The 70,458-nt window shown below is 48.2% G+C and overlaps 3 protein-coding genes across 4 annotated transcripts; 2 read left to right on the forward strand and 1 right to left on the reverse strand.

Annotated features, from left to right (window-relative positions):
- Positions 1-1,420: 1,420 nt before the first annotated feature.
- CFAP97D1 (CFAP97 domain containing 1) lies at positions 1,421-12,011 on the reverse strand. Of its 2 annotated transcripts, none has more exons than XM_014342005.6 (5): positions 10,564-12,011; positions 9,961-10,031; positions 9,258-9,376; positions 7,246-7,302; positions 1,421-6,756 (listed from the first exon to the last, which is right to left on the reverse strand). In XM_014342005.6, exons 1-5 carry the CDS (start codon positions 10,685-10,687, stop codon positions 6,633-6,635), a joined length of 495 nt encoding a protein of 164 aa, XP_014197491.1. In that variant the 5' UTR covers positions 10,688-12,011; the 3' UTR covers positions 1,421-6,632. The 2 variants fall into 2 exon arrangements, with proteins under 2 accessions (XP_014197491.1, XP_003828222.1); XM_003828174.5 differs by lacking the exon at positions 1,421-6,756 and adding an exon at positions 7,836-7,959.
- A 112-nt stretch (positions 12,012-12,123) lies between these two features.
- On the forward strand, positions 12,124-25,038 carry DUSP3 (dual specificity phosphatase 3). The gene is made up of 3 exons (XM_008953518.4): positions 12,124-12,356; positions 16,227-16,453; positions 21,324-25,038. The coding sequence occupies exons 1-3, from the start codon at positions 12,232-12,234 to the stop codon at positions 21,527-21,529; spliced, it is 558 nt and encodes a 185-aa protein (XP_008951766.2). The 5' UTR covers positions 12,124-12,231; the 3' UTR covers positions 21,530-25,038.
- Positions 25,039-32,375: 7,337 nt separating this feature from the next.
- Positions 32,376-37,832, forward strand: SOST (sclerostin). Its single transcript, XM_003828171.5, has 2 exons — positions 32,376-32,645; positions 35,405-37,832. Exons 1-2 carry the CDS (start codon positions 32,426-32,428, stop codon positions 35,824-35,826), a joined length of 642 nt encoding a protein of 213 aa, XP_003828219.1. The 5' UTR covers positions 32,376-32,425; the 3' UTR covers positions 35,827-37,832.
- Positions 37,833-70,458: the final 32,626 nt, after the last annotated feature.

Consider the following 70,458-nt stretch of genomic DNA (forward strand, 5'->3'; position numbering starts at 1 on the left):
GGTTTCACCATATTGGTCAGGCAGGTCTTGAACTCCTGACCTCAAGCAATCCACCTGCCTTGGCCTCCCAAAGTGCTGGGATTACAGGTATGGGCCACCGCGCCCAGCCACTGACCAGTGTCTTACTCCATTTTTCCTGCCCTTTGAATACAGTCACCAACCACTACTTCCTTTAAACGCCAGGCTTATGGTTTCAGAACAAGACGGTATAGAATCACTTTTTCCTCCTCTTCAAATGGCAGGGCTAAAAGAGCCGTAACACAAATAGGGCTGAAACACCCCCCTGCCGCCACCCCCACTCTCCATGTTGTGGGTGACAAGAAGGAGAGAAGAGCTGCAACTCCCTGAGCTAGGGCTGTGACACCCTCTTTGGGGCTCTGCGATTTCTGGCGTCTCCAAGCTTCTGGGTGCCACTGCGTTCCCCTCATCCAGACGTGGATACCTGCAGTGGAAGCCGTGTGCAGTACATCTGGTCCAGCCACAGCCTTGCATGGAGCTGGCACCTGTGCCAGCACCTGAGCTCCCCACCCCACCACAGCAGCCAGCATGCCTGGCTGTGCATAGTGGCCAGACCCTGCGCTCACTTGCCCACACACGCCTCGCCACTCCATGCCTGGCTCACCCCTGGCAGGTGTGGGATCTGGGCCTGTAGTGTGAGCTGAGTGCAGCCTGCTGGGCTGAGTGGGCAGAACAAGCCCAGCGGGCACAAGCAATACTCAGGCAGAAGGTGCCACTAGCCACAGAGGTTTCTGGCTGGTGAAGTGACACCCTAAGGATCCTGTGATAGAGCTACTGACATTTGTATCATCAGAGTCTTTGCAAGAGAGGAGAAAGTGTGAGACTAAAACGTATTCAGAGAAATAATGGCTGAAAACTTCCCAAATCCGGTGGAAGACAAACACCTACAGATTCAAGAAGTTGATTGAGCTCCAAATAGAGAAAACAGTCCAAAGCCATACTGACACATCATAATTAACCTTCTAAAAACTGGAGATTAAGAAAAAAGAAATCTTTAAAACAGGGAGAAACAACCAGGAAGGAATGCTAATTCAAACTGTATTTTTGCACTACCTGTAAAAGAAATGATGGGGGCCATCTAGAAGTGGTCCAACACTTATCAAGTGCTGAAAACAAAACCGTCAACCTTGAATCCTGTTATCAGGTGAAATTGGCCTTCAGGAATAAAGGGAAAAATGAAGACATTCTCAGATGAAGAGAAACAGTTTGTTGAGACCTACCCTTAAAGAATGGCTAAAGGAAGCTCTCCATACAGAAATAAATTAACAGAAGGAGGCTGGGACCTAAGAAAGGGAAAGAAGGTAGAAGGAAGGGAAGGGAAGGGGAGGGGAGGGGAGAGGAGGGGATGGGAGGGGGAAGAGGAGGAGGAGAGAAGGGAAGGGAAGAAGGAGGGAGGGAAAGAAAGAAACAACACAATACATAAAAATAGAAGTACAGATGCTTCTTGACTTATGATGAGGTTATGTTCCCAATAAATCCATGGTAAGTTGAAAAACATTCAAAGTCAAAAATACATTTAATACATCTAACCTGTCAAACATTATAGCTTAGCCAGGCCTAACTTAAATGTGCTCAGAACACTTACTTTAGCCTATAGTTGGGCAAAATTACCTAACATAAAGCCTATTTTATGATAAAGTATTGAATATGTCATGTTATCTGTTGAATACGGTACTGAAAGTGAACAATAGAAGTGGTTGTATGGGTACTTAAAGTATGATTTCTACTGAATGTATATTGCTTTTGAACCATCATAAGGTTAAAAAAAAAAAAATCATGCCGGGCGCGGTGACTCACGCCTCTAATCCCAGCACTTTGGGAGGCCGAGGTGGGCAGATCACGAGGTCAGGAGATCGAGACCATCCTGGCTAACATGGTGAAACCCCGTCTCTACTAAAACTACAAAAAATTAGCTGGGCATGGTGGCGGGCGCCTATAGTCCCAGCTACTCGGGAGGCTGAGGCAGGAGAATGTCGTGAACCCGGGAGGCGGAGCTTGCAGTGAGCCGAGATTGCGCCACTGCACTCCAGCCTGGGCGACAGAGCGAGACTCCGTCTCAAAAAAAAAAAAAAATCATTTAAGTCAAACCATTGTAAGTCAGAGACTGTCTGTATCTGCTGTCTGCAAGTATATGTTCCTTCAAACATAATGAGACAGGTAGGCTGAAAGTGAAAGGATAAAAGGTAATACATCATGCAAACACTAATTTTAAGAAAGCAGTACCGAGTATGTTAATATCAGATAAAGTAAGTTCAGAGAAAGAAAATTACTAGGGACAAAGAGGGACATTATATAATAATAAAGAGATCTCACTTCTGTAATCTCAGTACTTTGGGAGGCCAACGTGGGCGGATCGCTTGAGCCCAGGAATTCGAGACCAGCCTGGGCAATATGATGAAACCCCATCTCTACTTAAAAAAATGCAAAAATTAGCTGGGCACAGTGGTGCGTGCCTATAGTCCCAGCCACTTGGGAGACTGAGGTGGGAGGATTGCTTGAGCCTAGGAGGTGGAAGTTGCAGTGAACTGAGATCACACTCAGCAGTGTGCTGCACTCCAGCCTGGGTGACAGAGTGAGACCCTGTCTCAAAAAAAAAAAAAAAAAAAAAAAAATCAATAAATCAATCCACCAAAAATATATAGCAATCTTTAATGTGTATGTGTCAAACACCAGAGCTTCAAAATATATGAAGCAAAAACAGAGTTAAAAAGAGAAATAGACAAATCCACAATTACAGTTGGGGATTTCAACACCCCACCCTTAGCAACTGATAGAACTACTAGAGAGAAAATCATCAGGATGTAGAAGAACTGAACACCATCAACCAACGGGACCTAACATATTTATAGAACACTTTGCCCAATAACAGTGCAATACACATTCTTTTCAAATGTCCATAAAATATTCACCTTGATTTAAAAAAACCTTAACAAATTTAAAAGAATTGAAATGATATTCTCTGGACATAATGGGATCAAATTAAAAATTAATAACAGAAAGATAACTGGAAAATCTCCAAACATTTGAAACTATAACTAATATAACCTGAGCAGTTCATGGACTGGATCATGAAAAGCCTTGTATGCTCTATATAAAGCTCCAGCCCATTATGCAAGAATGGCAAATCACGGAAGCCATTAAGCTAGAAAGTGATATGGGCGTATTTTTGCATTAGTAATGCAAGTTGCAAATCACAAGTGCCTGAAATATGGCAGTAGCTCATACAGAGATTGAGACATAAGACTTGTAGCTTTAAGATCACCTCCATAGACCATAGCCTGGGCAAGAGAGTGACTCTGTCTTTAAACAAACAAACAAACAAAAAACCAAAAAAAGATATGTAGGGAGGGGGATAGGAGGAAAGAGAAGGAATGAAGTAAAAGATGACCTCAGGTTTTTAACCTGAGTGTCTAGAAGAATGGTTGTTCCTCAAACTGAGATTAACTGGAACCAGTTAATAATGAATTTGTATTTAGGCATGTTGTTTTTTTTAAGCTTTTTATTTTGAGATAATTGTAGATTCACATGCATGTAGGAAATAATACAGAGAGAGATCCTGTAAACTCCTTACCAGATTCCCCCAGTGGTAGCATAGTGCAAAACTATATGGTACAGTATCACAACAAGGATATTGACATTGATAGAGTCAAGATATAGAACAGTTTCATCATTGATATATTGGATGTCATCAAAATAAAAATATTTTGCTCTGTCAGAGACCCTGAGGATGAAAAGACAAATTATGGACTGGGAGAAAAATACATGCAAGGTGCATAGCAGGCAAAGGACTTATTCCTATAATATGTAAATAACTTTCAAAATTTGCTATTTAAAAAATCAGGCCAGGTGTGGTGGCTCATGCCTGTAATCCCAGCACTTTGGGAGGCCGAGGCAGGTGGATCACCTGAGGTCAGGAATTTGAGACCAGCCGGGTCAACATGGTGAAACCCTGTCTCTACTAAAAATATAAAAATTAGCCGGGCCTGGTGATGCATGCTTGTAATCCCAGCTACTCAGGAGGCTGAGGCAGGAGAATCGCTTGAACCCCAGAGGTGGAGGTTGCAGTGAGCCAAGATCGTGCCACTGCACTCCAGCCTGGGCAACAGAATGAGACTCCATCTCAAAATAATAATAATAATAATAATAATAATAATAATAATAATAATGTTTGAAAAACTAGAAACTACCCCAATGTCCTTTGATGGATGTATGGTTAAATATATTGTAGCATGTCCATACCATGGAATACTACTCAGCAATAAAAAGGCACACACAACTTGGATGAACATCAAGGAAATTATCCTGAGTGAAAAAAGCCAATCTCAAAAGGATGAACATACATTGCATGACGCCATTTACGTAATACCATGAACTAACAGAGAGGCGGAAAACAGATTGTGATTGCCAAGAGTTAGGCTTGAGGGTCTGAGGTGACTGTGGCTAAAAGGGTGGCAATAACAGTGTCTTTTGATAATAGTGGTTTTAAGTATCTCGAATGTGGTTGTGGTTACACAAAGCTATACATGTGGCAAAAACCGCATAGAGCTATACATATAGGTACAAAAATGAGTGCATGTATAACTGATGAAACCTGCATAGGTTCCATGCATCATGCCAATGTCAGTTTCCTAGTTTTGATATTGTACTCCAGTTACACAAGATGCTAACATTGGTGGAGACTGGGTGAAGGGTGCAGGAGGCCTCCCTGTTCCTTTATGTGCAACTACCTGTGAATTTTCATTATTTCAAAATAGAAAGTTTAAAAAGTCAGTGCGATGGTTAATTTAAGGTGCCAACTTGACTGAATAGAAACCTGGTAAAGCATTATTTTTGGGTGTGTCTGTGAGTGTTTCCAGGGGAGATTAGCATGTAAGTCTGAGTGAACTATGTGGGAAGATCCACTCTCAATGTGGAGAGGCATCATCCAACTTGCTGTGGATTCAGAAAGAACAAAAACAGACAAGAGGCGAATATGTCAATCTATCTGCTGGAACTGGAATACACTCTTCCTCTCCTGTCCTGGGACAACAACTCTAGGCTCCTTGGCCTTTGTACTCCAAGACTCACACCAGCACCCTTGTCCCCCCTAGTGGGTTCTCAGCCTTTGGCCTCAAACTGAGAGTTACACCACCTTCTTCTTGGTTCTGAGGTTTTTGGGCTTGGACCAAGCCATGCTACCAGCATCCCAGTGAGGTGGGAGGCAGGCCTTGACTCCAGAGGCGGGGCTTGGACACAGGATCCAATTGAGGACTAGCTAAAACAGGAAAGGGGTGGAAGCAGCTTTCCATAAGACACTCCCACTAGTGTGCCATGTCAGTTTACCATTACCGTAGCAACACCTAGGAGTTACCACCCCTTTCCAGGGCAATGACCCAAGGACCCAAAAATTACTACCCTTTCCTATAGGCCGGACATGGTGGCTCACGCCTGTAATCCCAGCACTTTGAGAGGCCGAGGCGCGCGGATCACGAGGTCAGGAGTTCAAGACCAGCCTGGCCAAGATGGTGAAACCTCGTCTCTACTAAAAATACAAAAATTAGCTGGGTGTGGTGGCGAGTGCCTGTAGTCTCAGCTACTTGGGAGGCTGAGGCAGGAGAATCGCTTGAACCCAGGAGGCGGAGGTTGCAGTGAGCTGAGATCACGCCATCTGCACTCCAGCCTGGGCGACAGAGTGAGATTTCATCTCAAAAAAAAAAAAAAAAAATTACTACTCCTTCCCTAGAATTTCTGCACAAACCGCCCCTTAATCTACATGTAATTAAAAGTACGTATAACTATGACTGCAAAACTCTCTGCCTTTGGGGTAGCCCTGTTCTGCAGGAGCAGTCATGGAGCTGTAACACTGCTGCTTCAATAAAACTGTCTTCTTCTACCCTACCACTGGCTCACCCTTAAATTCTTTCCTGGGTGAAGCCAAGAACACTCGCAGGCTAAGCCCCACTTTGGGGGTTGTCTCCCCTGCTCCACCAGGGTCTCCAGCTTGCAGACGGCCTGTGGTGGGACTTCTTTAGCTTCCATGATCTTGTGAGCCAATTCCCCAAATAAATCCTCTCCTCTCTCTCTCTCTCACTCTCTCTCTCTCTCACTCTCTATCTCTCTCACTCTCTCTCTCTCTCTCCTATTAAGTCTGTCTCTTTGGCAAATGCTGACTAATATAGTTGGGCTGAAAACTAGCATGACCAATCATAGCAGGCCTGCAACATTGTCTCACCATATGTTTTGAGACATTTTCACTGCTGCTGCTCCCTATAAATGAACAGAGTCCATGGAAACTTCAATGAGGCATTCTTTTCCGATCGTGTGTATTCACAGAGGAACTAATGGCATTTGTTCCTTGTGTTTTCTGAACCTTGATGTTGTCATGTGATTTTGTTTTCCATTTTGACAGTGCTATACTTGTGGCTGGATGATCTCACCCCAGCTTTTCTTCTTCCACGGGATGGTGATGATGGTGTATGTTTTAAAGAGTTCTCTCAGATTTCTCTCTCTCTCTCTCGTTAAAACTTCTTTTCATAGCCCCAAATAAAAATGCTCATTGCATCTTTCCTTCTGCCTGCCCCATTTTGGAATGAGAACATAAAGCCTTTGGGTCCCCTAAATGTAACTTACGCATTTTATGTTCCAAGCTTTATTGAAGCATCTGAAGATGGAGCATTCAGCCAGTCAGGAGTGTCTTGAGATCCTAAGCAGCCAAGAAATCCTAGGGCCTTCTCTTGTATCTTTTCCATGGTGAGTAACCTTGTATTCAGTGGAGAAGAGAGAAGGAGACACATCAATTATACAGAACTATTCTTTGGAACGCCTGAGTGTCCATTTATCTTTCTCCCTTGGGTGGGGGAAACCACTTAGTCATTACTAATAATGTTAAATAATACAAAATGACAACATGCTGGTACTTTTGAATACTGACAGAGACCTGGAATGTAACTTTGGCACAACTTTAAAACCACAGGTCTTCCCGTTTATGTCTTATTGGAACAAATCACTTCCCCTCAGACTCCCACAAAGCCTCAAAGATGATGACAAAAGACAATGTCATTTCCTCCTTGTATGGAGAGAAGAAATAAAGTCAGAGAGCCCCAAGTTTCCCGAATGGAAGACTAGTCAATATTATATGAGAAGAGCAAAATCCGTCTCCTTAACTGGGCCCCTCATTCACCATTTATGGGGTTCTCAGGGCTTTGGTATCAGCTGTGGTCACAGTGTTTGATAGTAAGAGAGACATACCTATTCATTTTGGGAGAGAAGATATCTCGTGGTATTTCTGATATAGCGCCTTGAATTCTTGAAGGAAAAAAATTGGTTTATGTCAATGCCAGGGCATTGGTGCTATTACTGAAGTTCTAAATCCCAGGGATGACTTAGAAAAGATTTAAAGACCAAAGTCGGTAAGTGGAGGTTTTTTAAAACACCACAGATGGTTTCCCCTCCCCTGGCCTTTTTAAGGGTCATTCCTAAATGAAGCAAACCAACCGCATACTGACTGAATCTTATACCCTTCATCCCTGTACATTCAGCCTTTCTTAATGAATTAAGGGGTGAGGGAAGAGGCTACTAGATTATTTTTCTGAAACTGACACATAATTGTTATGTTATGAAACTGACACATAATAGCTTTGCTACCAAGCTGTTTTAGGGGTTTGTTTGATGGTTTGTCCCTGTTAGCTTTGTTTGCTTTGGATGGTTTTTCTTTTAACAATTGTTACATTTCATGTGATCTGACTCTAGCTGTTTAGGGATTTTTCTGAGACTCTCTCTAGGCTGAACACCGACAAACTCTGTGTGTGTCTGGGAGTATAACATGAGTGCCCACGTGCCTGCCAGTCTATCTCAGATGCCCTGCGGTCATAGTGGGGTTTGCGATCAACAAGCCTCTTCAGAATGCCCTGGTTTTCCATGGTGATTCTCACTAGCTCACGGTTCCTTGTTTCTCTGTTTAAGCTGAAAAACACAAAACCCCGAAATGGGTGAAGAAGGAAATGCTCATCTTGACGAGTGGGGGAGATGAAGTCATGAGATCATAAATGCCAGACTGTCTAAGTGCAGGGAGTAAACTGTCCTGCTGAGCCCACAGGCCCCTGGGACAGCCTGTTGGTCTGCACTGCACTCCGGGAAACATGCACCGCATTCGCAGGTTTATATCAGTGGTCCTCAACCCTGTTGCCCATGAGAAGATTCTACTTCATTGATCTGAGGTGAACCGTGCACACTGGCATTTTCTTAAAATTCCCCAAGGATTATAATGTAAAACCAGGATTGAGAACTTCTGGTTGGGGGAAGGTCTCCCTGTGGATAAATCACAAATGGCTGGTGACAAGTTTTGGGTCACCTCACTCCTCTCAGCTTTCAACTTATACCAGAATATACCAGGATATAGAATGGCATCTTGACCATCTCCTCCCCCCCAGCAAATTCTTTCTCTTGCATGCGCTTCTTTTGTATCCCTAATCACACTGCATTGTCATTATTTCCATAAATATCTCCCCTACAAGACCTTGAGTTCTTTGAGGTAAGGAAATATACATCTCATTTCATCTTTATTATTCCTGGTACCTAGCACATAGTAGTTGCTCAGGAAAGATTTCTGGAACTGATTTTAAGAATGTCACATCATAGCCCCAGCCATGGTGCTATGGAACGGATGCCTGTGTCCCCCAAAATTCTTATGTTCAAATCCTAACCATGAAGGTGATGGTATTAGGGGGTGGGCCTTTGAGAGCTGATTAGGTCACCCTAATGGAATTAGTGTCCTTATGAAAGAAGCCTGAGAGAACCCCCTTTTTCCTTCTGCCCCGTGAGGTTACAGTGAAAAGATGGTTGTCTATGAAGCAGGCCCTCATCAGATGCCGAATTTACTGGCACCTTGATCTTTGGACTTCCTTGCCTCTAGAACTATGAGAAATTTTTGTTGTTTATAAGCCACCAGTTTATAGCAATTTGCTATAGCACCCTATAATGGACTAAGACACATGGCCACCATTTTATAAAAGTGCACAGTGCATTCTTGTGACACACTGAATAGGACTCTGAAAAGTCTCTTAGATGAAATAAAAGCTCCTTAATGCTAGAGAAAGGTCCCCATTTTTAAAGTTTTCATTCTGTGTAACATGGTCTGTTTGGCTCTCCCTCAAGATAACTTCCCTTAAGTACTTCTCTGACTTGGGAAAACCTCACACTAAAACCCAAGAGGAAAGTCAATTTTGACTTTTCAAAACTGAAATGAAGACAAAGAACATTACCTCTTGGAAAAATATTCATTCCAGCAATCCACTTTGGCAGGGCCGCGATGGGCATTTGCGATTTTCTGACACAGTTGCTTGTTTTCATACTCGATTTTGTTGATTTTCTTTTGTTCACCCTGGTAAGAAACCACACCTCACCATGGTGACACCATCAGTGCACTGCCCCAACACACAATGACTTAGTGTTCCCCTCCTCTGAGATCGTGGGAAAGGGGTGCATTGAGGGCCACAGTGGAGACTGGAAGCAGAACTTAAAAGACTGGGCGGCCGGGAGCGGTGGCTCACGCCTGTAATCCCAGCACTTTGGGAGGCCGAGGCAGGCGCGAGGTAATGAGACTAAGACCATCCTGGCCAACACGGTGAACCCCTGTCTCTACTAAAAATATGAAAAATTAGCTGGGCATGGTGCCGCATGCCTGTAATCCCAGCTACTCCGGAGGCTGAGGCAGGAGAATTGCTTGAATCTGGGAGGCGGAGGTTGCAGTGAGCCGAGATTGTGCACTCCAGCCTAGGCAACAGAGCGAGACTCCGTATCAGGGGGAAAAAAAAAGACTGGGGGTGACGTGTGGGGAGGAGGAGTATTAACAAATCTTTGAGTAGATGGGTATTTAGAAGGCTCTGGGAAATTGAACCTCTTTAGGAAACAGACTGGAAGTCAATAAAATACATCTGCACATCTGCAAGCAGCAAGAACAAATACCTGTAGTTTGCTCAATTTTAAAATGTGATTTGTGTGCACCACTGGAGGTTTGGTATCAACAGTAGGCTTCGCTAGAGAAGGGGGATAAAAGGGAACAATGTTACATCACAGGAATTCCAGTAGCGGCCTCAGAAAACCAGCACTAGACAATGTCCTTGACTAATGAACAATTTCGAATTAGGACCTTAATGCGACTCAAGAAGTTTGGTTTGATTTATCAAATGAACATCTCTGGAGAATTTTGAGCAGAAACAAAAGAATAGTGAAAATAAAATTTACAGAGATAAATGTCCTTCTAATCCAATGAAAGAGCCTCTCTTCCAATCTTTTTCCAATATTATTAGCCTGTCTATTGGCTTCTGAAGTCTTATCCCCTTTCTAACGTACTTCGGCTTTAAGGAGTTTAAAAGAGTATTTCCATCCAGTGAACTCCCTGGTGGAAGATACATTTTGTTATTGGTGCTAATGCCCTCTTCCCCAAACTCAGCAGATAAGGCCATATCATCCCAAAGCTGTGACCTGGTCTGGTTTACTGTTGATCTCTTTATGGGGTACCATTCCAAAATCCCTAATAGCAGTGTCCAGCCCAAACTGCCCACATACCTATTTGTATTCTATTCTTGTGAGATACGTAGTGGCCAAAGTCCAGTTTCTTTCTGAAGGTTGTGCTTTGCCTGTGATTAGAGACGATAACAGGGTAGGCCAGATAATCCAGGGAATTGTTCATCTTCTCTTCCTAGTCTCACTTCAGAAATGAGGTACCCAGACTCCTCTGTGAGGTGCCTAGCTGTCCCCATGACAAGCTGTCATAGTTACCCAGTTATGACATCAGGGACAGGTCCCGGGAAGGGAGTAGGAGCAGCAGAGCATGGCTGGCTGCCTCTGGGCTTGTGTTTTTAATGCTAACCTCGGCTCAAGTCAAGATGAAGGTCAAAGAACTCGAAAGCTTTCCCCCCTGCTTAGAATGCAGATGCTGCCAGCCAACACCAGAAGGAAAGAAGTGGTGCACCGGGAGGGGTGGGCAGGCACGGGGTGGGGTGAGGGATACAGAAATTCCAGCCTTGGTTACACATCTTGGGCTATCAGCTAAGTAGTCTCCACTGCAATAGCTCCCCTGAAGGTGCAAGACCACAAGTTTTGGGGGAGGAGAAAGTTGACCCTAATGATAATCGGATCCAATTCCTTTTGCAAATGAGGAAACTGAAGACCACAGCAGCAGCAACGTTACTCAAGAACCAAGTTGGTGGCAGGACTGGGCTCAGGATGTGGGGTTCCTGAATTCAAGGCCAAATTTGCCCTTTTGCAGGAAGGAAACTGCCAGTTTTTCATGGCAGTAGGGGAGGGCGGCTTTCCTCCAGTACAGAGACTATCTTTTGTACTTAGTGGGAGTTCAGGAAATGCTGAGTGGCTTATGGTGGGCTGGCATCTGCTCCAGGAAGGGCTGCAGAAGTCTGATTTATCTCCACCCCAGCACAGGGTATAGCACCCACTGGGTGCTCAACGCATTTGTTGATGAAGGACTAACACTTATTGAGTGCTCGCCATGCAGTGCTGGGTGCCTTCTTTGAATGTCACATTTAACCCTTCCAGCAACCCTAGAATTAGGTACCATTACTATCCCGCTTTTTTTTTTTTTTTTTTTTTCTGCAAACAGGCTCAGGTTAAGTAATTCCTCAGAATTCCAAACCTGACTGCTTTTAAGCACGACGATGACTCTCAATGAATGTTGAAAGCAGATGCGCCCCAGAGTAGGGCTTCTCAGACTTTGACCGTAGGGACCTCCTGGGGTCCGTAAAATGTCCACTCTGATCCAGCAGGGCTGGGCTGGGGCGGGGATTCTGTCAAGCGCCCGGGTGGTGCCTCCACTGCAGGGAGCCGCTCACGAGCCGAACCCGGCGGTCCCTGTAATCATGAAAGACTGAAGCGACCCCTAGGTGTACCCCCGCCACGAAATGTTTATTGGGCCCTGCATTTAATTCAGGGAAGGAAGTTACAGCGCTTGCCAGTTTACAAAGATACACAAACGGCCTGGACCGGGATGGGGCGAGGACCCCTGAGACTCCAGGGCGGTGGCGTCTTACCCCCGGGACGCGCCCAGGAGTGGCGCGCGGGGCCCCCGCGTCACGGCGCCCGCGCTCCGCAGCTCCCGGAGCCCGGCGGGCCCGCCCCAGGGGCGGGACGGGGCGGCTCCCGGCGCGAGCCCCCGCCCAGCTGACCCGCCGCTCTCCGCCTCGCTTGCTCCTGCCGGGCGTGCAGGGCCCCGCCGCCGCCATGTCGGGCTCGTTCGAGCTCTCGGTGCAGGATCTCAACGACCTGCTCTCGGACGGCAGCGGCTGCTACAGCCTCCCGAGCCAGCCCTGCAACGAGGTCACCCCGCGGATCTACGTGGGCAACGCGTGAGTCCCTTTCGCGAGCCCGGCCCCGCCGTCCCTCTCGGGACGCCCCGCCCACCCGAGGCTGGGGTCGGGGTGTCGCGAGTCTTGGGTTGGGGGAGCCCGGGCGCGATGGCCCCTCCGGGAGCCACAGCGGGGGCTTGGGAGGGGCCTGGAGTCGACGCCTACCCCCGCGCGTGGGGCCAAGGAACTGGAACCCTGCCTGGCCGGGCGCGGCCCTTCCCCGTAGCGGGGTGCACGGAGCCCGGGTGGCGCCTGCCCGGGTCCCAGCCGCCACCCGCTTGGGGCTTGGCCTTGGGCGGGGTCGGGGCTACCATGTTCACTTAACAGGTGGCCCTCGGTCGCCCGGCCGGTCTCCTGCCCGCGCGTCATGTGACAGCTGCCTGGTTCTGCAGTGAGGTCACCGCGGAATGTCTGCCTTCGCCGCCATGGCAACGGGCCGACGTCACAATTCGGGCATGGAATTTTCCCGGCCCGGCAGTCCCGGATCAGGGAACCTAAACACCCCAAACGAGCGAGTCCGGGGAGCTGGGCCGGGATTTCCAGGCCCCCACCTTCCAGATGTGATTTGATTTACAGGAGATTCTAGAACGGTCCAGTGATAACCCCCCTAAGGACCTGAGCCACCACCTAGAAAAGGCTCTTGACCTTTCACCCCCAGGCTCTGTCACCCAGGCTGGAGTGCAATGGCGAGATCTCGGCTCACTGCAACCTCTGCCTCCTGGGTTCAAGCAATTCTCCTGCCTCAGCCTCCCGAGTAGCTGGGATTACAGGCGCCCGCCACCACGCCTGGCTAATTTTTGTATTTTTAGTAGAGACGGGGTTTCACCATATTGGCCAGGCTGGTCTCTTGGCCAGGCTGGTCTCAAACTCCTGACCTCATGATCCGCCCACCTCGGCCTCCAAAAGTGCTGGGATTACAGGCGTGAGCCACCGCACCCGGCCAGTAAGAGATTTTTTTTAATTTAAATTTAAAAATTTTTTTCTAGTAAGAATGTCTAATCAGCAGGAAAGAACCAGTGTTAACATTCTGAGATGTGAAATAGGAGCCACAAGAAAGAATATATTAGCATGCCTGTACAGCCTTGGAAAGGCTCAGGTTGGATTTTCATGATACTCTGAGGACCCAGTTACCAAAATCCTAAGCTTCATGGCTCAGCCCAAGGATGGCATGTTGAAAACTCAAAACTAACCCTCCTCCCATTTTACAGAGGAGGAAATGGTGGCTCAGAGTGTGTGAGGGACTACAAGGACAGGGTCAATGTCTTGTTCATGTATGTATTTCCTGACCTCCGCTATGACCTGCTGTTTAGCCTGCCAAGGACTGCCACGGAAATGGGGGTCATCATGGAACTAGAAGGGGTCCATCAGGCCCCAGCCTCATGGGGACAGTTCTCATCCATTCCATCATTCATTCACCAGTCTGAGCACCTGCTTTATGTCAGGCACTGTACAATGTTCATTCATAGTAGAGATAGTAATAATGATAATTGTAAATTTTTTGAATGTTGAATTATTAATAGTATTAGAGGCCTGGCGCGATGGCTCACGCCTGTAATCCCAGCACTTTGGGAGGCCGAGGCAGGTGGATCACCTGAGGTCAGCAGTTCGAGACCAGCCTGACCAACATGGTGAAACCCTGTCTCTACTAAAAATATAAAAATTAGCTGGGCGTGGTGGCTGGCGCCTGTGATCCCAGCTACTCCGGAGGCCGAGGCAGGAGAATCATTTGAACACGGGAGGTGGAGGTTACAGTGAGCCAAGATCGTACCATTGCACTCCAACTGGGCAACAAGAGCGAAACTCCATCTCAAAAAAAAAAAAGTATTAGAGAAGGGAGATGAATGGGAGTGACTCTTCAAAGTGTTTTTTTCTATCAGCCACTGCTTCACAGTCTTGCGCGGTGTCCTAAGCAGGAATAAACAGAGTCCCACAGTGTCAGCCAAAGGCTTCAGGAATTGGAAAGCTCTAGAGACACCCTTCCTCTTGCACCAAGCAGCAAGCAGGCCTTGTTAGCCTCAGGAATCCCGCTTGCTTGGGCAGGTTGGCCATTCAGCTGTCATCACTTCCCAAGTGGAAACCAAGGTTGTACACGTCTGGTGTAGCCAGAGTGGCAATTGCTGATGGCCACTGTAGAAAATACATCCCTTGCCCTCTAAGCACCTCTGACCTTGACTTGGCCAGGGGTGTGGGGGTTCCTCAACAGGGAGGATCAGTGAGCACCAAGCACCATGAGGATTTGGGCTCCATCCCCTTAACAAAATCAGGGCCGCAGCCACGTCCTCACAAGGCAGAGCCAGAGCCTGTGTGAGCCACATGTGCCAGGCCTTGGGGGTTTTGCAGCAGATGTGGGCATGAGGGGCAGAGTGAGGTGGAAGATAGAGCAGGGCTGGATGTCGGGAGAAAGGAGGTCTTCTCCCAGATCTGCCACCAGCAGCACACGGGGCCTGTGCCCATCCCTCTGCTCATCCTGTTGGACCTGAGTTCAAGCTCTGTTAAGCAGGGATATTGCCATCCTTGTTCCTCACAGGGCTGCTCGCAGTGGGCAAACAAGATCACACAGGAGGTGGCATTTTATAAAGTATAAACTGCTATTTGGACTGGGATGTTTTGTGAGATGAAATAAAGGGGCCTTTTCACCATTCAGACCAATTATTATTTTTATTTTATTTTATTTTATTTTATTTTTCGAGACGGAGTCTCACTCTGTCACCTGGGCTAGAGTGCAGTGGCACAATCTCGGCACACTGCAACCTCCACCTCCCGGGTTCAAATGATTCTCCTGTCTCAGCCTCTGTAATCCCAGAGTAGCTGGGATTACAGGCATGTACCACCACACCCGGCTCACTTTTGTATTTTTAGTAGAGACGGGGTTTCACCATGTTGGCCAGGCTGGTCCCGAACTCCTGACCTCAGGTGATCCACCTGCCTCGGCTTCCCAGAGTGCTGGGATTACAGGTGTGAGCCACTGCACCCGACCTTAGATAAATTATTTTGTAACCTCCCATAGTTCTGTTGGGGCCACTTACTCCCCAAGTACTAAATCACCCAAAAGAGCTTTGGAAACGTAGCCAGTGGAATGTGGCAGGTAGGATCCCTCTGGGGGCAGGGAGGGGGCTGCCTGGTACGTGACAAATTTATTCTTTTGCACTCATTCACCGCTTATTTATTCAGCACCTACTATGTAGCAGGTACTATAGCAGATGGTGGGGAAACAGACTTAAAGCAGACATGGTTCCTCTCTCAAGGAGCTCACAGCCTGGATGTCTAAACACAGAAGCACAATCAAGCATTAGAATCATAGTGCTCACTACCGTGTCCAGCTCTGTCAATGGAATAGCCCATTTAATACTCATAACAACCTCAAGGAGAAGGCACTGTTATCCCCATTTTACAGAGAGGGAAACTGAGGCACAGAAAGGTTAAATGGCTTGCTTAAGATTGCCTGGCTAGTACCTGGGCTGGATGCAGACCCAGTTAGTCTGGTTCCAGAGCCCATCTGTAACCAGTTGGCTATGTACACCCCCACCACAGCTTAGGGAGCGTGGGGCCAAATGGAATGGAGGGGAGACAAACACTGCGGAGGGTGTGAAAGATGAGAGGGCGCATTTCTCCAGAGAAGGTGGGAAAGAGCATTCCAGACAGAGGGGACAGCATGGCTATGAAACCACCAGTCTATTTGGGGAAGCTGCTGGCAATTCGATATGGCCAGAGTGAGGGAAGAGGTCATAAGATGAGGCAGGAGAAGCTGGCAGGGGCCAGAGCATGGAGGGTTTCCTTGCTTTGCCAAGAGGCTTAAATCCTTCTCCATCTTCCTCCCCCTGGGGCTGCCATTTGGTTGGTTAATCATCCCCACCACTGTCTCCTGTCCAGGTCTGTGGCTCAGGATATCCCCAAGCTGCAGAAACTAGGCATCACCCATGTGCTGAACGCGGCTGAGGGCAGGTCCTTCATGCACGTCAACACCAATGCCAACTTCTACAAGGACTCCGGCATCACATACCTGGGCATCAAGGCCAACGACACACAGGAGTTCAACCTCAGCGCTTACTTTGAAAGGGCTGCCGACTTCATTGACCAGGCTTTGGCTCAAAAGAATGGTAAGGGACCTCCCACCAGGAAAAGATGGGAGGCAGCTCTGACTGGACTGTCCCTCTGGAAAACAGGCCCACAACAGGTCTCTTCTTGGAAACTCCCTTGTTTCCCATCTTCTGGGGTGAATGACAGAGCTGTAGGTCTCTCTCTGCTCACCTGGCTGCCTGTCAAGTGGCCCCATGTGTCACAGGATGTGCAACTCATTCACACCATGGCAGCCCCAGGGTCCTTGCGTTTGACTGCACTTTGGCTGCAGGTTGGTTTCCAGTTGCTTACACGTCCCCTATTCAAACAGCTGTAACGATGAGGAAGATGTGTTAATGTGTTAATGTGCATGGCAAGAAGTCCTGAGGTGAAGGAGCATGGGGGCTGGTTGATTAAGGGGCTGCTTGATTCAGCAGCTCCATGGTGGCATCTGGACCAGGCCCTTTCCCTTTCTCTCTTCTGCCACCTCAGTGTTGGGTGCTCCCGTCACGGTCCCAAGATGGGATCCAGTCACCACATCCAAGCAGGACAAAGTACAGCAGATGAGGCCCTGTAGCCATCTCTTCCCACTTTTTTTTTTCCTCTTCTCTCTCTCCTTTTTTTTTTTTTTTTTTTTTTTTGAGATGGAGTTTCACTCTTGTTGCCCAGGCTGAAGAGCAATGGCGCGATCTTGGCTCACCGCAACCTCCACCTCCCAGGTTCAAGCGATTCTCCTGCCTCAGCCTCCCAAGTAGCTGGGATTACAGGCATGCGCCCCCACGCCTGGCTAATTTTGTATTTTTAGTAGAGATGGGGTTTCACCATGTTGGTCAGGCTGGTCTCCAACTCCCGACCTCAGGTGATCCGCCCACCTCGGCCTCCCAAAGTGCTGGGATTACAGGCATGAGCCACCGCGCCTGGCCACTCTCTCTCTCTTTTTTAAAGAGACAGGGTCTTGCTATGTTGTCTAGACTGGTCTCCAACTCCTGGGCTCAAGCAATCCTCTCACCTCAGCCTCCTGAGTAGCTGGGACTACAAGCACGTGCCACCATGCCCAGTCTCTCTCTTGAAGAACAAGTAAAACATTTCCCAGAAACACCCCTCACATCTCATTGGCTAGAGATTCACGTGATTGCCTGGCAAGGAGAAAAGGGGTAGCTGCGGTCGGCTTAGGTTGGCAGTCAGCAAACCACAGCCCCCCTGGCCAAATCTTCCAGCCACTTACAAAACACTTCCTGCAGCCCCCAAATATAAGATAAGACTGAAGGAGAACTACCAAGGCGCTGGCAGTCACCAAGGCATTCCAGCAAGAAACCCTAGAAGGCCACAAAGCAGACATCAGCTGAGCAGCTGGGCCACTCGCCCTTTCTCCCTTTCTGCTTTTAGCTCTTTCTCTCAGCTCCTCCCTTTACCTCTTCCTCCCTCCCCACCCCAAACCCTCCCAGCGGAGGGGACCCCCATGAGGTGTGAACAGCCTTGGCTGTACTACACTGATGACTCTTGGGCCCAGCAGGCTCACTGTCTGAATGATTTCCAGTAAACAGAATTTTCTAGACCACTGGACAGTGAACGCTCAGGGCTCAGAGAGAAGCTTTACTGCGGAGTATCTGCAGACTTTGCTGACAGGCCCCTCATGGTCCTTCCTGGTCACTGTCACCCCCCGACCCTGCTCACCTCCTCCACTCCAGCTGTACTGAGTTCCTCACCCTGTGTAAACATAGGCTGGGCGAAGGGGAAGGATTTTGTTGTTCTCGTGTAATAGCAATTGGTTATTCATTCAGGGAATTTCAAGCTCTCTGACTTTGTTTCCTCTTTCCAAACAACTAGGAACACGCCCTTTTTTTGACCTGTCTCAGTCCAGGTGTGCTGGGTCTTTAGTCTGAAAAGTTCTCTCTGCCTCTCCCTACCCCTTCCTCTGGCAAACTCCACCTTGTCCTTGGCATGGTGTCCTCTCTTCCATGAAGCCTGTCCTCAGGCTGGGTCTACTTTGTTCCTTGTCTGTCTCCTTAGCACCTGATGTAGCATCAGGCACATAGTAGGTACACTGCAAATGATGAATGAGCAAGTGATGAAGAATTCCATGGGCTCTAATGCCAAGTATAAATGCTTCTAAGAATGAGTGGCGAAGTGAGTCAACAGAAACATGCTGGCCTCCGACAGTGTGTGGGGCCCAGGGACCCATCACTGAGAGCTGGGTGGGATGGCTGAGGGTGCTCAAGAGGGAGCAGTCACTTCCAGCTGGGAAAACAGCTTCATGGAGGAGGTGGCATCTGGGCTGAGCCTAGAGGAATGGGAGGTTGAACTGGCCCCTTTCCCAGTAGGCTCTGTGTGCACTGGGCATGCAGAGTATGTTCTAGATGGTAAGGTGGCTGCTCTGCAGAGGGTCTCATTCCTAGGGTGGGGCAGGGGAAGCCCCACTTTGAATATTTCGGGCATACAGGCCGGAGGGTGAATGGGCAAGAAAGTGGAGGACTCCTGCTTCCTGATTTGGAAGGCATTGGGAAAATAGAGTGGTGTTTTGGGGGTAGGGTGATAGGAGCAGAAGAGACTCTGTTGGACTCTGGGCTAGCAGATTCCTTGCCAAACAATGGCCTTATAGAGGTGTTAGTAGGTAATAATTCACTCAGCTAGTCAGCAAATATTTATTGAGCACATAGTGTATGCTAGAGATTGTAACGCATCCAAAAATCAATGCCCCACATTTCTTGCCTTTTTTTTTTTTTTTTTTTGAGACGGAGTCTCACTCTTGTCACCCAGGCTGGAGTACAGTGGCTCACTGCACCCTCCACCTCCCAGGTTCAAGTGATTCTCCTGCCTCAGCTTTCTGAGTAGCTGGGATTACAGGCATGTGCCACCATGCCCAGCTAATTTTTTGTATTTTTAGTAGAAACGGGGTTTCGCCATGTTGGCCAGGATGGTCTCGAACTCCTGACTTCAGGGGATCCACCCACCTCGACCTCCCAAAGTGTTGGGATTATAGGTGTGAGCCACCATGTCCGGCCATTTCTTGCTCTTAAAGAATTCGTCCTCTGGGAGAGAAAAGTCGATCTGCGCATGTCTGGCAATGACACAGGACCAGGGCTGCTGTAGTTGAGGGTGTACTAGGTGCTACCAGAGGATGCCCAGTATTGGGTAACATTTATTGAGTGCACATGGATGCCAGGTGCTAACCTAGAGGATTCATGTGTCCTCTCCTTTAATCTTCTAACCACCTTGTGCAATGGGTACTATTGGCCAGATAAGAAAACTGAGGCACCTTGGGGTTAGGTGGATCATGAGTTAATAACCAGTGTATTGGTCAGGATTCTCTAGAAAAAACAGAACCAATAGAATATACAGTCTGTCCTCCATATCCGTGGGTTCCACATCTGTGGATTCAACTAACCGCAGTCTGAAAAATATTAAAAACAACATAAAAAGATGTTATGTCTGTACTGAACATGTATAGATTTTTTTTCTTGTCATTATTCTCTAGATGATATAATCTAATAAATGTTTACATTGTCTTGGGTATCATAAGTCATCTGGAGATGATTTAAAGTATAGGGGAGGATGTGCTGTGCAGAGGTTATTTGCATATATGATGTCATTTTATAATCAGGGACTTGAGCATCTGTGGATCTGGGTATCGGCAGGAGGTCCTGGAGCCAATCTGCCCTGTGGATATTGAGAGATGGTGTCTATTTATATATATATATACACACACATACACACACACACACACACACACACATATATATACACGCACACACACACTATATTAAAATAACCCCATCTCTACTAAAAGATACAAAAAAATTAGCTGGGCATGGTGGCATGCGCCTGTAGTCCCAGCTACTCAGGAGGCTGAGGCAGGAGAATTGCTTGAACCCGGGAGGCGGAGGCTGAAGTGAGCTGAGATCGCGCCACTGCACTCCAGCCTGGGCAACAAGAACGAAACTCCATCTCAAAAAAAAAGAAACAAAACACTACCAGCACCCTGGAAAGCACCCCCAGTCTCTATGCTCCACCACCCCCATCCCCAGCTCCCAGGGCCTCTGCCATGCGGGCTTCTTTTTTTTTTTTGAGACAGAGTCTCGCTCTGTCACCCAGGCTGGAGCACAATCTCAGCACAATCTCACCTCACCGCAACCTCTGCCTCCCGGGTTCAAGCAATTCTCTGGCCTCAGCCTCCTGAGTAGCTGGGATTATAGGCTCGCGCCACCACACCCAGCTATTTTTTTATATCTTTAGTAGAGACGGGATTTCACTATGTTGGCCAGTCTGGTCTCGAACTCCTGACCTTGTGATCCACTTGCCTTGGCCTCCCAAAGTGCTGGGATTACAGGCATGAGCCACTGTGCCCAGCCCCTTGCAGGCTTCTGACAGCACAGATGGTTTTGCCCGCTTTCCTACTCTGTGGGCTCATCCACCTCATATGTGTGTGCTGCCTCCGTGTTGCTTCTGCTAAGTGGCAGGCTGGTCATTCTTTGTATTTGTCCTTTCTACTGTGGATGGGCCTTTGGGGGTTTCTAACTGTGGGCCATGATGTGCAGTGTTGCCTGTGAACATTCTGGCCCATGTTCGTGAATGTGAATGCGTATCTCTATTGGACCTGGGCCTGGGAGTGGGATTGCTGGGCCAGAGGGGGATGCACGTGTTCAGCTTGAGGAGATACCGCCGTGCCGCACAGCTTTCCAAAGTGGTTGTGCCAATTCACGCCTCACCTCCCCCAGCCACGCAGAAGAGTTCCAGTTGCCCCATATCTTCACCAGCACTTTGGGTTTTCCATCCTTTTCATTTTAGCTATTCTGGCAGGCACACAGTGGCGTGACATTGTGCTTTTAAGTGGCACTTCACGGAAGAGTCTTGACCAACGCCATGGTGTGATGGGACGCCCCCAGCTCACCACGTCTCCCCTGTTTCTTACAGGCCGGGTGCTCGTCCACTGCCGGGAAGGTTATAGCCGCTCCCCAACGCTAGTTATCGCCTACCTCATGATGCGGCAGAAGATGGACGTCAAGTCTGCCCTGAGCATCGTGAGGCAGAACCGTGAGATCGGCCCCAACGATGGCTTCCTGGCCCAGCTCTGCCAGCTCAATGACAGACTAGCCAAGGAGGGGAAGTTGAAACCCTAGGGCACCCCCACCGCCTCTGCTCGAGAGGTCCGTGGGGGAGGCCGTGGGCAAAGGTGTCCCGAGCTGCCATGTTTAGGAAACACACTGTACCCTGCTCCCAGCATCACAAGGCACTTGTCTACAAGTCTGTCCCAACACAGTCCTGGGCCACTTTCCCCACCCTGGGGAGCACATAAAGAAGCTTGCCAAGGGGGGCGTCCTTGCTCCCCAGTTGTCCTGTTTCTGTAACTTATGATGTCTTTTCCCTGAGATGGGGGCTCAGAGGGGGAAGGCCTGTGGCCTGCATGCTTCCCGATGGCCCAGGGCAGGAGGTGTGTGGAAGTGTAAGGCCTACGATGCTCACACAGGTCCCTCATGACCTCCCTTCCCCAACTCCCGAATCCTCTCTTGAGTGTGCACCTCAACACCTTGAGCCCTAGTAAAGGAACTATGCAAATGCAGGCCACTCTCCCCACCACGTCTGTGCCCCGCATTGTCCCCACAGCCTTCCACACCCTGTGCATAGGCAGCCCTCTCACGTCTTGAGGTCCGAAGCTGGGGTGGGGGTGTCCGTCAGTTATTAGTGGATGGAGATTCCCACAGCAAGGCTGCATTTGAATGATTTCCTTAGGATGAATGGTCCCTACACAAAGAGGCCTTGTGGGCAAACCTGGAGAACCCTCCTAAATCCATAGAGTTTTCAAAATGTGAATCTTTGGAAGCCTTGAGTTCAGAATCTGCTGCTCTGGAATATTTCCCTTCGATCTTATCTCAGTCACTTCGTTTTTGAGAAGAGTGATGCCTTGGGCATGCTTTTTTTTTTTTCTTTTTTAGAAAACAGGGTGTTGAAGTCCAACCTATTTAAAAACCCCACCATTTGGAGAATTACAAGGGTTTTGTCCTGAATTATAGTGTTGGCAAGCCCAAGCCACTCGTGCTAACTGCTTTTTGTCTCGGTTGCTATTCCAAGAACAGAAGGAGGAAGTTGGCCAATTACAGTGTGTGTGCATGGGTGTGTGGGGGGGTGTGCCTCTCAGAAACGCGGCCAGAAGACAAGCAGGGAAGTGAAAGGTCCCAGGCACACACCCTGCCCATTGCAGGTGGCTCTTACAGCTCTCTGGTGCCAGCACAGGATCCCTGAAGTGACTCAGCCAGGCAGACATGAGACATGGCGGAGTGTCCAAATGGATCCTTTATTGGTGGTAGAGCAAAAAAACCCAAACACGATAAACCTTTCAAAAGACTTTCTAAGGATGATATTGGAATGCACTAGCCCTCACATGTGTATGCACATTTGCCAGAATATAAGAGTTTTGTTTTAAATACAGTCTTGTTAGGATTTTACATTATTGTTATTATGGAAAGTGATCGTGATGCTATTTATCTTCAGGGTCACTCTGGGCAAAGAGAAGGTCCTCAGCCATGCCCCCAGCACCTTGCACATAGGTGTCTGATAAAAGTTTAAGAAATTAAACACTTTTTGAGCACCAAATATATATAGGGCATTGTTCTGGTGGGTGTGTCACGCTCCCAGAAGACTGAATTCATGGTAGGATCACTCGCAAGGCCTTGTGAAGGAGTCTTACCTAAAACGAAAGAAATATCAGGGACTTTTGTTGACTATTTACAACTCAGTTTTACATTTAAATTCAGGCAGTGTTAATATGCCAAGGTAGGGAATGTGCCTTTTTCAGAGTTGGCCAGGAGCTCCTGGCTGGGACACGGAGAAGCAGGTGTGGCGTAAGGCCTCACTCCCGGCTGTGAAGGTCTCTGATCACACAGAAGCAGCCCTGCCCAGCCTGGTCATTTGCTGTCCGCTTTTCTCTGTGACCACAGCAGCCCTGAACAACCAGTATGTGTCTTCTTCTCCAGATAGTGAAAAAGGTGTCCAGATAAACCCACCTAAGTGAAATGGCCATCCTCTAAACTGGGTACCTCACTGCACAGCTTCTAGGTAGCCTTCCAACTTAATCTAACTTGAGCCTCACAGTAACCCTGTAAAGTTAGTAGAGCTTGTTCTTGTATTGTGACCTTTTTTAAAAAAAGGAACTGAGGTTCAGAATGATTAAGGGCCTGGCCCCCAGGGTTGTCCAGCTCCATAAGGTGGAGCTGGGCAAGATTTTGGGTTTGCTGCTCCCTGAAGCTGGATTCTTTCATACGATACTCTTTCTCAAGAAGGGGGCTCCCTGGGATTTCCAGGTGTACTGCACTTACCCTCAATCCAGCCCCGGAGAAGCAAGTGAAAAGGGTGGGTCCCTCATAGGCTAGAATGTGCAGCTCTTTCTCCAGGTGGGATGTAGCACCCCGAAGTAGAGCTTTCTGCTCTGCTCCTGGAAAAGGCTAGGGAGCTGGGGCTGGGGCTCCCCTCCCATGACCAGGCAGTGGTCACCCCATGGGACAGGCACAGCTACTTACGCGAACACAGCAGGTTGGTGTGGCTGGCTAACTAGGACCTCTCGAAAGTCTCTGTGGGGGCATGAGGGAGAAAAGGCCATTGGGAGAATTACTGCCTTTACTTTGGGACTACTTTTATGCTGATAACTTGGGATTTCTTGATAGTCCTTCACCCCTGAAACCCCGTATTTACTTAACAAGATTTAGCTCTTAGTTCTTCAAGTAAAATTAAAGTCTCTTGTGTAAGAGCCAACACATGCCCAGTTGTGGATGGGAGGTGTTCCTGGACAGCCTTCTACTGCCTGGGAAGTGATGGAACAGGAACTCAGGGTGCCCTTACCCCCTCCCCAGACCTGTTCCCTTTCTTTGACTGACAGAGCACCATCCAGGCAAAATTAGAGCGCCAAATGGTTTTCTTTTCAATCTTAAAGCAGTATACCTTTCCACAGGCTCGTCTGTGTCCCTGCCACTCTGAGTTATCCAGAAACCACCACCTACAAATGAGGGGACTCATCTAGAAGACCTCTAAGGTTCCCTTTTGGCTCTGAGGGGTCTCTAATAATCCCCACTTGGAATTCAGCACCGCAAGGAAATTATGGGTATGTGAGCCATAATACGATGGCCAGCAGGTGGCGCTGCCTTCCACCCATGGTGATGGATGGTTTGGAAAGGGAATGTTGGTGCCTTTTGTGCCACAAGTTAAGATGCTACTGTTTTAAAGGAAAAAAAAAAAAAAAAAAAAAAAAAAAAAAAAAAAAAAAGCACTGATCTTCAATATGAAGACATGAGCTTTTCTCGCAGGAAATTTTCTTTTTCACAGAACTGGTGTCAGGAATCACTGAAGGGCTAACCGTGATAGTCCTTGCAAGTAAGTCAAGGTTTTATCCTGATTGGAAATAGAAGACATTTCCGGTTGAGAGAACAGATTCGTTGGAAGCTTAACTTTTGTTGCCTCCTAACTCCGCCAAATTTTAGGGTAATTTGATTGTGAAAGAGTGAATTTTTCTGGACAGAAAAGGGAGAGCTACCAAATTGGTTTTTTCTTTTTTAAAGGAAGTTTAATGTCCATTGTATCACAAATCAGTGTTAAAACACCAAAACTTTAGCCAAAATAAATGTCTTACATTACAAAGGTATTGTTTTTTTGTCCTTCTTATCACAGTTGATATTCTTTTACGTTTTTATGCTTAGCTTTTTTTGTTTGGGCTTAGCTTTCATATTTGCGATTTCTAACTTTTTAAAAATAATCATCTAAAACATAGTCGTTCTGAGCTAGTTATAGGTTCCATGATGGCACTGTTTATGCAGTAGATATTGATGAACACCTTTCCAGTACCAGAAATGTTCTGGTAGGAATATTCTTAGGTAGAATGGTCATAATGGTCCTGAATGAAGGAGGTAAGGTTTGTGCTTCTAAGAAAGCAGGGGACTAGGGTGTTCATCTCAAGGTAGCCTCACGTGATGACTGGGTGACATTTTGAGATTTGAGTGATCCTGCAAATGAACAGTCCCTAAACATATCCCCTTCCCCCAGATGCCTTAAATTCCACTATTGGTGCTATGTTCCTTTGAATAAAAAACCTTAGAGAAAGTAGGTGCCTTTTCCTCCCAGACAGAAGTCTGGGCAGAGAAAGCCTCTCAAGGTTCCCATTCCCTCTATCACATGAAGCAATTGGACTCGCTTCCTGTTTGTCAAGACTCTGACAATGTAATCTTTATGGTTCTACACAAAATCTTAAGGCAGAGCACTAGAATGTAAAACAGGTAAAAGTTTTTAAGTATAATTTTTAAAAAATTTTTCATTAAAAATAATACTATATGTACATAGTAATACACTTAAACAATGCAAAAGGCTTATACGGAAAAGTGAGTCACTTGCTCCTTCAATCTGTCTCCCCATAAGCATCATATCCTTAAAGGAAAATGTCAAGCATATATAAGCACACATATGTGCATACGTGTGTACATACAGAGATATCTCTGCTTTGTTGTTTGTTTTGCTTAGCTTATATTATGGTTATTGTTTTTATTGTTCTACCCCCTTCATCTTAACAGCTACATAGCATTCCATTGTGTATGGATGTGTAAATAAAGGCAAGGTGATTTGGACGTCCCTCAATGCAGGCTACTGCCTAAAAGCAGAAGTTTGCCCTCCCAATCCAGATATTTCCTTTTTACCACCTACAAGTGGGAGCAAAATCTGTTTTAAAATGCAGCCAATAAGGAGAATCCTCAGTTTCCATTAATTAGAGATAGGGGCCTCCTCCAGAACCAAGTAGAGAATGAAACCGGATGACCTTTGAGAGTCCTTCCAGATCAAAGATTCTATGATCCCAAGGAGTCAAAGGAGCATAATATACTTTCCAAATTTGGCCTGTCATTCAAAGTCTGGTCCAAATGCCACATCTTACCATAAGGATCCCAGATCCTCCCCAGGGGAAAGAGATTGTTCTCTCCTTTGAAGGCCCATAAGAAAATTGTCCTTTTGAAAAAAATGCATCTGGTGAGGATGTGGAACAACAGGAACTCTTTGTTTCAGTGGGGAATGCAAAATGGTACAGCCACTTTGGAGGACAGTTTGCAGTTTAGTTTCTTGCAAAACTACACATACTTTTATTGCACAATCCAGCAGTCATGCTCCTTGGTATTTATTCAAATGATTTGAAAACTTAACGTTCGTATAAAAACCTGCACACAGCTGGGCATGGTGGCTCATGCCTGTAATCCCAGCACTTTGGGAGGCTGAGGTGGGCAGATCACTTGAGGTTAGGAGTTTGAGACCATACTGGCCAACATGGGGAAACCCCTTCTCTACTAAAAATACAAAAATTAGCCAGGTGTGGTGGTGCTCACCTGTAATCCCACCTACTCGGGAGGCTGAGCCAGGAGAATCACTTGAACCCAGGAGGCGGAGGTTGCAGTGAGCTGAGATCACGGCACTGCACCCCAGCCTGGGAGACAGAGCGAGACTCCGTCTTAAAACAAAACAAAACAAAAAACCTGTACAAAATGTTTATACCACCTCTATTAATAATTGCCAGAACTTGAAAGCAACCAAGATGTCCTTCAGTAGATGACAGTAGGTGACTAGATAAACCGTGATACATCAAGACGATGGAGTATTACTCAGTGCTAAAAAAAAAAAAAAAAAAAGCTGTTCGTGCCATGAAAAGACATGGAGGAACCCCAAATGCATATTACTAACTGAAAGAAGCCAATCTGAAAAGACTATGTATGGGTATATTCCAACTCTATATGACATCCTGGAAAAGGCAAAAATAAAGGTACAGTAAAAAGATCAGTGGTTGCCAGGGATTGGGGAAAGTCGGGGAGGGATGAATAGGCAGAGCACGTACTTTTTTTGGACAATGAAAATACTGCCCATCTGTATGATACTATAATGGTAGATGTATGTCATTATACATTTGTCCAAAGCCATAGGATGTACAACACTAGTGCTGTGATGTAAACCATGGACTTCAGGTGATAATGTTGTGTCATGTAGGCTCATCAATCATAGCAAATGCACCACTCTGGTGGCGGGATGTTGATAACAGGGGCAGCTGTACATGTGTGGGCACAGGACATAAATGAGAAATCTCTGTACCATCCACTCAGTTTTGCTGTGAACCTAAAAGTGCTCCAGAAAAAAAATAAAGTTTTTTTTAGAAAAAAGCATCTGAACCTTTTTTTCAGTGGCATTGATCACCTTCCATCTGGTAGTGGAGTTGTTTGGATGCGGCAATTATTTCTTCCATGGTATGCGAGCTCCTGGAGAGGGAGTGCATGTCCCCCTTGCTTTATTAAATGTTTGGCGAGTAAACATCGGAAGAAGCAACTCGACAGAAACAAAAGCTGGTAAATAATCACATGGAAAAGCAGCTTTTCTAGAAATTAAGTTTCAACTATTAAATTCAATGTTTAAAAAAATCGGCTGGGTGCGGTGGCTCCCGCCTGCAATCCCAGCACTTTATGGGATTGTGGGAACACCTGATGTCAGGAGTTCAAGACCAGCCTGGCCGACATGGCGAAACCCCATCTCTACAAAACAAAAAAAATGCAAAAATTAGCTGGGTGTGGTGGCGGGAGTCTGTAGTCCTAGCTACTCGGGAGGCTGAGGCAGGAGAATTGCTTGAACCCAGGAGGTGGAGGTTATATGAGCCAAGATCACACCACTGCACTCCCGCCTGGGTGACAGAGCGAGACTCTGTCTCAAAAAAAAAAAAAAAAAAAAAAATCAACATTCCAAACCCAGTGTTGACAGTCTTATTTATGGGTTGAACTGCATTCCTCCCAAATGCATATATTGAAGTCCTAAGTCACAGTACCTGAGAATGTGACCTTATTTGGAAATACGGCTATTACAGATGTAACTCGTTAAGTTGAGGTCATTAGGCTGGGCCTAATCTAATATGCCTGACCTCCTTAGAAAAAAGGGAAAATTCGAACACAGAGAGAATACCATGTGAAGATGAAGGCAGGGATTGGGGGTGACACTTCTGCAAGCCAGTGAATGCCACAGCTTGTCAGCAGCCAGCAGAAGGCAGGTAAAAGGCCTTCCTCACTGTCCTCGAAGGAACCAACTCTGCCAACGTCTTGAACTTGCACTCCTAACCTCCAGCTCTGTGAGATGACTTCTGTTGTTTATGCCACCCAATTTGTGGTACTTAGTTACGGCAGCCTCATCAAAGTACCACCTATGGGAGCCTCTATTTTGCAGGTGAGGGCGGGGACTGGGCTGAGTTTTCTGGAAAACAGCCCTGCAATACCCTCATCAGACCACCAAACTCTTCACACTCCCTCAGACACAGCATTCACTTCCAGAAATAACTCTAAAGTTTTGTTTTGTTTTTTTAAACTTTGTGGAATACTACTCAGCCAAAAAAAAAAAAAAAGAAAAGAAAAAGGAACATGTTACTGATATGTACAACTTGGATAATGGAAATAATGCTGAGTGAAAAAAAAATCCACAAAGGCTACATACTAATTGATTCCATTTATATAACTTTTTTTTTTTTTTTTTTTTGAGACAGTCTCACTCTGTCACCCAGGCTGGAGCACAGTGGCGCGATCTCAGCTCACTGCAACTTCCGCCTCCTGAGTTCAAGCGATTCTCTTGCCTTAGCTTCCCAAGTAGCTGGGATTACAGGTGCGTGCCACGATGCCCAGCTAATTTTTGTATTTTTAGTAGAGACAGGGTTTCGCCATGTTGGCCAGGCTGGTCTCGAACTCCTGACCTCAAGTGATCTGCCTGCCTCGGCTTCCCAAAGTGCTGGGATTACATGAGTGAGCCACCGCACCTGGCCGCATTTATGTAACAATTTTGAAGTGAAAAAAAAAAAAATGACAGAAATGGAGATTAGATGAGTAGTTGCCAGGGGTTAGTTGTGGGAGGGAGGGAAAAGGAGGGAAGGAGGTGGGCAACAGGAGAAAGACTTGTGGTCACAGAGCTGTGCTTTATCTTGACTGTGGTGGATCCCCAAATTTACCCGTGACAAGATTGCATAGAACTAAGTATACACACACGTGAATGCGTGTGCACGCACACAGTAGAGGTTAAACCACGGGAGATGTGGGTAAGATTGGTAAATTGTGTCAATATCAATATCCTAGTTGTGATATTGTCCTATAGTTTCGCGAGGTGTTATTGTTGTGGGAAACTGGATAAAGGATACACGGAGTCTGCATTTTCTTTTTTTTATTTTTATTTTTTGAGACAGGGTCTCACTCTGTCATCCAGGCTGGAGTGCAGTGGCACGAGTATGGCTCACTGCAGCCTCGACCTCAACCTCAAGTGAACCTCCCACCTCAGCCTCCCAAGTAGCTAAGACCACAGGCGTGCGACCCCATGCCCAGCTAATTTTTAAATTTTTTGTAGAGACTAGGCCTCACCATGTTGCCCAGGCTTTTATTTCTTATAAGTATATTTAAATTTATAATTATATCCACATTTTAAAATTTTAATTTAAAAAATTACTCCGAGGCCGGGCATTGTGGCTCATGCCTCTAATCCCAGCACCTTGGGAGGCCGAGTTGGGCAGATCACCTGAGGTCAGAAGTTCGAGACCAGCCTGAGTAACATGGAGAAACCCCCGTCTCTACTAAAAATACAAAATTAGCCAGGCGTGGTGGTGCATTCCTGTAATCCCAGCTACTCGGGAGGCTGAGGCAGGAGAATTGCTTGAACCCAGGAGGTGGAGGTTGCAGTGAGCCAAGATTGTGCCACTGCACTGCAGCCTGGGCCACAGAGAGAATCTGCCAAAAAAAAGAAAAAAAAAAATTTCAGCCGTACAAGGATGTTCATAGCAACCCTGCTGAAAATAGGAAAAAAAATTGGAAATAACCTAAACTACTCACAATAGGAATCAGCTAAAACCCTGGGGGTTTAATTCCAGGGAATACTGTGAACAATGACAAGTTTGTGGACTGAGTAAAAATAAAGAGCTGTCAATGACTTAACATTAAATGAAACGGCAGAAGATGTCACAGCAGGTTCTCGCTGAGCCATTCAGAGGGGTGTGGATCATTTGGAGGTTCAAGTCCACTGGATTCTTCTTTTTCCTTTTAATATTACTTCACTTCCAAATAAGGAAAGGAAAGGAAAGGAAAGGAAAGCACGTCCAGTCCTGAGACTTGCCATCCTGCAGTCACCCCTCCTTTTGTCTCCAGCAGGTGGCAGACGCGTTCCAGGGATGAATCCCACTGCCTCTGTTTAATGCAGACGGTCCAGCCGCTCCCAACAGCAGGTGGGGCTATAAGCATCCATCCTACCTGCTCAAGGAACCCAGGCATCAGAACTGCTCTCTCCCAAGTCCATTGCAAGAAGGCAGTCATCTGGTCATGAGAGGGTTAACAGTCCACATTCCAGAGCAAGGGAAAAGGAGGCTGGAGGGTCATAGACAAGGGGAGGAGGCGCGGAGGGCCAGCTTCTCACAACACTACCGGCTCTGCTGGGAGAGATAGATCACCCCCAACAATGGCCACAGCTGTTTTCATCTGCCCTGAAGGAAACTGACTTAGGAAGCAGGTATCAGAGAGGGCCCTTCCTGAGGGGGCTTCTGTCTGGCTTGTAAAACTGTCAGAGCAGCTGCATTCATGTGTCGGATGATGGATGATGGAAAGGAGGACAGTCGGCTGCAGATGGACACAGCGACTTGCAAGTTGAGGCAGGTGGCAAAGGACTTGCAGAGGCTCTGCAGGTGGGGCATACTGATTCATTGCCCAGTTAAAATACCAGAGGGTCTGGGCAGCCTCTTCACAGGAGCTGCTTGTCCTCAAACAATCTGTCTTCAATGAAAGACTCCTCTGGCCTTCCTTTCTCTTCTTGCACCTCAGGTGTGAACCCTTCTCCCCCACGCCTCTACCTGCCCCCCCGCCCCCCGCCCCGGCCCTGTGTGGCTCATTATATGCAGGGCCAAGGCAACATTTTCTCTTAGCTTCTTTGTGACCAGTTGGTCCTGGGATGGCTTCATGGAACACATCCTGTGGTGTGCACCAATGAAGCTTTCCATACAGGACTCAAAACTGTTTTTGAAAAATGTAACCAGCTGGAAGACAAGAAAATAAAATGTCAGCACTAAAAACGCTGGCTGTGGCTTTTGCTAAGGAAAGGAATTTGGTGTTGTCTTCTCACACACACAGACTGGTTGGGGAAATGACTGTCTTCAGCACATCACCCTGCGAGCCACAGTAAGTGCCCTGGCTCAGAAGTGCCTGTCACAGTGCACAGGATCCCTGAGGAGCATGAGCTGGGATTTCCTCTGTGCTGTCTATCACAGGAGCCTGAGTGACCAGCGCATCCTCGATTTGTAACCAGAATCCTGCCCCCTCTCCCAAGTGGGCACCCTTGCTCTGACCCTCTAGTTCTCTCTCTTGCCTTCCAGAGAATACCAAGAGAGGCTTTCTTGGTTAGGACAATGAATGCTGAGACTTGTGGAGTTGGGACCAATGGGATTTCTTTAAAAGCATCTTTTTGCCTCTGGCTGGGTCTATGGGGGTCAAACAGAAACGCCTTGGGCCATTTGTTGGTGGGGTGACAAATGAACTTGGCCTGAGAAATGGAATAGGCCGGGCTCAGCCCCGCGAAGCACTCAGAACTGCACATTTTCTTTGTTGAGCGGGTCCACAGTTTGTTTTGAGAATGCCCGAGGGCCCAGGGAGACAGACAATTAAAAGCCGGAGCTCATTTTGATATCTGAAAACCACAGCCGCCAGCACGTGGGAGGTGCCGGAGAGCAGGCTTGGGCCCTGCCTCACACGCTCCCTCTCTCTGGGTCACCTGGGAGTGCCAGCAGCAATTTGGAAGTTTGCTGAGCTAGAGGAGAAGTCTTTGGGGAGGGTTTGCTCTGAGCACACCCCTTTCCCTCCCCCCGGGGCTGAGGGAAACATGGGACCAGCCCTGCCCCAGCCTGTCCTCATTGGCTGGCATGAAGCAGAGAGGGGCTTTAAAAAGGCGACCGTGTCTCGGCTGGAGACCAGAGCCTGTGCTACTGGAAGGTGGCGTGCCCTCCTCTGGCTGGCACCATGCAGCTCCCACTGGCCCTGTGTCTCGTCTGCCTGCTGGTACACACAGCCTTCTGTGTAGTGGAGGGCCAGGGGTGGCAGGCGTTCAAGAATGATGCCACGGAAATCATCCCCGAGCTCGGAGAGTACCCCGAGCCTCCACCGGAGCTGGAGAACAACAAGACCATGAACCGGGCGGAGAACGGAGGGCGGCCTCCCCACCACCCCTTTGAGACCAAAGGTATGGGGTGGAGGAGAGAATTCTTAGTAAAAGATCCTGGGGAGGTTTTAGAAACTTCTCTTTGGGAGGCTTGGAAGACTGGGGTAGACCCAGTGAAGATTGCTGGCCTCTGCCAGCACTGGTCGAGGAACAGTCTTGCCTGGAGGTGGGGGAAGGATGGCTCGCTGGTGCAGCCTTCAAATTCAGGTGCAGAGGCATGAGGCAACAGACGTTGGTGAGAGCCCAGGGCAGGGAGGAGGCTGGGGTGGTGAGGGTATGGCATCAGGGCATCAGAACAGGCTCAGGGGCTCAGAAAAGAAAAGGTTTTAAAGAATCTCCTCCTGGGAATATAGGAGCCACGTCCAGCTGCTGGTACCACTGGGAAGGGAACAAGGTAAGGGAGCCTCCCATCCACAGAACAGCACCTGTGGGGCACCAGACACTCTATGCTGGTGGTGGCTGTCCCCACCACACAGACCCACATCATGGAATCCCCAGGAGGTGAACCCCCAGCTCGAAGGGGAAGAAACAGGCTCCAGGCACTCAGTAACTTGGTAGTGAGAAGAGCTGAGGTGTGAACCTGGTTTGATCCAACTGCAAGATAGCCCTGGTGTGTGGGGGGGTGTGGGGGACAGATCTCCACAAAGCAGTGGGAGAGGAAGGCCAGAGAGGCACCCCTGCAGTGTGCATTGCCCACGGCCTGCCCAGGGAGCTGGCACTTGAAGGAATGGGAGTTTTCGGCACAGTTTTAGCCCCTGACATGGGTGCAGCTGAGTCCAGGCCCTGGAGGGGAGAGCAGCATCCTCTGTGCAGGAGTAGGGACATCTGTCCTCAGCAGCCACCCCAGTCCCAACCTTGCCTCATTCCAGGGGAGGGAGAAGGAAGAGGAACCCTGGGTTCCTGGTCAGGCCTGCACAGAGAAGCCCAGGTGACAGTGTGCATCTGGCTCTACTATTGGCAGGAATCATGAGGCCATGGGGGCGTCTGGAATGACACTTCAGACTAAGAGCTTCCCTGTCCTCTGACCATTATCCAGGTGGCAGAGAAGTCCACTGCCCAGGCTCCTGGACCCCAGCCCTCCCTGCCTCACAACCTGTTGGGGCTATGGGGTGCTAAAAAGGGCAACTCCATGGGAGGCCAGCCAGGACCCTCTGTCTTCAAAATGGAGGACAAGGGCGCCTCCTACCACAGCTCCCCTTCTAGGCAAGGTCAGCTGGGCTCCAGTGACTGCCTGAAGGGCTGTAAGGAACCCAAACACAAAATGTCCACCTTGCTGGACTCCCACGAGAGGCCACAGCCCCCGAGGAAGCCACATGCTCAAAACAAAGTCATGATCTGCAGAGGAAGTGCCTGGCCTAGGGGCGCTATTCTCGAAAAGCCGCAAAATGCCCCCTTCCCTGGGCAAATGCCCCCCTGACCACACACACACTCCAGCCCTGCAGAGGTGAGGATGCAAACCAGCCCACAAACCAGAAAGCAGCCCCAGACGATGGCAGTGGCCACATCTCCCCTGCTGTGCTTGCTCTTCAGAGTGGGGGTGGGGGGTGGCCTTCTCTGTCCCCTCTCTGGTTTGGTCTTCAGACTATTTTTCATTCTTTCTTGTCACATTGGAACTATCCCCATGAAACCTTTGGGGGTGGACTGGTACTCACACAACGACCAGCTATTTAAAAAGCTCCCACCCATCTAAGTCCACCATAGGAGACATGGTCAAGGTGTGTGCAGGGGATCAGGCCAGGCCTCAGAGCCCAATCTCTGCCTGCCCAGGGAGTATCACCATGAGGCGCCCATTCAGATAACACAGAACAAGAAATGTGCCCAGCAGAGAGCCAGGTCAATGTTTGTGGCAGCTGAACCTGTAGGTTTTGGGACAGAGCTCAGGGCCCCTATGGTAGGAAAGTACCTACAGTAAAAAGCAGCCCTCAGCTCCATCCCCCAGCCCAGCCTCCCATGGATGCTCGAACGCAGAGCCTCCACTCTTGCCGGAGCCAAAAGGTGCTGGGACCCCAGGGAAGTGGAGTCCGGAGATGCACCCCAGGCTTTTGGGCAATTTCTTTTCTCTGGCTGGGCCTCAATATTCTCATTGATAATGAGGGGGTTGGACACACTGCCTTTGATTCCTTTCAAGTCTAATGAATTCCTGTCCTGATCACCTCCCCTTCAGTCCCTCGCCTCCACAGCAGCTGCCCTGATTTATTACCTTCAATTAACCTCTACTCCTTTCTCCATCCCCTGTCCACCCCTCCCAAGTGGCTGGAAAAGGAATTTGGGAGAAGCCAGAGCCAGGCAGAAGGTGTGCTGAGTACTTACCCTGCCCAGGCCAGGGACCCTGCGGCACAAGTGTGGCTTAAATCATAAGAAGACCCCAGAAGAGAAATGATAATAATAATACATAACAGCCGACGCTTTCAGCTATATGTGCCAAATGGTATTCTCTGCATTGCGTGTGTAATGGATTAACTCGCAATGCTTGGGGCGGCCCATTTTGCAGACAGGAAGAAGAGAGAGGTTAAGGAACTTGCCCAAGATGACACCTGCAGTGAGCGATGGAGCCCTGATGTTTGAACCCCAGCAGTCATTTGGCTCCGAGGGGACAGGGTGCGCAGGAGAGCTTTCCACCAGCTCTAGAGCATCTGGGACCTTCCTGCAATAGATGTTCAGGGGCAAAAGCCTCTGGAGACAGGCTTGGCAAAAGCAGGGCTGGGGTGGAGAGAGACGGGCCGGTCCAGGGCAGGGGTGGCCAGGCGGGCGGCCACCCTCACGCGCGCCTCTCTCCACAGACGTGTCCGAGTACAGCTGCCGCGAGCTGCACTTCACCCGCTACGTGACCGATGGGCCGTGCCGCAGCGCCAAGCCGGTCACCGAGCTGGTGTGCTCCGGCCAGTGCGGCCCGGCGCGCCTGCTGCCCAACGCCATCGGCCGCGGCAAGTGGTGGCGACCTAGTGGGCCCGACTTCCGCTGCATCCCCGACCGCTACCGCGCGCAGCGCGTGCAGCTGCTGTGTCCCGGTGGTGCGGCGCCGCGCGCGCGCAAGGTGCGCCTGGTGGCCTCGTGCAAGTGCAAGCGCCTCACCCGCTTCCACAACCAGTCGGAGCTCAAGGACTTCGGGACCGAGGCCGCTCGGCCGCAGAAGGGCCGGAAGCCGCGGCCCCGCGCCCGGAGCGCCAAAGCCAACCAGGCCGAGCTGGAGAACGCCTACTAGACCCCGCCCGCGCCCCTCCCCACCGGCGGGCGCCCCGGCCCTGAACCCGCGCCCCACATTTCTGTCCTCTGCGCGTGGTTTGATTGTTTATATTTCATTGTAAATGCCTGCAACCCAGGGCAGGGGGCTGAGACCTTCCAGGCCCTGAGGAATCCCGGGCGCCGGCAAGGCCCCCCTCAGCCCGCCAGCTGAGGGGTCCCACGGGGCAGGGGAGGGAATTGAGAGTCACAGACACTGAGCCACGCAGCCCCGCCTCTGGGGCCGCCTACCTTTGCTGGTCCCACTTCAGAGGAGGCAGAAATGGAAGCATTTTCACCGCCCTGGGGTTTTAAGGGAGCGGTGTGGGAGTGTGAAAGTCCAGGGACTGGTTAAGAAAGTTGGATAAGATTCCCCCTTGCACCTCGCTGCCCATCAGAAAGCCTGAGGCGTGCCCAGAGCACAAGACTGGGGGCAACTGTAGATGTGGTTTCTAGTCCTGGCTCTGCCACTAACTTGCTGTGTAACCTTGAACTACACAATTCTCCTTCGGGACCTCAATTTCCACTTTGTAAAATGAGGGTGGAGGTGGGAATAGGATCTCGAGGAGACTATTGGCATATGATTCCAAGGACTCCAGTGCCTTTTGAATGGGCAGAGGTGAGAGAGAGAGAGAGAGAAAGAGAAAGAATGAATGCGGTTGCATTGATTCAGTGCCAAGGTCACTTCCAGATTTCAGAGTTGTGATGCTCTCTTCTGACAGCCAAAGATGAAAAACAAACAGAAAAAAAAAAAAAAAAAGTAAAGAGTCTATTTATGGCTGACATATTTACGGCTGACAAACTCCTGGAAGAAGCTATGCTGCTTCCCAGCCTGGCTTCCCCAGATGTTTGGCTACCTCCACCCCTCCATCTCAAAGAAATAACATCATCCATTGGGGTAGAAAAGGAGAGGGTCCGAGGGTGGTGGGAGGGATAGAAATCACATCCGCCCCAACTTCCCAAAGAGCAGCATCCCTCCCCCGACCCATAGCCATATTTTAAAGTCACCTTCCGAAGAGAAGTGAAAGGTTCAAGGACACTGGCCTTGCAGGCCCGAGGGAGCAGCCGTCACAAACTCACAGACCAGCACATCCCTTTTGAGACACCGCCTTCTGCCCGCCACTCACAGACACATTTCTGCCTAGAAAACAGCTTCTTACTGCTCTTACATGTGATGGCATATCTTACACTAAAAGAATATTATTGGGGGAAAAACTACAAGTGCTGTACATATGCTGAGAAACTGCAGAGCATAATAGCTGCCACCCAAAAATCTTTTTGAAAATCATTTCCAGACAACCTCTTACTTTCTGTGTAGTTTTTAATTGTTAAAAAAAAAAAGTTTTAAACAGAAGCACATGACATATGAAAGCCTGCAGGACTGGTCGTTTTTTTGTAATTCTTCCACGTGGGACTTGTCCACAAGAATGAAAGTAGTGGTTTTTAAAGAGTTAAGTTACATATTTATTTTCTCACTTAAGTTATTTATGCAAAAGTTTTTCTTGTAGAGAATGACAATGTTAATATTGCTTTATGAATTAACAGTCTGTTCTTCCAGAGTCCAGAGACATTGTTAATAAAGACAATGAATCATGACCGAAAGGATGTGGTCTCATTTTGTCAACCACGCATGATGTCATTTCTGTCAAAGTTGACACCCTTCTCTTGGTCACTAGAGCTCCAACCTTGGACACACCTTTGACGGCTCTCTGGTGGCCCTTGTGGCGATTATGTCTTCCTTTGAAAAGTCATGTTTATCCCTTCCTTTCCAAACCCAGACCGCATTTCTTCACCCAGGGCATGGTAATAACCTCAGCCTTGTATCCTTTTGGCAGCCTCCCCTCCATGCTGGCTTCCAAAATGCTGTTCTCATTGTATCACTCCCCTGCTCAAAAGCCTTCCATACCTTCCCCTTGCCCAGGATCAAGTGCAGTTTCCCTATCTGACATGGGAGGCCTTCTCTGCTTGACTCCCACCTCCCACTCCACCAAGCTTCCTACTGACTCCAAACGGTCATGCAGATCCCTGCTTCCTTAGCTTGCCATCCACACTTAGCACCCCCAACAACTAATCCGCTTTCTTTAGGATTCACATTACTTGTCATCTCTTCCCCTAACCTTCCAGAGATGTTCCAATCTCCCATGATCCCTCTCTCCTCTGAGGTTCCAGCCCCTTTTGTCTACACCACTACTTTGGTTCCTAATTCTGTTTTCCATTTGACAGTCATTCATGGAGGACCAGCCTGGCCAAGTCCTGCTTAGTACTGGCATAGACAACACAAAGCCAAGTACAATTCAGGACCAGCTCACAGGAAACTTTATCTTCTTCGAAGTGTGGATTTGATGCCTCCCGGGTAGAAATGTAGGATCTTCAAAAGTGGGCCAGCCTCCTGCACTTCTCCCAAAGTCTCGCCTCCCCAAGGTGTCTTAATAGTGCTGGATGCTAGCTGAGTTAGCATCTTCAGATGAAGAGTAACCCTAAAGTTACTCTTCAGTTGCCCTAAGGTGGGATGGTCAACTGGAAAGCTTTAAATTAAGTCCAGCCTACCTTGGGGGAACCCACCCCCACAAAGAAAGCTGAGGTCCCTCCTGATGACTTGTCAGTTTAACTACCAATAACCCACTTGAATTAATCATCATCATCAAGTCTTTGATAGGTGTGAGTGGGTATCGGTGGCCGGTCCCTTCCTGGGGCTCCAGCCCCCGAGGAGGCTTCAGTGAGCCCCTGCAGAAAATCCATGCATCATGAGTGTCTCAGGGCCCAGAATATGAGAGCAGGTAGGAAACAGAGACATCTTCCATCCCTGAGAGGCAGTGCGGTCCAGTGGGTGGGGTCACGGGCTCTGGGTCAGGTTTGTGTTGTTTGTTTGTTTGTTTTGAGACAGAGTCTCGCTTTATTGCCCAGGCTGGAGTGCAGTGTCACGATCTCGGCTTACTGCAACTTCTGCCTTCCCGGATTCAAGTGATTCTCCTGCCTCAGCCTCCAGAGTAGCTGGGATTACAGGTGCGTGCCACCACGCCTGGCTAATTTTTGTATTTTTGATAGAGACGGGGTTTCACCATGTTGGCCAGGCTAGTCTCGAACTCTTGACCTCAAGTGATCTGCCTGCCTCGGCCTCCCAAAGTGCTGGGATTACATGTGCGTGCCACCACGCCTGGCTAATTTTTGTATTTTTGATAGAGACGGGGTTTCACCATGTTGGCCAGGCTAGTCTCGAACTCTTGACCTCAAGTGATCTGCCTGCCTCGGCCTCCCAAAGTGCTGGGATTACAGGCGTGAGCCACCACACCCAGCCCCAGGTTGGTGTTTGAATCTGAGGAGACTGAAGCACCAAGGGGTTAAATGTTTTGCCCACAGCCATACTTGGGCTCAGTTCCTTGCCCTACCCCTCGCTTGAGCTGCTTAGAACCTGGTGGGCACATGGGCAATAACCAGGTCACACTGTTTTGTACCAAGTGTTATGGGAACCCAAGATAGGAGTAATTTGCTCTGTGGAGGGGATGAGGGATAGTGGTTAGGGAAAGCTTCACAAAGTGGGTGCTGCTTAGAGATTTTCCAGGTGGAGAAGGGGGCTTCTAGGCAGAAGGCATAGCCCAAGCAAAGACTGCAAGTGCATGGCTGCTCATGGGTAGAAGAGAATCCACCATTCCTCAACATGTACCGAGTCCTTGCCATGTGCAAGGCAACATGGGGGTACCAGGAATTCCAAGCAATGTCCAAACCTAGGGTCTGCTTTCTGGGACCTGAAGATACAGGATGGATCAGCCCAGACTGCAATCCCATTACCACGAGGGGGAAAAAAACCTGAAGGCTAAATTGTAGGTCGGGTTAGAGGTTATTTATGGAAAGTTATATTCTACCTACATGGGGTCTATAAGCCTGGCGCCAATCAGAAAAGGAACAAACAACAGACCTACCTGGGAGGGGCAGCATTTTGTTGTAGGGGGCGGGGCACATGTTCTGGGGGTACAGCCAGACTCAGGGCTTGTATTAATAGTCTGAGAGTAAGACAGACAGAGGGATAGAAGGAAATAGGTCCCTTTCTCTCTCTTTGTCTCTCTCTCTCACTCTCTCTCTCTCACACACACACACACACAGACACACACACACGCTCTGTAGGGGTCTACTTATGCTCCAAGTACAAATCAGGCCACATTTACACAAGGAGGTAAAGGAAAAGAATGTTGGAGGAGCCACAGGACCCCAAAATTCCCTGTTTTCCTTGAATCAGGCAGGACTTACGCAGCTGGGGGGGTGGAGAGCCTGCAGAAGCCACCTGCGAGTAAGCCAAGTTCAGAGTCACAGACACCAAATGCTGGTGCCATGTCCCACACCCGCCCACCTCCCACCTGCTCCTTGACACAGCCCTGTGCTCCACAACCTGGCTCCCAGATCATTGATTATAGCTCTGGGGCCTGCACCGTCCTTCCTGCCACATCCCCACCCCATTCTTGGAACCTGCCCTCTGTCTTCTCCCTTGTCCAAGGGCAGGCAAGGGCTCAGCTATTGGGCAGCTTTGACCAACAGCTGAGGCTCCTTTTGTGGCTGGAGATGCAGGAGGCAGGGGAATATTCCTCTTAGTCAATGCGACCATGTGCCTGGTTTGCCCAGGGTGGTCTCGTTTACACCTGTAGGCCGAGCGTAATTATTAACAGCTCCCACTTCTACCCTAAAAAATGACCCAATTTGGGCAGTAAATTATATGGTGCCCATGCTATTAAGAGCTGCAACTTGCTGGGCGTGGTGGCTCACACCTGTAATCCCAGTACTTTGGGACGTCAAGGCGGGTGGATCACCTGAGGTCACGAGTTAGAGACTGGCCTGGCCAGCATGGCAAAACCCCATCTTTACTAAAAATACAAAAATTAGCAAGGCATGGTGGCATGCACATGTAATCCCAGGTACTCGGGAGGCTGAGACAGGAGAATGGCTTGAACCCAGGAGGCAGAGGTTGCAGTGAGCCAAGATTGTGCCACTGCCCTCCAGCCCTGGCAACAGAGCAAGACTTCATCTCAAAAAAAAAGGATACTGTCAATCACTGCAGGAGGAACCCAGGTAATGAATGAGGAGAAGAGAGGGGCTGAGTCACCATAGTGGCAGCACCGACTCCTGCAGGAAAGGCGAGACACTGGGTCATGGGTACTGAAGGGTGCCCTGAATGACGTTCTGCTTTAGAGACCGAACCTGAGCCCTGAAAGTGCATGCCTGTTCATGGGTGAGAGACTAAATTCATCATTCCTTGGCAGGTACTGAATCCTTTCTTACGGCTGCCCTCCAATGCCCAATTTCCCTACAATTGTCTGGGGTGCCTAAGCTTCTGCCCACCAAGAGGGCCAGAGCTGGCAGCGAGCAGCTGCAGGTAGGAGAGATAGGTACCCATAAGGGAGGTGGGAAAGAGAGATGGAAGGAGAGGGGTGCAGAGCACACACCTCCCCTGCCTGACAACTTCCTGAGGGCTGGTCATGCCAGCAGATTTAAGGCGGAGGCAGGGGAGATGGGGCGGGAGAGGAAGTGAAAAAGGAGAGGGTGGGGATGGAGAGGAAGAGAGGGTGATCATTCATTCATTCCATTGCTACTGACTGGATGCCAGCTGTGAGCCAGGCACCACCCTAGCTCTGGGCATGTGGTTGTAATCTTGGAGCCTCATGGAGCTCACAGGGAGTGCTGGCAAGGAGATGGATAATGGACGGATAACAAATAAACATTTAGTACAATGTCCGGGAATGGAAAGTTCTCCAAAGAAAAATAAAGCGGGTGAGCATATAGACAGCCCTGAAGGCGGCCAGGCCAGGCATTTCTGAGGAGGTGGCATTTGAGCGAAGACCAAAATGTGGTGGGAGAGGGAGCCACACAAGGATCTGGGGGTGTGTGCACTGGGAGGGGGAGCAGCAAGTGCAAAGGGCCTGAAGGTATGTAGGGGGTGGAGAAGGGACACCACTAATTGCCTTGGGTGCCTTTTCAGGCGTCTCCATGCCAAGGCTCTAACCCCTGATCTGGAAGCCAACATAGTAATTATAATTATAGTGAAGAGGGGGTGTGTGTGTGTGTGTGTGTGTGTGTGTGTGTGTGATTGAAAGAGAGAGAGAATGAGTCTCTGTACCTTCTCTTGGGTCTGTATGTTGAAAACCTAAGTGACCCTAAAGAAGAATATTTGCATATTATTAATTACGTAGCTATACATGTTTTTTTTTGAGACAAAGTCTTGCTTTGTCACCCAGACTGGAGTGCAGTGGCAGCGATCATGGCTCACTGCAGCCTCTGCCTCCCAGGCTCAAGCCATCCTCCTGTCTCACCCTCCTGAGTAGCTGGGCTACAGGCAGTTGCCATCATGCCCGGCTAATTTTTGTATTTTTTTTAGAGATGGGGCTTCACTTTGTTGCCCAAGCTGGTGCACATCTTTATTCTTTTTTTTTTTTTTTTTTTTTTTTTTTGAGACAGAGTCTCACTGTGTCGCCCAGGCTGGAGTGCAGTGGTGCGATCTCGCGGCTCACTGCAACCTCCGCCTCCTGGCTTCAAGTGATTCTCCTGCCTCAGCCTCCTGAGTAGCCGGGACTACAGGCACGTGCCACCATGCCCGGCTAATTTGTTTTTGTATTTTTAGTAGAGACGGGGTTTCACTGTGTTAGCCAGGATGGTCTCAATCTCCTGACCTCGTGATTCCCCCGCCTCGGCCTCCCAAAGTGTTGGGATTACAGGTGTGAGCCACCGCACCCGGCCACATCTTTATTCTTTAGGCTCTTGATAGGTTTGCTTAAGTAATGCTGCTAGCACTGGGCAGATGTATTACAATAGGAATATTGATGCCCTTGAACTCCTTCTAGCACATACAGATGTGACACAATTCATATGCAGTTGCGGAAATGCCTGTAGTTTTCTTTAATGGATGCCTATAAGATCCAGGCTGTAATCTATAAGATCTTATAGGCTGTGTGCCTATAAGATCCTGCTGTGAATTCTTCCCTGCTGTGGCTCTAAGCCAGATGTATAAATATATGTAGATGGATACAGGTTTATGCTATTCAGCCGAGACTCTAGGTCAGGCGATGGAGATCTGAAAGGTAAGAAGGAGTCTAGAAATGAATTCCTTCTGGAAAGATTCATGATTCATTCTTACTTCTCTGAACTATAGAAGAGCATCCTCATCAGTGAATGTATTCGTCACTGCATCCACTGCAAACCCCCTTGGGGAACACTCACCTTCACTGTGCTTCTGGATTTGCACATGTGCTTGCATATGCACACACACATTCACACACACACATTCACACCATCTTTACTCTGAATATACAATGCCAAGCTTTCCCAGGTATTCTAAAATCCTCCTGTTTCTGACCCTTGGTTGGCAGGTGTCCAAAAATGATACTGACATCCCAGGTCAGAATGGTTGCCAGTTCCGATCAAGACAGAGCCCCGTATCTTCCAGGGACACTAGACAAGATGCCAGGACCACGCCTCCGCTCTGCCCAGAGGCCAAAAGCAGCCCAAGAAGGTGAAGTGTTCTCTGCATGCATTACTCCCCGGGTCCCCCAAGATCGGCCTCCAGCTCTCCTCCACCCAGGAGGAGCTGTGTGGAGACAGAGACTGGCTCGGGGTCCCATTCCCCAATCCCCTCCCTTCCATCTGCTATGCCGCTGCCAGATGGATTTTACTTTCTCTGTTTTTTTAAAAAGCAAAGTTCAAAAAATATTTTAAACACAGGAAATTTAATATGTTAGCATTTTAGCTCCATCTACAGTATTTCTTTATTTTTTACACAGGGTTTCACTCTGTTGCCCAGACTGCAGTACAGTGGCACAATCATAGCTCACTGCAGCCTCTATCTCCTGGGCTCAAGTGGTCTTCCTACCTCAGCCTCCCAAGAAGCTGAGACTACAGGTGTGCGCCACTACACCTAGCTAATGTTTTTTATTTTTATTAGAGACAAGGTCTCACTATGTTTCCCAGGCTGGTCTTAAACTCCTGAGCTCAAGTGATCCTCCTGCCTTGGCCTCCCAAAGTGCTGGGATTATAGGTGTAAGCCACCATGCCCCGCCCATATTTCTTTTAGATATAAAACCAATAGAAAAATTCTATGTATTTCTCTTTCCATGCCTTTCCCTCCATGGATTGTTTCCAAAGGCAACAATCCATGTTTTCATAGCGTCCTACATATATTATTTATAATCAATATACAAACGTGTGTTTTTAAATTTCACATGCATTTTATCATACCATACATATGCTGAAACTCACCTTTTTTTTTTACTCAAAATTATGCTTTTAAGATCTAGCCATGTTGGATTATTTTAAAATCTTGAATGGTATTATATTTTATGACTATACCACTATTTGCTTATCTATTTTTCTTTTTTTTTTTTTTTTGAGACAGAGTCTCGCTCTGTCACCCAGGCTGGAGTGCAATGGCGCAATGTTGGCTCACTGCAACTTCTGCCTCCTGAGTTCAAGCAATTCTCCTGCCTCAGCTTCCTGAGTAGCTGGAACTACAGGTGTGTGCCACCACACCCAGCTAATTTTTTGTATTTGTAGTAGAGATGAGGTTGCACCATGTTGGCCAGGCTGGTCTCGAACTCCTGGCCTCAGGTGATCCGCCTGCCTCGGCCTCCCAAAGTGCTGAGATTACAGGCGTGAGCCACTGCGCCTGGCCTGCTTATCTATTTTTCTACTGATTTAGTTTGTTTCCAGTGTTTTCACCATCAAACCCAATGCACTAAGGAAGATGCCTGAATTTGTCTCCTGATGCGACATATGCTAGAGTTTCTTCAGGACAGAGAGGAGTGAGTGTTCTAATACAAAAATCTAATCATGCCATTTCCCCGCTCAAATTCCTCCATGGAATTTATTACCTAAAAGGTCAACTCTAAACTCCTTAGCTTACAAGTACATGATCTGGTGTCTGTCTACCTGTCCAGCCACGCATTTGACCGCTGACTTCCTTAGCACTTTGTTCTCTGCAATATCGTATTTCTCTTAATTTCTAAATCGCCCCGGGGGTTTCAAGCCTCTGCTTTTGCACATTCTCCTTAGTCTGCCTAGGATCCCCTCCTCCAACTCCTCTGGCCTGGAAATACCCCTTCAAGCCTCCTTTTGAGGAGACTGCCTCCTCCACAGAGCTGACCACCACGCCACATCCAGGCTGTGTTACAAGATTGACACACAGGCTGAACCTGGCCGTCTCCCCTCTGGACTATGAGGCTATTGAGGACAGGACCCCAGCCTTTGCACATTTGTAGCCTCAGTGCTTTTGCACAGGGCTTGGCCAGAATCCGGGCTCCATAAATATTTGTTGAATTAATGGATGTTTGGCTGCTGGGGCATGATTTGAGCAGCAGAAATGAAAAGCCCAGCTTCCTCCCAGCTCAGCAGCAGGCAAGAACTTTGGGACAACTTTTCCAAAGCACTTATTTCATTCAAGTCCCTCTGTAGCTTTGCAACCATGGGGGGGAACGGGGCCCTTCCCAAGAAACCAAGTCCATGATTGTTTACCCTGGACATTATTAAGCACCCACATTACAGGTATCTCTGTCATTTGGCCAACAATTTGGTGTGTGATGTTAGGTTATTTCTATGTCTGAAGAAAACAGCTCAGCTCTGACTAAAGAAATAAATGATACCATTTTTCTTTCAGGCATCCAGATTCCTTGGTACAAAAGGCTCCCTGGGGAGAAATGCCGGGACAGTGTGGCTCCTCTGAGGCTATTTACATCTGTCAGCTTCTCTAATCTCTTGCCTTCCTTCCTCTGTCTGTTTCCTTCCCTTTGCACAGAGCCCGGCATTGAGCCTGGTACTTACAGGGAGGGTGGTGGAGCCATCGTCCTCACGTATGCGCTGGGGATCGGGGTTGGTGGGGGGTGGCCCAGTGGCATTTGGTGGGTTTTTTTTTGTTGTTAGAAACCAGCCTTAATTTAAGATAATAACTCTCCTTGTTTGCCAGTGATCGCTATTTGTAGGCACCTATTTTCCCTGGTCAATTTGGCTAAGATAAATCGAATCTAAAAGGGAACATTTTCTAAAAATGCTGCGGGGCAGTTTGCAGAAACTGGACCAAGGAACATCTTCCAGGTCACCTGTTCCATGATGGCCTGGATGCCCCCCTTCTTAAATGAGATTGGGGGCATAGAAACAGACTCCCCAGCCTTTTACGACAACACCTTTAAAGTGTCATTGAAACCTGGGGGAACAAGGACCCTGAAGAATCATTTGGTCTGGACTTTACTGAAAGATTCCAATTCCTGCATGGTCAGCCCCCGCCCCCTCTCCAACTGGTCTCTTGTGAGTGTCCTCACAACCCCCAGCCCAGCCCTGGCTCCCACCCTCCACCCACCCTGCCTGTCTGTTAGTTCCTCGAAAGCACCAGCTCCCGATTATGACGATGCTGTTCCCTCTGCCAGGGACACTCTTCTTGCATTCTCTGCCATCCATCCGATGTTGGCTCAAATATCACCTCCTCAGAGGCCTTCCCTGACCATCCCATCTAAAACAGGATTCCACTATTCTTTTTCCTAACCCTTGTCACAAGTTGTCATTTTATATTTGTCTCATGGCAGGTCTGCCTCCGCTGCCCAGTTGTAAGCTCTATTAGACAGGGACTGAGCTGGCTTGTTCTTGAGATCTGAGACCACAGAGCCTGGCCTGCAGCAGGTGCTCAGTATATCAGTATATGTTGGCAACTGAGTGAACCAGCAAGGGGTCGGTGGGCCCTGGCACAATTGCTCTGCTACCGCTAACACCACCACTAAGAATGTCATTTAAATACCAGATCATAAGCACCAACTTTAGTTCCAGGCAGCCCTCCTCCTGGAGTGGGAGTAAGAGACTCTCTCCACCTCATCCCCCAGGCCTGGAAAAATGTTTTGAGCTTTTCAGTTGCTTGTTCTTTGCTTCTTTATGCACAAGTTGTTTTCCTTTCCTCAATAGCTTTATTTCCCTTTTTTCTAGTAGTCACATCTTCATTAGAGATTTTATATTACAATATCATTCATAGACTCCCTTTTAAATTTTCCCTGGTCCTTCTGTTGCTGTCTGGGGAGACAGAGGTGCACACTCTGAAGTCGGTACAGGACCCATTCACACTGCCCAGCTTCTGTGTGGCTGACCAGCCGTGTGTCATTTAATACCAAACTGTGTGGCTGACCAGCCGGGTGTCTCCAACCCCTCAGGGGCTCCACCAGACCCTTGGAATCAACCCCCTATGGTTCTCCCTTGGGCCCCTATCTCCTGCATGCATTCAACTCACCAAACACCACGTGCGCGGTTTCTGTTTTCTGTCCATTTGCCTAACGTCTCTTGAATCCATCCATTTCTCTCCACTGCCACTTCCCTGGTTTGGCCGCCGTCTCCCTTGTCCTGGCCTCTGATATTCTCCTGGCCTCTGGACTCACCTCCTCTAAGCCAGTCTTCCTCTGGGCGCAGAATCTGATCCTGTCCCTCCTCTGCTTCCTGTGGCCTTAGGATGGAGAGCACTCACCTCAGCCAGGCCCCCAGGCTAAACCCGATCTGATGCTCCCAGCTCTCCAAGCCCTTCTCTTCTCAGATGCCTCTCTGGGCTCCTCTAAGTTCCTGCAAGTCCCGCACTCTCTCCCACCTCCGGCCTTTGGGCAGCGAGTCTTTCAGCTAAGTGGTTTTCCTACATCACCTTCTACTCCCTCCTCGGCTCTCATACATCCTCCTGGATGCCCCGCTGAGCCTCCTGGGCCAGTTAGGGCCTTCCCCTGTGTTTTCCTGACAGATTGTAGTTTCCCTCATATTGCCTTGGCAAAGTGCCCTCTAACTGCCAATTTATTATTATTATTTTATTATTATTATTATTTTGAGATAATAATCTCAGAGTCTTGCTCTGTCACCCAGGCTGGAGGGCAGTGGCATGATCTTGGCTCACTGCAACCTCTGCCTCCCAGGTTCCAGTTATTCTCCTGCCTCAGCCTCCTGAGTAGCTGGGACTACAGGCACATGCCACCACGCCTGGCTAATTTTTGTATTGTTAGTAGAGATGGGGTTTCACCATGTTGTCCAGGCTGGTCTCAAACTCCCGACCTCAAGTGATCTGCCCACCTTGGCCTCCCAAAGTGCTGGGATTATAGGCATGAGCCACTATGCCCGGCCACCAATTTATTATTTCTTCCCTTAGACTGGGAGCTTCATGAGGGCAGGGGCTGGCTGTCATGCTCAGGGGTGCAGAGAAGATCCTGACTTAAAATTCCTGTGACTTGGACATGCAGGAGAAGCCAGACGTGAAGGATATAAATTGAACCAACTTGGACTGAAGATCCCAGCCAGGAGGATCTGGTCCCCCAGGAAGGGAACTGATTTGTCCTCGAGGCCCCTGGGATAGGAGAAGCCACAGCATCCTGTGGTTTGATCTTCTTATCTTCAAGCAGGCATGACTCGGTTCCAGAAATACAAGCCATAAGATAGACCTCCAGACTCCTAGAGACGATCTGAAGCTGCAGAAGCCCTCCACTGAAAGACCGGACCCACTGCCTACTCCTCCTGGCAGGTGCCCTGGACAAGGGCACAGACTTCACAGCGTTCAAGTGTGAAGGGATTGTCCTTCTCCAGCCCTGGATATTAAAAGGTCTACCCCGATGAGCCACGGAGGGACTCTGAGTGTGTGTGTGTGTGTGTGTGTTGGAGGAGTTGCTTATGGAAAATATTTTTCCTGCTCTTAAAAAGGGACTCCTGCCAGGCATGGTGGCTCATGCCTGTAATCCAAGCAGTTTGGGAGGCCGAGGCAGGTGGATCACCTGAGGTCAGGAATTCGAGACCAGCCTGACCAACATGGAGAAACCCTGTCTCTAATAAAAATACAAAATTAGCCGGGCATGGTGGCACATGCCTGTAATCCCAGCTACTCGGGAGGCTGAGGTAGGAGAATTGCTTGAACCCAGGAGGCAGAGGTTGCGGTGAGCCGAGATCGCTCCACTACCCTCCAGCCAGGGCAACAAGAGTGAAACTCTGTCTAAAATAAAATTAAAAAAAAGAACAAAAAGGGACTTCTGGCTGGGCATGGTGGCTCATGCTTGTAATTCCAATACTTTAGGAGGCTGAGTCAGGTGGATCACTTTAGCCCAGGAGTTCAAGACCAGCCTGGTCAACATGGCAAAAAACACACACACAAAAAAAAAAATTAGCCAGGAATGGTGGTGTGCACCTGTAGTCCCAGCTACTAGGCAGACTGAGGTGGGAGGATCACCTGAGCCTGGGAGTTTGAGGCTGCAGTGAGCTGTGGTTGCACCACTGCACCCCAGCCTGGGTGACAGAGTAAGACCCTGTCTAAGAAAAAAAAAGGTGTGTAGCACTTCCCTCCTCTCCCCCATTATCTCCCTTGCTCCCCCTCTCCATATGAGGTGCTGGCTTCCCCTTCACCTTTTGACATGATTGGAAGCTTCCTGAGGCCTCCCCAGAAACCCAGCAGATGCCCAGCACCATGCTTCCTGTACCGCCTGCAGGACCATGAGCCAATTAAACCTCTTTTCTTTATAAATTACCCAGACTCAGGTCAGTCAGCCTTCCTTCCTTCCTTCTTTTAGATTTTTTAATTTTGAGACAGAGTTTTCCTCTGTTGCTCAGGCTGGAGTGTAGTGGTGCAATCTTGGCTCACTGCAACTTCCTCTTCCTAGGCTTAAGTGATCCTCCTGCCTTGGGCTCCCAAACTGCTGGGATCAGAGGCATGAGCCACCGCACCTGGTCTCAGATATTTCTTTATAGCAATGCAAGAATGGCCTAATACGGGTGACAAGTCAGAGTTTGCAGGGAAGCCCAAGAAGCAAGCACATCAGCTGCCTGAGTGAGGCCGTGAAGGGAGCCAGTGGACAGGTCTGCGGGCAGCTGTAGCTCAGCAAGCCCAGCTGGCCAGAACACGGGCCAGACAGGGAGCCAGCAGCCCGAGAGGTGGATTGGCCAGGCATATTTCTGCCTCGGTGTCATCACGGCACATGACCGTGACAACCCTCTGAGAGTCAGGATGCTGCTTCACTTTTATTTTCCAAATCTCATGCAAGCTCCTCTTTTGACCAACTCTACCCTAGACCCCTCTGGAGAAGGGGATTCTGGGAAGTATTATTCCCAGATTAGCCAAATGGACAAAACACAAACCAGCAGGAAGACCAGCCCCACTCATCTCTCTGGCCTCCTCCCCTCTACTCCCTACCTGTGCCCAGGCCCTAAACTGTTTACAGCTCCCCATTGTGCCTCTGCCCATGCTATGTCCTCAATTTGGGATACCTCTGCTCTCTTCTTTAGCTAGTCAATGCTACTGAGCCCTCAGGATCTGGCCCCAGAGACTCATTCCCTGAGACATCTTCCCTCTCTGAGAACTCCCCTCTCCTCTGTGCTCCCCAAGAACTGGGTACAAACCCATATTGCAACTCCTGTTACCTACCGAGTCTTCCTCCTCGCCAGGGCTAGGAATCTCTTGGGAAGGAGGACTGTGTCTGTGCTGGCCAGCCTCCCAGCAGCTAGTGCTGGGAAGGCAGGGTTCTCAAGGAGGGCGCAATGCCCTCCTGGCATGGAAACCACTAAACCACCGGTGCAGTGTGCTTCAGAATCAACTAGGGAACGTGTTACACATTCAGATTCCCAGTCCTCACCTCCCCGAGATTTTGATTTGGTAGTTCTGGAGCTAGGCTCAGGAACCTGCATTTTTCTTTTTTTTAAATTGGGGAGCCTCTAGAGCCAGAGTAGGCTCAGAGACTCCCAGGAACCAGCATTTTTTAGCAAACACCGTGAGTAATTCATGAGCAATTTGTCTACCACATCAGGCTGACTCTGACAGAGCTGAATCTTTTTTTATTTTTTTAAGAGTTTAAGTCTAACTCTTTTCATTTTTTTTTTAACCTTAGTTTCTAGTTAGATTAGAAGGTCTATCTCTTTTATAGATAAAAGCTCTATTAAGTCCTTATAGGTCTTATTCTGCTTTTATTGGAGGCCCTGAAGCCCAGACTATGGGATTTAAAAGTCTCTGAAGGGTGACAGAGAGGACCAGAGAGAAGGCAGTAGAGTCGAGGCATGGAGCTTGCCGAGGGCCTGGCCGGGACAGAGAGGCCCAGCAACGCCTTGGCCCCAAGAAAATCTTCTTGTCTTTCTGGAATGCCGAGAAGCCCTGAGGAGGTCCTGGGTGGGAAGAGCTAAGCCATAGCAGGTGTGCTGAGGCCCATGGGAGGGGACTCAGCATGTGCCTCAGTAGCCCGTGATGCGGGACCTCCCACGCGGGTCTCCTGAGGAGCTGGAGAGAAGCAGATTATTCCTCCAACATATCAGTGAGGGCACCTTGGGCCCAACTGGCTGGGGAGGTGGGGATGTGTGGGGTGGGGACGGGATGACAGCAGAGGAGCTGGCACTAGGACAGGAGCCACAGCAGGCTGGGTACCACAGAGTGGGGCCTTGCCAGTTTCGACATCTGCCCCCAGTCCCTGCCTGGTCACCCAAGGAATGTGGCTTTAGATTTGTGGCTCGGGACCCCAGGAGAGGGAGAGGGAGCCTCTCAGCCTGTCTAGATCTTCTTGACCAGGTGGTGGGAGGTGGCTTCTCCCAGGGGCCCCGGGGGCTGCTGGATGAGACGCTGACTCAGTTATCTTCTGAGTTGAGCCATTGTTTTATTTAAAAATACAGAGCAAATAAACCCACAATATCACTCCACCCCATGGACACGAGCACTACTTATATTTAGGTGTAACCCCTTCCAGTCTTGTTTCCTCTGTGTATGTGTGTGTGTGTGTGTGTGTGTGTGTGCGCGTGTGTGCAGGCACATGCATGTGTGTGTTTGTACCATAGGTCCATAAAGTTCTGTATTCTGTATGACACCATTAGCATTTTCTATGTTGCCACAGAGTCTTTGTGACCATCATTCCCAAAGGCTGCCTGGTCTACTGAGATGATGGGCCATAGTTTCCTTAAGGATCCTCTGTTGTCTTCTGACCCACACAATGACACTAAGTTTTACCTGGGGCCAGACTCCCGCTCCCTGAAGTCAGCTCTGTTCAAACCCCAAATCTTGGCCCTCTCAATCCAGTCCTTCACTCCCTGACCTCTTCCTGCATTCTTCTGCCTGCTCCAGACTTTTCGATTTACCTCCCAATTTATGTATCACACTCACCACCCCCCTAGATCTGACAGCTTAGATAATGCCTTCTTGAATACTGGAAAAACCTGAATTGCCATCAATTTTTGAGGTTCCTAGTATACTATAAAATGTAAATATGCCTAAAGAGGGTTATAAAGATTGTCAGCTATTTTAGGCTGGGTGTGGTGGCTCACACCTGTAATCCCAGCACTTTGGGAGGCCAAAGGGGGTGGATTTCTTGAGCCCAAGAGTTCAGGACCAACCTTGGCAACATGGTAAAATCCCACCTGTACCCAAAATACAAATATTAGCCAATCTCGTAACCCAGTCTCAAAACAAATAAATAGATTAAAATTAAAAATAAAAGATTGTCAGCTATTTCAGTGTTTACACTGAACAAATTAATATTCCTTTCACCAGTAATGTGGTATAACATTGTTATGAAACTCACAAGAAATGTACAAATAAGGTACCACAGGTGATACCAACTCTCCAGATGTGGAGACAAGGTCAAGGCCAAATGACAAATGTTCTCTTTGGGTCTTGTCAGAGTCACTCTCTGAGACTAAATATGCAATTGCACTTGAAGAAAAAAATAGCAGAAGTCTAAATTTGAGACCCATTGAGACCTGAGCCAATGGCTTTCCATATTCCCCTTGTGTCTGCACCCAATTAAAAACAAAATAAAACAGGTTATCCTGGCTGCTTCTCTTGAACTGTCCCTTGGCCTACCTTGTCAGGCTGAGCCTGGCACCTATCCTCAGATCTGATGCCTTGTTGCCTGGAGTGCCTCCCCCACCCACTCAACCCTAGCTCCTGGGATCCTGCCTTGGGTCAGCCCCCTTGGCTGGTACAAGAGGTGTTTGGAACATTGGATGGCTTCTAATGTTTTCACTATCGTAAATGTGGTGGATGGGATTCTCTGGTTCTATCAGCTCCTTTTCCCTCTCTATGCTCATCCTTACTGAGGAGGGAACCTTTTAAGCTCACCCCTACTGAGGAGGGAGCCTTTTAACCTCATAAATCATTAGAGTGATACATCAAGAATCCACTCTAAGCAGAGAAGTGGATTATCTCAAGGCCCCTCCACTCAGAAGATGGGAGGATGTGGAGCAGGTGGTTCTATTTGCCTTGAGCACAAGGGCCACAGGGAGCAATCCAGATTTGCTGGCTACTGACCAAAGGGGATGAAGCTCCTTTTCTAAGAGAAGAAGGTTAGACAAGGAAGGAGATGAGAGAGATCAAGGGAAACAGAGATTACTGGGCATCATGGAAGCTGTTTTCTGGAAGGCAACCCAGTGGGAAGGGTGGGGACGCTCTGCATCATGAATGAGTGGAGGTGATACTTGCTGGCAGTAGATTCAGCTTTTATCCATTTCTGGCCATGGAAGGGCAGAATGTGGCCATGAACGACTTTGCTCAAATACATTTTTCTCTACTTAGGATTATTTCTTTTCCCCAAGGGGGCACATTTCTGTGGCTCTTCTCATATATTGCTGGATTGCTTTCTAGAAGATGGGTATCACTTTACAATAGGGCAAGAGAGGATCCCATTTTTGGCACATATAAGTATGCAATAAGTAAGTGATTAATAGCAAGCAGAACAGAAAATCCCCAGGCTGTGGGGCAGTGGTGCTGTTGCTGGAGGGAGAACATCCAGATCTTTAACCTCTGGGGCCACTTCAAATACACTTGCCCAGGATTTAAGCATCATTAGTAGATGTTGCTGAGCCAAATCGATAAATGGATATGGCAAAGGCTGTGTAGATTTCAGAGCAGGGGCAGATGGGATGCAATTCTCAGGAATCCTACAAGGCCTAGATGTAACAGTGTGATCCTCAGGGCAGGACTTAATTCAGGGCCCTGCCATCAGAAGTGAAATGAAGCACTAATATATCCCACGACATGGATGAACCTTGAAAGCATGCTAAGTAAAGAAGCCAGACCAAAAGACCACATATTATATGACTCCACTTATATGAAGATTCCTGCAGCCTCTACGCTCCACCACTGATAACTCCCTCCAGATTCAAATTCCTGTGGGCCTGCCTGCTCTAGCTGGGGCCAGGATGGGAGGTACCAGAACCCCACAACTGACACCCCCAACAGGGCTGTCAGGAGAGAGGTAATTTGCTCAAAGAAAAATTTAGATGGAGGCAAAAGCCACAGCTCTCCACTAACCACACTGCTAAAACTTTGGGGGCTGCTATGCACCAGAACTAGTTGAAACCATAGAGCCACAGGCCAAATCTGGCCCACGGCTTATTACTTTACAGCCCATGAAGGAAGAATGGTTTTTGTTGGTGTTGTAATTTTGAGACAGAGTTTTGCTCTTGTTGCCCAGGCTGGAGTGCAATGGCGCAATCTCAGCTCACTGCAACCTCCACCTCCCGCGTTCAAATGATTCTCCTGCCTCAGCTTCCAAGTAGCTGGGATTACAGGCATGCACCACCACGCCCAGCTAATTTTGTATTTTTAGTAGAAACGGGGTTTCTCCATGTTGGTCAGGCTGGTCTCAGACTCCCTGCGTCAGGTGATCCGCCCGCCTCGGCCTCCCAAAGTGCTGGGATTACAGGCATGAGCCACTGCGCCGGCCGGAAGAATGGTTTTTACAGATGAATATCTGCAATTGATTTGATGACAGGGAACACCAACTTTGAATCCCAATTAAGTAAAATGTTGCCCTCCCAACCCTGCAAAAAACAAAACAAAGCAAAAAACAAACAAACAAACAAACAAACAAAAAAACCAAACACATTCTTCTCATTAGTAAACCTGCATTACAAAAAACTGTTCCTGGAAGGACTCAGTGACTCATGCCTATAATCCCAGCACTTTGGGAAGCTGAAGTGGGAGGATCGCATGAGCCCAGGAGTTTGAGACCAGCCTGGGCGACACAGGGAGACCTCATCTTTACAAAAAATGTAAAAAGTAGCCAGTGTGCTGGTACATGCCTGTAGCTCCAAGTTACTTGGGAGGATCACTTGAGCCCAGGAGGTCAAGGCTGCAGTGAGCTATGCATTCAAGCCTGGGAGACAGAGTGAGACCATGTCTCAAAAAACCAAAAACCAACAAACAGAAACAACCCTGTTACGAATTATTATTATTATATTTTTCAATTTGTCAATAAAAATGTTTGGAAATTTGTTTACAATCTTATCAAGTAAGTGCTTACCTAACTTCCTCAGTTTTGACTCTTGGCCTGCAAACCCCAATATTTACTATCTAGCTGTTTACTGCCCCTTACTCTAGGGCAGTGCCTCTCAAATTGCGGTGATCATAGAATCACCTGGAGAGCTGTTAAAACAGATTGCTGGGCCGTAGTCCCAGATACTCTAATTCAGTAGGTTAAACATAGAGTTTACTATATGACACGTCAATTCCACTCCTAGGTATATACCCAAGAGATTTGAAAATATGTCAGTACAAAAACTTGCGCATGAATGTTCATAGCTGCATTATTCATAATAGCCAAAAATTGGAAACAATCCAATATCCATCAATTGATGAATGGATATACACATTATTGTATATCCATATGAGGTAGGAAGTGAGACTCGACTCCAGAGATGAAGGTCAGACACCAAACTGCGGACTAGCTAAAACAAGGAAGGGGCAGAACCAGCTTTCCATAAGATATGCCCACCAGTGTGCTATGTCAGTTTACCATTGCCATGACAACACCTGGGGGTTACCACTCCTTTCCACGGCAATGACCCGCTGACCCAAAAGTGACTACCCCTTCCCTAGAAATTTCTGCATAAACCACCCCTTAATCCATATGCAATTAAAAGTGGTATAAATATGACTGCAAAATACCCTGAGCTGCTACTCTTTGCCTATGGGGTAGCCCTGTTCTGCAGGAGCAGTCACAGAGCTGTAACCACTGCTGCTTCAATAAAGCTGTCTTCTACCTCTGGCTTGCCCTTGAATTCCTTCCTGGGCAAAGCCAAAAATCCTCATGGACTAAGTCCCAATTTGGGGTTCATCTGCCCTGCATCACATACAATAGAGTATTATGCAATTCTGAAGTGAAATGAAGTACTGATATATCGCATGACATGGATGAACCTTGAAAACATGCTAAGTGAAAGAAGCCAGACCAAAAGGCCACATATTATATGACTCCACTTATATGAAATGTCCAGAATAGGCAAGTACATAGAGATGGAAGAGAGATTAGTTGTTGTCAGGGAATGTAAGACAGTGGAAGTGGAGAGTGACTGCTAATGAGGACGAAGTTTCTTTTTTCTGTCATGAAAATGTTCTGGAAGTAGTGGTGATGGTTGTACAGTCTTTTGAATATACTAAAACCACTGAATTGTATACTTTAAAATGGTAAATTTTACGGTATGTGAATTATATCTCAATGAGAAAATAAATAAATAAGACACACAACCCATGACATTGGACGCAATCTGGAACTAGTTCTCAGAAAATGATTTTGCTTGATGCATAATATATATTAAAGAAAAAAGATTGCTACTTCTTTGAGGGCAATTAAATTTTTTCACTAGCATCTCTCTACATTTTCTTTCTCATCAAAGTCAATGAGAAAACAGAATTCCTGAAAAGAAACTTTGCTACTAACAATTAAGACCTAAAACCATCAGTAAGTTAAGGACACGACAATGGGGCTCTTGGAATCAATGACAGACTCGGACTGGCTGTTTTAACTGACTTATCATGAAATGAATGATGACAGAAACAATACAATGGAAATTATTTTTCATGGAAAGAATTCATGGCACCCTTTGTGTTTGTGACTGGAATGACCACGGATGTGGTTCAGTCTGAATGTGTATCTGCAGCCACAAAACAGATTTGAGCTTTTGTCTTGCAAAAGCCATCTGAACATACTGGCTGCATTCGCTCAGCCCAGAGATTAAGTCATCATCTTGGGCAGGGTTTCAGTGAAGGCTAAATCAGATCCAGGGAGAGAGAGAGCAGGCAGTGCCGGTGCCTATCTTGCAGGGGATGCCCCAGAAAGGCTGAAATACAATGCCCCAGTGGCTAGCTGTTGCTGGAAAGAAGCAAGCTGGAGGGCACAGAAGGTTTAAAAAAGGGGGCTCCTGAATGTCACTGGGTTCCCCAAACCTCCAAGAGGAAGCTGTACCCAGATTCTACTGCCATCCTCTTACGGTGGAAAGCAAAGGCTTGGGCTGTGTATCCCTCCAGGACTCCTCCATGAGCCCTAGTGTCTGCAGAGGGTGTGGTCCAGGAAGAAGCAACTGACCTGCTTCCAGAAGTGAGGATTTCCTGTAGCTCCTAGGCCTGGCCTGCCCTGGGATGGCTCCAACCCTACCAATATATGTGAGTTCCTTTATAGCTGCTGTTTATTTTTGAAAGGAAGCATCTTTGGTGACCAGCATCACATGTCAAAGTTGAGAGTGCATGACCAAAAGATCCTGTGACTCAGGGAGAGCTCTAGATAGCCTTTATCTCTGCCCAATTATTCTTCCAGAATCTCAGTTAGTGATCCTGTCATTCATCTTCTCATAAACCTTCTATGGCTCCCCACCACCAACCAAATTAAATCCAAGTCTGGAAACAGGCATTCATGAATCCAGCTCTGCAATACAGCAGTATATACTTTTGCAGTGTCAACTACCTGGAGTTAGTACAGACTCCACAGGTTAAGGACATAGTCTTCAACAAGACTGCCCTCACTTCAGAGACCCCACATAATATGGGGTCCCCAGGCTACCTGCATTTCTGATCAACTGGCTACAAATTTGGGGGTTCCCACAACCCCTCATATTTGATAATTTGCTACAATGACTCACATAACTCAGCAAAGTGCTATACTTACCATTACACTTTTATTATAAAGGGTACAAATCAGGACCAGCCAAATGAAGAGATCCATAGGGTGAGGTCTGGGAGGATCCCAAACACAGAGCTTCCATATCTTCTCCCCATGGAGTCAGGATGTATCACCCTCCTAGCACACTGGTGTTCACCCACCAGGAGGCTCAATTGAGCCTTGAGGTCCAGAGTTTTTATTGGTGTTTCATCACAAGGCATGATTGATCAAATAATTGGCCATGTGATTGAACTCAATCTCTAACCTCCCTGGAGGTCAGGCTGATATAATCTGGCTCAAAACCCCAACCCTCTAATCATTTGGTTGGTTCCTAATGGCTAGTCCCCATCTTGAAACTATCTAGGGGCCCACCATGAGTCACCTTGTTAGTATAAACTCAGGCATGGTCCCAGTGGCTCACTATGAATAACAAAGACATTCCTATCACTTGGGAAATTCCAAGGGTTTAGAAGCTACCTCTCAGAAACCCAAGACAACTGGAGAAATTATTACACAACAAATGCCAGCCTATCTTCACCACAGTGTGCCCCATGACCCCTTTTCTATGCTCTTGGCTTAGGTCAGGCAGAGCAGCTTGCTGCTCTCCATGTGGACCTGGAGATTTTTCACCTCGCTTCCTTTGCTTGCACTGATTCCTTTGTCTGGAATTGCCTCCATGAGGGTACCCATCCTTCGTGTAGATATAACTGTCCTCATTTTAGATGAGAAAGTTGAGGACTAGAAGATGAAGTCACTTTTCAAAGACAATTGGATCTATATGATAAAACCAGGCCATAAATCCAGGCCTATCTGAAGCCCCAACCTGTGTGATCCCACTTCCCCGTGGGCAGTAGGATTGGCTGATATTATTGAAATCCCTTAAAGATCATTCTGTAATTATTCTCCCATGAAAAAATGGCTTAAAGGGGGCAAAACTTGCCATCACTAACAATGCCACCTTGGGGAATCTAAACTCCCAAATTAACAGATACCCTCAAATGCAAGTAATAGAAAGGCCCACAAAAAGACCCTTAGACCAGGAGCTGGCAAACTTTTTCTGCAAAGGGCCAAGGGCCAGACAGTAAATATTTGAGGCTTTGCAGGCCATAAGGTCTCTGTCATGACTATGCATCCCTGCCATTGTAGCACTAAACAATATGTAGACAATACATAAACAAATGGGCATGGCTGTATTCCAATAAAACTTTATTTACAAAATCAAGCAGTGGGCCAGATTTGGCTCCTGGGTCATAGTTTGCCAACCCTTGTCTTAAACCAGGAGGACATTTATTCACCATATAACAAGAAGTCTAGAAATAGGGTGGATCCAGGTGAGCTACTCAGGCAGCTCAGCAGCATCTTCAGATCCTAGGTTCCTTCCTGTTATTTGCAGATGACAACATCCAGAAACAGAAAAGTTCATGCCTCCTTGGTCAGAATAGTTCACAGGCTAATCCCTGGCTAATGGGAAAGGAGTTATCCAGATTGCCTTAGACAAATGGTCTCATCCCTGGCTGCAACATTAGAATCACCTGAGAGCTTTTAAGAAACACCTGGGCCCAGCTGGGCACAGTGGCTCACACCTGTAATCCCAGCACTTTGGGAGGCGGAGGTGGGCGGATAATGAGGTCAGGAGATTGAGACCATCCTGGCTAACAAGGTGAAACCCCTTCTCTACTAAAAATACAGAAAATTAGCCGGGCGTGGTGGTACGCACCTGTAGTCCCAGCTACTTGGGAGGCTGAGGCAGGAGAATCTCTTGAACCTGGGAGGTGGAGGTTGCAGTGAGCTGAGATTGTGCCACTGCACTCCACCCTGGCGACAGAGAGAGACTCCGTCTCAAAAAAGAAAAGAAAAGACACACCTGGGCCCCTACCAGAGCTTTGCATTTAATGGTTATGAGGTGGGGCCTTGGCATTGATATTTTTTAAAACCATTCATAGCTGGAAAGGAAAGGCATTGGCAGACCAGTCAAAACTCACTGCACGCAAAGGCCAATTCATGAGATCACCATCAAAAAGGTATTTTAGCAAGGAGGAAGAAGGGTCTATTAGTCCATTTTCACACTGCTAATAAAGACATACCTGACATTGGGCAATTTACAAAAGAAAGAGGTTTAATTGGACTTACAGTTCCATGTGATTAGGGAAGCCTCATAATCGTGGCAGAAAGCAAGGAGGAGCAAGTCCCGTCTTACATGGATGGCAGCAGGCAAAGTGAGAATGAGGAAGACGCTAAAGTGGAAACCCCTGATAAAACCATAAGATCTCGTGAGACTTATTCACTATCACGAGAACAGTATGGGGGAAACTGCCCCCACGATTCAATTATCTCCCACCAGGTCCCTCCCACAACACATGGGAATTATGGCAGCACAATTCAAAATGAGATTTGGGTGCAGACACAGAGCCAAACCATATCAAAGGGCTAAGGCTGAAGGGCCACATCTCAATGTGATGCTTTTCACTTGCAAAATGGAAATCAAGGTAGGACCTACTTCGAAAGTCCCTGCAAAATTTAAATGAAGCAGCGTGCCTGGTACAGTGCCTGGAAAAAATAAGCACTCACTGCATTAGCAGTTGATTGCTCTTAATCATTATGAAGTCCTCCTAGATGTCTTATGTACATTTTAGAGAATGTACCAATTGAATGATGTTGGTTTTTTATGGGATTTGAACCCCAGCCTTTCCTCAGCTATCTGGAAAACTGGGAGTGGCAGGTATTTAAAAAAAAAAATACAAGTGACTCACCACAACACTTCCCTCCCAAATATTTCACGTAAGAACACAGCACAGAGATCGATTGATATCTACTCTCTCCTGAAAAGCATCATGGCACAAACACTTTCCTGAGGGCCGTTTAGAAGCCTCACTCTTCCTTAGTCATAGAAGAAGACTTTCCCCCCGTTCCGCTCTGGGCCATCTTCTCCCCGTTTCCCCATCTATTTCTAGCCACTTTTCAAAGCAAAGTGGGAAATCTCTCTTAATGCTCCTTTTCTTCCTTCTACTAGTTTTCTATGGCTGCTGCAACAAATTACCACAAACTTAGAGCCTTAAAGCAACACAAATTTATGACCTTACAGCTCTAAAGGTCACAAGTGTAAGATGGGTCTCGTGGGGCTAAAATCCAGGTTCCAGCAGGGCTGTGCTCCTATCTGGAGAGACCACGTATCCTCGCCTTTTGCGGATCCGAGAAGTGGCCTGCATTCCTCGGCTTGTGACCCCTTCCATCTTCTCTCATGGCACTCCCTTGACTCACCCTTCTACCCCTATCTTCCACATCTAAGGACCCTTAAATGTGATGACGCTGGGTTCCCCCAATCCACCTGGATTAATCTGGATAATCCAGAATGATCTTCACATGTCAGGATTCTTAAGGTAATCACACCTGCAAAGTCCCTTTTGCCACATAAGGTAAGATAAGGTAACATTCAAAAGTTCCAGGGATGTGGATGCGAACATCTGGGGACCATTATTCTGTCTACCACATTTTGTGATCTCTAATGCTCCCCATTCCTCTCCAGCCTCTCGTTCCTCCTTTTCACCTATGGGGCTCTGTTTGTCCTCTCCCATTTGCCCTCCTGCAAGATCCAGATGGCCTTTCCTGAAATAGAGGCATGGGTGTCCTGGCATGTGGGGCTGTTGGGAGGTTTAGATTAATGTTTATGAGTGCTTAGAACGGTGTCTGGGGCACAGTAGGGCTACAAAAGTGGTTGTTAGCTGCCACTGTTGCCATTAACGTGCTCACAGGCCTGCCCTCCTTGGGAATGGGACTTCTACTGGCCTTCCTAAAGGGTGCCTACTTTTTTTTAAGCTTGAACAATTCAAAAACAGCCAGTAACTTGGAACAGCTTTCTAGAAACTATCAACCATGGCTGGGCGTGGTGGCTCACACCTGTAATCCCAGCACCTTGGGAGGCCGAGACAGGCGGATCACCTGAGGTCAGGAGTTCGAGACCAGCCTGGCCATCATGGCGAAACCCCATCTCTACTAAAAATACAAAAATTAGCTGGTCATGGTGGCGCACGCCTGTAATCCCAGCTACTCAGGAGGCTGAGGCAGGAGAATTGCTTGAACCCGGGAGGTGGAGGTTGTGGTGAGGTGAGATGGCCCCACTGTACTCCAGCCTGGGCCACAGAGTGAGACTCCATCTCAAAAAAAAAAGAAAGAGAGAAACTTTATCAACCAGTGTTTCTTCAAGTGTCCACCCACATCAGCATCTCCTGGGGTGCTTTTAAAAGCACATTTGACTTTAGTTCTGCCCTCTAAAGTTTGTGAACCTCAGTCTGGAACTCCAGCATTTGGGGGTTTATAATTTGCAACCAGAACAACAAAGAAAAGCCCCATCCCACTGCCTCACTCAGCCCCTCTGCTGCTAACAACACACTCATGGCAGGGCCAGGGGCTGAAGTCTCCCTTGAAGGATGTTCGGCAAGGCTGGGGCCTTCCTCAGGGACCCGCCATTGAATGCCAGCGAAGGCCTTGTCCCAAGAACAGGGGTTGAAGGCAGGAAATGGATGGGAGGGAGGTAGACAGTGACTATCTGACCAATGGCATTTATCCTTCTGGAGGTCCCGGACCCTCTCAAGAACCTGGTGAAAGCCAAAGGTCTCTTCTCATACCTGGGCACCAGGTATGGGCAGCTGGCCGGATGACTACTGAGAGGAAAAGAGGAAGCTGGAGCTCCCGGCCAGACCATGGTCCAACCTGTAGCTCTGCTGGCCTTAGTATGAGCAGAGGATGCAAAAGCCAGAAAGAGGCCCAACTGTCAAAGCTTCAGGACACGCGAAGTAGAGCTTCGTGTGAGCTCAGCTCCCACCCTGGGACTCCTCAGTTGGTGTTAAGGAAACTTCTCAGCCCTAGAACCTGCAAAGACCCCAGGCCCTGCTGTTTAATGAATGGAAAGAATCTTCTTCCCTCCTTTTGAGACATTCCAGTCCTTTCCAGAGCCCACCCGATACTTAAATAAGCACCCCACGGGGATGGTGTGTATCCAGAACTAAAATAAACTTAAATAATATCCCAGAAAATTATAAATTATGTATTTAGGAATCGGAATGTGCGAGGCAGGGTTTTCTCTTCCTCTATTATAGCTTTCATGAAAGGGAGACAAATAATAAAGCTCCCCCGGGCTAAAGTTAGAGTCGACATATAGTTTACACCAGAAAATATACACTTAGGTATCCATTTTGAATGCATGTACTTCCAGTGCAAAATCCTCTCAGTGACCACAAGCTCCTTAAAGCCAAAGCCAAGAGCAGGGAGGTCTCTGTGTGGTCCAAATGCTCAGGAAGGAAGGAAAGTAGCATCTATCGAACGTTTACCACCCACCTGGCACATAACTCACGCCCTCTTACAACGTCCTCAAAACTACACTGTGAAATTTTTTTTTTTTTTTTTTAGGCAGAGTCTCACTCACTCTGCACTCACCCAGGCTGAGTGCAGTGGTGCGATCTCGGCTCACTGCAACCTCCGCCTCCCAAGTTCAAGCAATTCTCTGCCTCAGCCTCCCGAGTAGCTGGGACTACAGACATGCCACACCATGCCTGGCTAATTTTTTGTATTTTTTTTAGTAGAAATGAGGTTTCACCACATGGGCCAGGCTGGTCTCAAACTCCTGACCTCAGGTGATCCATCCACCTTGGCCTCCCAAATGCTAGGATTACAGGCATGACCCACCACCCCCGGCGAAATCAATTTTATTAGCTCCATTGTTCAGGTAGGGGAAAATGAAACTTGGAATGGACAAGTAACTTGCCCAGCATTGTGGGGAACAATACTATGAGCCTGAAACCAATTTCCCTAATGATTTATTTGCCTAGTCACCTATTTCATCTTTTAGCATCCTAGTTTTCCCTAATCTTTTGGGTATTTGAAGAACTCTATTAAAAGCTAATCTAAAGATATATATTTTTGGCAGAGTACGGTGGCTCATGCCTGTAATCCTAGCACTTTGGGAGGCCGAGGCAGGCGGATCGCTTGAGTTCTGGAGTTCCAGACCAGCCTGGCCAACATGGTGAAACCCCGTCTCTACTCAAAATACAAAAATTAGCCAGGTGTGGTAGCAGGTGCCTGTAATCCCAGCTACTCAGGAGGCTGAGGCAGGAGAATCGCTCGAACCCAGGAGGCAGAGGTTGCAGTGAGCTCAGATCATGCCAATGCACTCCAGCCTGGGCAACAAAGCAAGACTGTCTCAAAAAAAAAAAAAAACAAAAAAAACCCACAGATGCCCGGGCTTCGCCCCAGACCAAATGAACCCAAATCCCTCAGGGTGGGGCCAAGCATCAGCGTTTTCACCTATTTTCCAGGTGCTTCCACACCCCAAGGTCTAAAGCCCACTTCTCTATGACATCTCTTGGAGGCGGGTTGTCTGCATGTCTTGTCTCACCTCCCAATGCCCCTCCACTGGCCCTTGGGGACTCAGAATCAAGGAGGGGTTTAGGAGTCCCAGTCACTGCCTCTGGATGGTTACTATACCTCTTGCCCTCTATTTCTGCCCTCATTATAGAGATGGTGAGTGTGGCTGCCCAGGGACTGCTAGATGATTAGAGCTCAATCATCCCTTCCCAACAGAGGGCCATTTTTTCTTGAGAAGTGCAGGTTTGCTGGATTAACAAGCTACCCTGGCTTCCCTGGGGTTAATGCTGCTCCCTCAAAGGTTGCCTGTCTGAGGGTGCTGACCCCACCGTGCTCCTGTTGGCCCAAGGAGTCTCGTGCTCAGCTGGACTTTTATGCCTCTGCTTTCCTGGCCTCACTAGGTGGGTGGGGGCTGCTTCTTTGCAATCTGGTGTCTCCCCTGCTGGGTGACCTTGAGAAGGTCGCTTAACCCCTCTGAGCCTTAGTATTCCCCTGCAAAATAGAAAGGATGGTGCCTACCTCAGAAGGATATTATGAGGATTAAATAGGTCTCCACGCACTCTCAGAACACCCTAAGTTTTTCATTCAAAGTATGTATATTAATCATCGTTTAATGTTTGTCTCTAGCTGGACTAAGAGAACCACTAGGGCCAGGCCTGTGTCCATGTCCCAGAATCTTAACACAGGGCCTGGCACCTCGTAGTTGCTCACAGACCCCTTGTTGAATAAATAAATAAGGATGGGCAGGGCGAGGAATGGAGTCTGTTGTCGATGAGTCTTAATTCCTTTCCTTTACTTCCCTAAGATACTTCCAGAACAACCTCCGCAGATGTATATTCTTTTGTTAGCAGTCATGCATGTCAGCAACTTCCTTCCCCCAACTTCCTTCAAACAAGGGTCCCCACCACACACTCACTGGCCTTCTCAGTGGTCTTCTGGTGGAAACAGATGTGGCTTCATTAGTGGCCGGGCAGAAGCATGGATATCAGAGACTCAAGGGGTACCAATCCAGCAGGTTAAGATGGCACAGCTAGCTATCTGTGACTGTGTAACAAGCCACCCCAAAGTTGGTGGCATAAAACAACAACCATTTTATTAGGCTCACAGATTCAGAGGTTTAAGAATTTGGCCAGGGCGCAACAGGGTGGCCTGTCTCTGCTCTCCAATGTCTAGGGCCAGGGTTGTGAAGACTCAAATGGCTGGAGGTGGCTGGAAAGGCTGAGGGCTGAAATCACCCGGGGGCTTCTTCCCTCACATGCCTGGTGCCTGGACTGAGACATCTCAGTGGGGACTGTCAACCAGAGTGCCTTCACATGGCCCCTCTGTGTAGTTTGGGCTTCCTCACAGCATGGTAGCCTTGGGATAGTTGAACTTTTTACCCGGAGGCTCAGGACTCCAAAGGCAAGTGTTCCATTAACAAAGGCAGAAGCTGATGGCCTGAGATGACTTAGGCTTGGAAGTCATACAGCATCACCTCTCTGTACTCAATTAATTGAAGCAGTCATAACCCTGCCAATATTCAAAGAAAAGAGAGAAATAGACCCCACAGCTCAATGGGAAGACCATCAAAGAATTTGTGGCCATATTTTAAGACTATGACACATACCCTGCTGGTTGCAGTTGCATGTGCTAGAACCTGAGACAGGGCCTGGCTCAGGAGGAGGGCTCAGGAGTGGCTTACCAAGTCCCAGGCTCTTGGCCCAATGCTGCCACTCACTCATGCTCTGTGGCCTTAGGCAAGTCTTTTCCACCTTCTTGACCTCCGTTTCCCCATGTGACATTCAGAGAATAAAATCCTGCAAGATCAACCTCTGATATGGTCAGGCTTTGTGTCCCCACCCAAGTCTCATCTTGAATTGTAATTTCCAGGTGTTGAGGGAGAGAGCTGCTGGGAGGTGACTGGATCATGAGGGTGGTTCCCCCATGCTGTTCTGGCGATAGTGAGTGAATTCTCAGGAGATCTGACGGTTTTATAAGAGGCTCTTCCCCCTTCACTTCCCACACACTCTCTCTCACCTGCCACCGTGTAAGACATGCCTTTTCCCTTCCGCCATGATTGTAAGTTTCCTGAGGCTTCCCCAGCCATGTGGAACTATGAGTCAATTAAACCTCTTTTCTTTATAAATTACCCAGTCTCAGGTATTTCTTTATAGCAGTGTGAATATGGACAAATGTAACTCCTTTCCTTGTTGCTGGAGACCCTCACCATCATGCACATACACAGCTCACCAGGGAGACAGAGATCCCAAAAGGGTGGGGAGCAGGCACCAACAGAATCCTCCCAACCAGTTGGGAAAATAGGAGTGCAAAGGAGACTGTGTCCACTGTTTATCTGGAATGCTGAGTGGGTGGAGTCCTGTTCTATCATGGCACCCAGGGTCAATCAGAACCTCCCTGGGTCCCTATAGTATGAGGGGCCAGCTAGTTTTCCAACACTTCCAAGGAAGGCATAGAAGGTGCTGGGCAGGGCCTGGTGGGCTGGGAGGGCCTCAGCTGCAGAGTCAGGAGGACACAGAGTGTGTGGGCTAATTACTGCAGAAAAAAAAGATGTGGATTTAGCAGACACCAACAAAATGGGGTGACCATGCCCAAGAGGTTAGTGAAGACAGATACTGATGACCATGGCTCGGCTCTCCCCCTCCTCCAGCTCCCCCTCCTATGGCACAGAAGCCACTAGAACTAAGTAGATGACCTGACAAGGGAAGTTGAGGCAACTGGGAATAGATTGAATTTAAGTCTGATATGACCGACTTCAGCTGACATTGATTATTAAATAAACTTAAATGTTTTTAGCAGTTGGACAGAATGGGGAGTCTATAGGAGAAACAGAGAAAAATGAAGCTGTGTTTTTAGAGGCCCCAAGATTTGTAGCTAATTCATTTCTTCTTTCTGCTTAGCAAGGGACTGGCTGGGATCTCAGGCCTTTCCAGCTGTGATATCCAGTGTGGCTCTGATCCCCAGGCTTTATGACTCTGCTGCTGCTACCGCTGCATCCCAGGGGACTGCCAAAGTGTGTGCAGGTCACGTCCCAGTGGGGCTCTGCCTGACCCAGCACTGAAAAATGGTTTACCCCTGAGTCATTCAGACAATTGATATCGTTGAGAAACCACGGTGTGTAGGCCCTAGGCTGGGCACTGTGCCTGCTTCTGGGGACAGTCAATTGAATAAGACACTGGCCTCATCTTCAACATGTTTACAATCCTGTGGCAGCAAACAATTAGAAGCCACTGGTTCTAGGACCTTAATTAGGAATTTCTCCTGATTACTGCTTTCGTTAAAAATACACGAGCACATCTCCAGCTAATCAGTCAACAAATATTTACTGAGCACCTACTATGTGCCAGGCTCTGTTTTAGGTACTTGGGGTACATCAGTGAACAAATAAACAATAGAAATATAAATAAATGAGCCTTGAAGGCCTGCTTTTATCTCTCTGCCCATCTCGGTCCTGGGGAAATAAATGTGGGTGTTTCAGGCCGAACAACCAAATGATCAACTTTTTTTTGAGACAGGGTCTCCTTCTGTCTCAGGGTCTCCTCCTTCACCAGGCTGAAGTGCAGTGGTGCAAACACAGCTCACTGCATCCTCAACCTCCTGGACTCAAGCAATCCTAGCACCTCAGCCTCCCGTGTAGATGGGACCACAGGCATGTGCCACCACACCAGGCTAATTTTTAAATTTTTTGTTAAGAAAAGGTCTCACCATGTTGTCCATGCTGGTCTCAAACTCCTGGGCTCAAGTGATTTTCCCGCCTCAGCCTCCCAAAGCACTGAGATTAGAGGCATAAGCGACCGCAACAGGCCATCATCAACTTAATTCTAAGGCATTTCCCACCCCCACCCTCATTCCCTGAACTCCCATCCTCCTTTGATCCTCAGTCAAGGCCAACTTGGAAAACTCCTTGGTAATCAGCTGGGAGCTTGCAGGTCCCAGACCTTCAGCAGCTTGTGGGAATGTCCCATGAGGAACTTTTTTTTGTCAAAAGAATGCCAGGAGTTTAATTACTGTGTGGCCCATGGAGGTGATTTCCATTTATCAGCCAGAACCCAGACAGATCCTAGGAAGGCCCGTCATGTGAGGCTGTGGCCGCCGTGGCCTGCTCTCGCCAGCAAAAGATAACCCTGGGGCCTGTGCCCTGGGCAGGGGTAGCAGGAATGCTTTGAATGCTTCCCCTGCATGTGGCCTTGGGTTTTACCAATGGCTACAGCGGGTGGTTTAATTAATAAATGTCCACTGCTTGTCATTTATCATTAGCAAAACAGGAGGGGTTGGAGGTGGGGGCAGCCAAGAGGGCAGGGAAGCTTTCTCCAAACAAGGTGCACCGATAAATTAAAGCTTTATCCATCAGTCTCACAGGCTGGCTGCTGTTGTACAGCCCCACGTTACTTTCCTCTGGTTCAGAGGCCAATCTCATGTTTCTGAAGGGCTTTGCAGCAGCTGTAGGGGGTTTCATCTATGACTGTGTTTCCCTTGTCAAATCTCAGCAAAGGACTGTGTTGCACGGTATGGAGGAGAGAGAACAGCATGTGCCCAGGGGACTGGTTCCCATCGGGGTCTCAAACTGAAACTCTATGGTGGATCCAGCCTGAGGCTAGATTTTTGTTTGGCTACAATGGCATTTGACAAATTGGAAATTTTTACATAAAAATTCAAGTTTCTGGCTTCTATTGAAAAAGCAAGGTGAGGCAAAACCAAACCCTCTTTTTCAGTATGGCAACAAGCAGCTGATGGCCAGCTTAGGCAGGCAGGGCAGCCATGTGAGGTTGTGTGAGTTGTGCACTGCACAAAAGCACCTAGCAGAAGGTGCAAATGGAGGCTGAATCCAGGCCAGGCTGTCTTTCCAGCAGAAGCCCTGTAGGCAGGATGCAGGCCTTCCACTTCCCCACCACCGCTGACAATCCCTGCTACTTTACTCACCTACTCCATTCATTTACGTTACCTATCTGAGCTTGGTAAGCACTTGGTGTTTTCATTCCTAGTATACATTCAGGGCACTATTTCGTCTTCTCTATGTGAGAAATGCCTCTTCAACCTTCAAGGCTCAGCTCAACTCATAGAAGCTCCCTGGTGGTACCCTCCTCTGTATTTTCTCAACAGCAACCCACACTGCTATTATAGCACTCGGCACACCCTTGTGCTCTAATTTGTTAGCGGATCCTGTTTCCTGCAGACTTTGAGCCCCTTGAAGATAGATCCTACCATTTCTACTTTTCCTCTGCCTGGCACATAATGGGCACTAAATCAGTAGGGCTGAATGAATGGGTTTATGGCCAAGTGTGCCCCAGGCAAGGGAGGCCTCCGAGAGGCTGCCTAAAATCCTAGGCCAGGAAGGTCAGGAAAGGGTGATAAAAGGTTTTAGCTTTGGGGTTTTGAAAGACCCTAGACTCCTAGGTTTCTTCTCTTGGACACTCTATGGGGCACTTAAAATCCTGAGTCATGCTGATTTGGGGATTTCCTCTGACCAGAAAGCTGAGTGTTTAAGACTTTTCACATTCGCTTGTTTTGTTGTAAGGAGCTAGTAAGAGCTCAGCCTGGCCTCTGCCAAAACCACTCATAAAGGAGCAGCAGACATGGTGCAGCCAACAGAGGCTTCAGGGAAGAAGGATGGCTGTGACTTGCGCAGAGCAATTCTGGGATCCTGGAACCTGAAATACATCTCCTCCCCAGAAATTTAGCCTGAAATTTCTTTAACCAAGATCAAAAGGTGAACCTTGCTTCTAATAATCAGAGAGGACTGAATGTGTTCTGTGAAGGAGAGACACACTGGTCTAAATTATTTCCAACTAACGTGTAAATGACTGATAGAGGTTTTCGGTTTTTTGTTTTGTTTTTGTTGATTTTTTTTTTTCCTAAATGCTAGTTTGGTGAGAAGGCAAAAAGAGTTATAAAAGTGCAACACCAAGGCGGGTGGATCACGAGGTCAGGAGTTCGATACCAGCCTGGCCAACATGGTGAAACCCCATCTCTACTAAAAGTACAAAAAATTAGCTGGGCGTGGAGGCGCGCCCCTGTAATCCCAGCTCCTCGGAGGCTGAGGCAGAAGAATCGCTTGAACCCGGGAGGCGGAGGTTGCAGCGAGCCGAGATCGCGCCATTGCACTCCAGCCTGGGTGACAGAGCGAGACTCCGTCTCAAAAAAAAAAAAAAAAAAAAAAAAAAAGCAACAAGCCCTCTCGCCTAGTCTCTCCTTTGTCGTCCAGACCCTCGCGGCCGCGGGCGTTAGTGGTTCGTCCCCTCCGCCCCCTCCGTCCCCTCCGCCCTCTCCGCCGCGCTGACTCGCCGCTTCCTCCTGGGCCCCATCGCCCCAAACCCGGGACTGCACTTCCCGGCAGACGCCGCGGCCAATGAGGGAGGGGCTGAGGATTTGGCGGCGGCGGCGCCCCGAGAGTCGGGGTG

This window comes from Pan paniscus, chromosome 19 (genome assembly GCF_029289425.2).
Source record: "Pan paniscus chromosome 19, NHGRI_mPanPan1-v2.0_pri, whole genome shotgun sequence".
NCBI classification, from domain to species: domain Eukaryota; kingdom Metazoa; phylum Chordata; class Mammalia; order Primates; family Hominidae; genus Pan; species Pan paniscus.

Bases quoted from the DNA above. Each gene is read 5' to 3' on its own strand.
- CFAP97D1 (XM_014342005.6), bottom strand. From the start codon at position 10,687: ATGAACAATTCCCTGGATTATCTGGCCTACCCTGTTATCGTCTCTAAT. The intron at 10,032-10,563 runs GTATGTGGGCAG...CCCCTTCTCTAG, and splicing joins CAAGAATAGAATACAAATAG to CGAAGCCTACTGTTGATACC. The intron at 6,757-7,245 runs GTATGTCTCTCT...ACTGAATACAAG, and splicing joins TTCTCTCCCAAAATGAATAG to GTTACTCACCATGGAAAAGA.
- DUSP3 (XM_008953518.4), top strand. From the start codon at position 12,232: ATGTCGGGCTCGTTCGAGCTCTCGGTGCAGGATCTCAACGACCTGCTC. The intron at 12,357-16,226 runs GTGAGTCCCTTT...TCTCCTGTCCAG, and splicing joins CGGATCTACGTGGGCAACGC to GTCTGTGGCTCAGGATATCC. The intron at 16,454-21,323 runs GTAAGGGACCTC...TGTTTCTTACAG, and splicing joins GGCTTTGGCTCAAAAGAATG to GCCGGGTGCTCGTCCACTGC.
- SOST (XM_003828171.5), top strand. From the start codon at position 32,426: ATGCAGCTCCCACTGGCCCTGTGTCTCGTCTGCCTGCTGGTACACACA. The intron at 32,646-35,404 runs GTATGGGGTGGA...CTCTCTCCACAG, and splicing joins CCACCCCTTTGAGACCAAAG to ACGTGTCCGAGTACAGCTGC.